This window comes from Trichosurus vulpecula, chromosome 2 (genome assembly GCF_011100635.1).
Source record: "Trichosurus vulpecula isolate mTriVul1 chromosome 2, mTriVul1.pri, whole genome shotgun sequence".
Taxonomy (NCBI): domain Eukaryota; kingdom Metazoa; phylum Chordata; class Mammalia; order Diprotodontia; family Phalangeridae; genus Trichosurus; species Trichosurus vulpecula.
Genome location: NC_050574.1, coordinates 138,814,303 through 138,886,391, shown reverse-complemented (window position 1 = coordinate 138,886,391; position 72,089 = coordinate 138,814,303). Strand labels below are relative to the sequence as shown.

At 39.6% G+C, this 72,089-nt stretch overlaps 1 protein-coding gene across 1 annotated transcript; it reads right to left on the bottom strand.

Annotated features, from left to right (window-relative positions):
- Positions 1–20,989: 20,989 nt before the first annotated feature.
- EXPH5 (exophilin 5) lies at positions 20,990–70,825 on the bottom strand. The gene is made up of 5 exons (XM_036745282.1): positions 70,545–70,825; positions 66,372–66,534; positions 45,549–45,597; positions 35,455–35,587; positions 20,990–30,250 (listed from the first exon to the last, which is right to left on the bottom strand). Exons 1-5 carry the CDS (start codon positions 70,603–70,605, stop codon positions 24,585–24,587), a joined length of 6,072 nt encoding a protein of 2,023 aa, XP_036601177.1. The 5' UTR covers positions 70,606–70,825; the 3' UTR covers positions 20,990–24,584.
- Positions 70,826–72,089: the final 1,264 nt, after the last annotated feature.

The window sequence follows — 72,089 nt, the reverse complement described above, 5'->3', positions numbered from 1 at the left end:
TTCTCATTTAGGGTTTCTAAGGACCTCTTAGAGATTTTTGGAAGTTCCAGGGCAGTTTTCATGGTCTGGGTTCTGGCTATGCAGGACATAACAGGAGTTTGAAATGGCAAATTTTAAAAAAGTGTGTGTGTGTGTGTGTGTGTGTGTGTGTGTTTATACCCAATTTCAGACTAAGTAGAATATGAGGGACTTTGGCGATGGTAGTGAGGCAAAAGACAGAATATCCAAATAAATAATGGCTGGGGTAAGGGGAATTGATACCCTGGATAAATAAGTAGATAGTAAGAAAACACTACATGCTCTAAATGATGATGAACTCAGATGAACTACTTCCTTGAATAATGAAAGAACTGGCATATGTGATCGCTAAGCACTGTCAGGAATTTTTGAAAGGTCATAGAAAATGGAAGAGGTACTTACAGGATTAGAGAAAGATAAATGATCCAATTTTCAGGAAAAGGAAGAGAATAGAATCTGTAGATTTTAGATCCATGAACTTGATTTTGATTTCTGGCAAAATTCTGTATTGTATTATTAGAAGAATAGTGAGTGAAAATCTAGAAAAGGAATCAATGATTACAAAGAGCCAGCATAGGAGAACAGGTCATGATGGCTTAATCTCATCTCTAATTTTAACTGGATTACTAGACTGATAGGGATAGAGATAGGGGCTAGATCTGTGATTTCATTTGTCTAGGGAACTCCCAGATGAGAAAGATTTTATCGATTAACTTTCTTTGTTACTTACTTTGCTATTTTGTCCCAGTTATGGGCTTTGCCTGTTTATTCTTGTCCAGTTCATTAGTAAAGAAATCAGTGGGTGGGGACCTGAGTAATATTTGTATAATTATGATTAGCCAAAATATCCCATAATGAGCCTTGCTTAACCAAAGAATCCAGAGTCAAATAAGACCCTTTTTACATTTGCAAAAACTTGATTATAAACTTTGCAATATTATGCGTATACCAAGTGTATTGGATGAAGCTAAAGCTACCTGAATGGGCGATGCAAGGACCTATTTTTTTGAGGGATGAGGATGAGTGGTGGTGCTAGTCCACATTGATACTGATGGTATAAATTCTTTACATCAGTATCTTTATACAACAAATTACTTTGCTTATGTTGCTTAAAATAGTAGCAGAAAAGATTTTTCTGGCTTCTAATTAATTCCTGGATGTCAAGGCACAATTCAAATTACTCTAAATGTAAAGTAACGGACTATATTACAGTGTCTATTGATAGCTAGGCATGGGGAGGGGAAGCTGGGGAAAGACTATTGCCTTTAAAAACTTTTTTTTTTAAACTTTTCTTATTCATTGAAGAGGTAGCTACACTTGGAAATATCATTCTGAGTCTTCTGGTCCAATTTACTTGTAGGGCTGATGATGCTTCTTGATTTCTCTCTTCTCAGAATATCACAGCTGAGTCTTTTTTCTTTCTTCTTATGCTGGATGACCCTGGGTTGCTGGTTCCTTTCTTCTCAGTTCTGAATATCCCCATTGCTTCCTCTACACTGCCAGATCTTGGAATAATTTGGGTTCTGAATTGGTAGAGTTTCTTCAACCAACTGGAGCATTTCTTTTATCAACTGCAGCCAGGTTCAATTCAAAGACTTTTTGTATTTCATGTGAAGTCACTGATTAGGACTTCTTACCTAATAAATATATCAGGGCAAAGCATGCTATCACTCACTTTAAGTGTGGGTGGAGTTTGTAATCAATCCCCAATCTTACAAAAAAAAATTAGATAAATTCAACATGTGTACAAACTTGATAAGATTACAGAGAGGGAGTGTATTGGAAAGGCCTTTGGGGCAAGGGACAATAGCTAAGATTTGAAGGAAGTGAGGGATTTTAAGTGGGCAGCTAGGTGGCACAGTGGATATTGTGCTAGGGCTGGAGTCAAGAAGACTCATCATCCTGAATCGAAATCTGGCCTCAGATACTTAACTAGCTGGGTGACTCTGGGCAAGTCACTTAACCTATTTGCCTCAGTTCATCATCTATAGCTGGAGAAGGAAATGGCAAACCCCTCCAGCATCTTTGTCAAGAAAACCCCAAATGGGGTCACAAATATTTGGACAGGACTGAAATGACTGAAAAACAAGGGATTCTAAAAGGTAGAGCTGAGGAAAGAGCATTTTCTAGTCAAAGACATCGAGACTGGGTGGTTTATTAAGAAACGGCAGGTGGCAAAAAGTATGGAAAAATAGGTTGGAGCCAGCTTGTGAAGGGCTTCCCACAGAGGAGTTTGTACTTCGTCTTACTGGCAATAGGAAGAAACTGGAGCTTTTTGAGCAGGGGAGTTACCTGGTTAGACTTATGCTTTAGGAACGTCGTTTTGGCAGTTGTGTAGCACATGCATCAGAAGGGGTGAAGATTTAAGGAGACTAGTTGGGAGGTTATTGTAACAGCCCAGATAAGAGGTAATGAGTGTCTGTACTAGGGTGGTAGGAGTGCGAGGGTGAGAAGTGAAAGGATGTGAGAGGTATTTTATGGTACAATCCATTGACAATTGATCTTTGGCAACTAAAGGACTTCTGGAAACCTATTCTTGTTACCATATTCACAAGTAAGATTCAACACCATGTGTTTACATGGTAGTTTGGGAATTGGATAGCCAAGTTCCTTTGTATCTAGCAAAAGGAGGGAAAAAAGGCCTCCAAGACTAGAGAAACTACTGTATCGGTCCATGATCCCTATGCAGTGTCTGAGGAGTACATGGACCATATTAGGTTTACCCAAGTGCCCCATTATAGGTTAGGGGTGACCTTTGGTCCTTGAAGGCTATGCTAGCAAGGGACAAGCTTTGTCCAACTCTGTGAGGAAAGATTTGAGCAAGAGCCCAACAACAGACTCTGTGTCTATTAATTTTGTATAAATTTCTTTTTTATTTCTATTGGGTTATTTCTGCAGTGAATGTTTCCCAAAGTGCAATGAACAATTACAAAGAGTATGAACAATTTTTATAGCTTGTTTCATGTATCCAACTATCATTTCAGAAAGATTGAGCCAATTTATAAGGTACCAGCAGTTTCTAAATCTGTTTCCTTATGTTCTTGCCAATAGTGCATTTTAGTTTTATTTATTTTGAAACAGTCAGATACCACTAATAATCCATATTTTTAATAATTTATCCTAAACTATAGAAAGCAAAGCACCTAGAATTCATGTGAGTAATTGAAGGGAAAAGGGATTCTTCCCCTGCCCCCCCCCCGTTTTTCTTGTTTTTTTAGGAAGCTACCATTGTCAAAATATCTTTATGATCCATTAATCTCAGTGGAGGGTGCTGTCTCCACCTGATTTCTAATCTAGCCATAACATATTACTCTTATTTTCCCCTACCATACTCTAGCTATGTGTATGTTAACTCCTTTATCAATGTTGATAGTAACAGATTACATTTTGTAGAAATTGTTCTTGTACAATACACAAAGAGGGCTGTGTGATTTAGAGCCAAGAGCATTGGACTTGGAAGATCTGAACGACCTGGGGGAAACCACTTCATGCCCTTGGAACTCAGTCTTGTCATGTGTTAAATAAGGGAGTTGTAATGATGCAAGTACCTTCCAGCTCTAAAACTATTAATCTATGAAGCTACTGCTGGCTCTTTAATTCAGGAATTCTAATATAACCCTTTAATCTGTATTAGGCTTATTTCCTTACCAGAGTTTAACTCTTTCCTGTGAGGCATAAGAAAACCTTAATAATGAAAAAGTCTGGCTATGCTATATCATTGAGAAAAGACCGATGTAATGAACCCTCACTTTATGGCTTCTCTATATCCCAGTTCCAAAGGGCATCTTGGCAGTGGGTGGGAGATGTGGCAATAGAACCATGCTGATTAAGATCAGAGTGACGAGGATGCTGGTAGTGGACATTTGATGGTGGTGAAGCTCCTTGATAAGGCTGGCTGCCAATTCCACTCATCCTGCTCATGAGAGGTTAGCTGCAGCCAGATGAGGCCAAAAGTCCCCACTTCAGCAACTTCTTCTTTGAGATCCTCTTCACCCAAATTTATCACCCTTTGCAGATCTCTGTAGCCATAATTTACTGATTCTCAGGCCTTTCCTTCTGAAGGAGCTTGGTGTATCATTCATAGTCTTTCTCTCAAGCTCCCTCTCTCCCTTATCCTTAGGGATTTCAGCATACATGATGATGTCCCCTCCAAGAGGATGTCCTCCCTCATCACTGGTCTCCTCATTTACCATGACCTGCACCTTCACTTTCACTCTACCTCTGTCACACACAAGGATGGTCACATCCATGATCTCATCATTACCCACCCCCCCACCATTATTCCATCTCCACAAGCCAAAAATTCTGAAACTCTTTAATCTGACAATAACTCTTGCCTTTCCATCTTTCTCTGTCTTACTCCTCCTAAAGAAACCTATTCATTGTCTTCACCATGACATCTAGCTACTTTACCTTTCCTGGCTTTCCCAGTCCATCACCAGTGAGTCTCTGGTATCCCTTTCCTCCATTCAAAATTTTGACCCTAGAGTTAACCAGTTCTGCCTCACACCATCCTCTGCCTTTGAATCCCTTGCCTCCTTGGCTGATCCCTTTCTAAGCTCCAGCCTCAAAATACCCCATCTATCTTTGCTCTTACTCACTAACTGCTCAGTATCTCAATCAACTGGGCTGCCTGGGTCCACTAAATTTGTTATCTCATCTAGGCCCCTGTTGCTGCCTAGTAATTCTGTTACTCTTTCCTAATTAACTTCCTATTGTACTCCCCATAATCTCTTTTCTGAGCCTTCTCTTTGTAAGCTACTAATGTCACCTTACCCTCTCCCTTCAAGCCAAAGATGCCTAATCTTTTTTATGTCATGGATTCCTTCTCTGAATAATGTTTCTAAATAACTGAAGAAAATGCTAAATTTCAGTTAGAGTTGGAAATAAAAAGGTATTTTTTCTCCCATCCTAGTTCACGGACCCCTTTGAAATCTAAGAACTTCAACTCTTTGCAGAAGGCCTCCCCTCATTAGTCAGGAGCTCCCTTTTCTTTCCACATATATAACCCTAAATACCTAAACCTCTTCCTCAACTCTAACCTTTTCTTCTGTCTCCAAGGAAGAAGTGGTCTTTCTCCTTACCAAGGCCAACCTTCCTAACAGTACCCATGATGCCTCCTTCCACTCCTGCAGACTACCCCCTTTATTATTCCACTCTTTACTTCTAGACACACTTTCCTTCCTAGGTTTTCATGGCTTGATCTTCTTCTGGCTCTCCTCCAACTTGTATGACCAGTTATACTTCTCCATTTCCTTTGCTAGATTATCAGCCATATCCCATCTCTTTGGATGGGTATACCTGGAACTCTGTCCTTGGCCCTCTTCTGTTTTTATATTCTCTCTCCAAGATTTCATCAGCTTTGATGGATTCAATTATCATCTCTATGCAGGCAATTCCACAATATACATAACTAGTCTACACTTCTCTCCTGAAATGCAAAACATCACCAACTATCCTGCCCATTGGACTACACCTCATCATGTCCTATAGTCTACTCAAACTCCACACATCTAAGACATAATTGGTATCTACTCCACAAGCCCAACTTTCCCCTTAATTTCATTATTTCTGTCCACAGTACACTATGAAGATACCAAAGTCATCCACTGCATCCAGAGCTTAACTTTTGTCTTGCCACTGAACTTCAATGACTCTGGAAGAGAAAATGAGGCTGATGACTTTGTGCAGCTCTGCCTCACCTAAATCCAGTTTACACAAGAATCAAAAGTCATCACCCATTTTACCATTTTATATTTTACTATTTTATTATCTTGCTATTCAACTATTTGATTCTATTATTTTACTATTTTATCTACCTCAAAGTCTTGTGGTGATGGTGGGAGCTGTAGTCACAACCCTGCACACAGGCGGCCCAGGGCATAGGGTCATCTTCTCAACGGACTAAAGCAGCAGTGGGATTTGGCAGTTACCTGGATGTCTGAGCAGCCTTTTTAAGGGACCACACTACTTACCTCCTGGTACGAGGAAGGGGATAGAAAAGGTGCCCTAAAAATTGTCTGCTTCACCTAACCCTGGCCTGCTTACTGCGGCAGGCAGGGATCCCATTCTGTGGATGAAACACAAAAAATGTACAAAAACTTTTGCGAAGAGGAATGAAATCAGAAACAGCAACAGCAGTGGTCAATAACTACTGAAGATTTGAGCGTTTTATGACCTTCCCATCATCAACGCTATCTTCTTTTTACCTCAATATAATAAAATTTCATGGATGCAGCCTCACAGCAAACATCGAATTTTGATAGATTATGTCATTATAAGGAAAAGAGTCAGAAAGGATGTAAGAGTGACAAGGGCAATGTGTGGTACAGAGTGCTGGACCAAACATAAACTTATCCTCTCCAAGGTAAATATTCACATTCAACAAAAGTGGTGGCAAGAATGATCAGAAGTCTCAAACTCAACAGATTAGAGTGGTTCTCCACATGTGAACAGTTTGTTGCCGAACTGCAGGGAAAGCCGGCAACAATGGAGCCAAAAAGTAATAGCTTTCAGGGATTTGGTGTACAGCACCACATTTACTCATCTGGTCCAGAACACTTGCAAACATCAGGAGTGGTTTGATGAAAATAATGGAGAAATTCAGAAGCTACTAAATGAAAAATGAGAACTCCACAGGATTTACCAACAGGATAGTTCATCTGTCTCTAAGAAGGCAGCATCTAACTCCATAAAAAAGTAAATTAAAAAAAAGTAAAGTGCAAGCAAAAACACAGAGATGCAAAATTCTTGGCTCAGTAAGAATGCAGATGAAATTCAGTCTCACACTGATAGTGATGATCCAGAGCACTTCTATGATGCCCTGAGGGCTATTTATGGGTCAAAGACCTAGGTACATCTCAACTATTCAGCACTGATGGAGTTACACTGATCAGTGATAAGGACCTGGAGAGATGGGCTTAACACTTCCATAGTTTTCAGCAGACTGTCATCAACCAATGCTGAAGCCATTAATTGTACACCAGTTGAAGTCAATCCCTCTCTAGCTGAACTTCCAGCTGAAGAAGAGGTTTGGAATACCATTAGGCTCCTCTCATGTGGACAAAGTGCCTGATGCTGATTCTATTCCAGCTGAGATTTACAAGGCAGGGGTTCCACTGCTCATATAAAAGCTGACTGAAATCTCCCGGGTTATATGGCAAGAGGAGGTTATCCCCCAGCAGATCAAGGATGCCTCCATTGTTTATTTCTATAAAAGAAAAGGAAATAGGTTGTCCTGTGACAATCATGGTGTGTGTGGCAGGGGTGTCTCCCTTTTAGTCATTACCAGCAAGATTCTTGCCAGAGTCCTCCTTAATAGACTGGTCCTTCACCTGGAATATGGCCCTCTACCCAAGAGCCAGTGTGGCTTCAGAAAGGGCTGAGGAATGGTCGACATGGTGTTTGCTACCCAATGACTTCAGGAGAAATGCCAGGGGCAGAACTGAGGTCTGTACACAACATTTATTGATCTAACCAAGGCCTTTGGGCCTTGTGTAAGATGATGGCGAAATTTGTTTGCCTGGAAAAGATCATCAGTATTGAATGCCAGTTTCATGATGGCATGCTTGCATGGGTTCTGGATAATGGATGATACTCTTATGCTTTCCCAGTCACCAGTGGAAGCAGGGCTTTTTGTTTGCTTCCATTATTTTTAACATGAAGTTTTCAACAGTGTTGTCAAATGCCTTCGATGAGGACAAAAATGGCATCATAGTCAGCTACTGCACTGATGGTAAATTATTTAACTTGAAAAGGCCACAAGCCAAGACTGAAGTGGAGGGAGTTTGTGTGGAACTTTTTGTTCAAAGATGATTGCGCACTCAATGCAGCCTCTGAAGCTAAGGTGCAGCAGCATATGGATTCTCTGCCACTTTTGCTAATTTTGACCTAACAATTAACACCAAGAAAACAGGTTCTCCGCCAGCCAGCACCATACCATACATATGTGTAACCACTGGTTACAGCAAATGGAAAAATTTTGAATGCTGTGGATAACTTCCCTCACCTTGGCAGTATACTTTCCAGGGATGTACACATAGGTGATGAGGTTGATGCATGCATTTCCAGACCTAGCTTAGTGTTTGGGAGGCTCCAAAAGAAGGTGTGGGAGAGAAGAGGTATTAGTCTACCTACCAAACTGAAGGCCTACAGAGCCACTCTGCTGACCTCATTGTTGTATGCCTGTGAAATTTTGGATGGTCAACCAGTGCCATGCCAGGAAACTGAATTGCTTTCATTTAAATTGTCTTTGGAAGATTCTGAAGATCACCTGGTAAGATAAGGTACTAGACACGGAGGTCCTTTCTCAAATGGACCTACCAAGCATGCAGACTCTACTGCAGAGAGTGCAACTCTGATGGGCTGGCCATATTGTTCAAATGCCAAACGTACATTTGCCTGAAAGACTATTTTATGGAGAACTCACACAAGGCAAGTGCTCATGCTGAGGTCAGAAAAAGTGATACGAGGACCCTCTCAAGGTCTCTTGAAGTACTCTGGTATCAATTTTAAGATATGTGAGAAACTGGCACAGGACCATCCAGCATGGCATGCCCTAATCAAAGAAGGCACTGTGCTCTGTGAGCAAAGCAGAATTGCAGTAGCTCAAAAGAAACGGTGAGATGTGCAAATTTAGAGACTTCTCCTTCCCAAATGTTCATGTGCCCAAGAGCCAGTGAGGCTTCAGAAAGGGCTGAGTGGACATGGTGTTTGCTGCCCAGCCACTTCAGGAGAACTGCCAGGAGCATTTCTGTGGTATAGCTTTCTGAGCTTGTGTTGGTTTGACCAGCCATAGTGGAGGCACAATACATTGACCCCCAACAGGGATGTCATTTTGGTCCTCTTTGATTAGAACATTGGTAAGTCAACTAAGGACTAGCCGATCTCTCCAGTTGTTAGTATTCCCCTTCTCTGAACTTTGTACTTGCTGTGTATTTACTTTGCATGTTTGTCTTTGCACGTACTGTTTTCCCCTAGTTAGGGGTGGGGAACCTGCAGCCTCCTTTTGGGATTTGTTCTATGAAGTTTGGATTCAGTCAAAGGGCTGCACTTGAGGATCTAGAGGGTCACATGGGGCCTTGAGGCTGCAGGTTCCCCACCCTTGTAAACTCTTTTGAGAAGAGGGTCTGTTTCATTTTTGTCTGTGTTCTTAGTGCTTAGCACAGGACCATACAGTAAGTGACCAATGTTTGGTGAATTATTTACACTTAAACAAATTGCATAAAGCATCATGCCTTTGCAGTCACTTCTAAGTCTCCATTAGGATTCTTTTTTCACTTATTTCTATTCACTTCTTCTCTTACATGGTTATAATAAGTACACATTCTGTTCTTCTGACTACTTTTTATCCATTTTGCATTATTTCATTAAAATCTTTTTATGTGTTATAGTTGCTGATCTTAATCGAATTATGGTACGCAATCAACCAACAAACGTATAATTGTCTACATACCAGGCACTATGATAGGCCCCAGGGACACAAATATAAAGAAACGATCACTTTAATCTAGAAATTTATGTTCTAATGTCTCTCAATTATTCTACAATTCTACAATTCTATTGTCATTTTGCACTTTGTTTCTAGGTTTTTTTTCCCTCTCAAGTACAAATAATAACCCTATAAAACTTTTTGATTAAATGGTTCTTTCTGTTTTAGATAGGTTCTGAAGAGATACTCTGAATGCCTGCTTTGTTTGCAGAGCTGTTCTCCCAAAATCATACAGAAGTCCATGCTGCATGCAGTTGTATGCTGAAGTTCCACTGTTTCCTAGGTGCTGGTTGTTTTATAGCATACAGAAACCTCAAAGGCATTTTATTTAGGGGCCGGGGAGGAAGAATGCAGACAAAGAAAGTAAAAAGGCCCACTACATAGGAAACATCAGCCTATGGATGACCCTGTTTTTCCTACCCCAAACCAGAGAGCCTGTGATGGGGACCAGCAGGGCACTGTCGAGATTTTGAATGTTAAACTAGAAGAACCTTGGCATCATTTTGTTCTCGGGTGCACTCTACCTGTGGAAGACCTGGGGAGATTTTGCCCCGCAGAGTTGACGGCTTGGAGATAAACAATACCTGATGGAAGAACCGCCCTCGGTTCTATTCCAGGCCCCACACCAGGCTCCGCTTGGCCCTAACGGGCGCCTCAGACCCCTCTTCTAGGAGCGGAGTTCCCTGCTACTGCAGCAGAAATATCAAGGCGGCTGCGACGCCACCCCCGCCCACGGAGCTGCCTGGACAGAGGTAGGGGGAGAAGAGGCCACGCCTGCGACCAGAGGATGCACCAGGTGGCCTAATCTCCTTTCAAAAGTTAACCGCGGAGGGAGGAGAAGGGAACTTTCCCTTGGTAAATGATCTGGCCAATCAGGAGCAAGCTCAGCCCACGCTTTTGTACCCTGGACTCTGGCTCAGGGATGATGACATAGGGCGTGAGGATCGGCAAATCAAAGCGTTTTCAGGTGGTTTTTTTTTAAACCACTTTAAACACATTTAATCTCTTCACCTCACCACTCTGCCCCCCTCTTTTTTGGGGGGAGGGAGGGAGTGCTGGTTGGAGAAGGGAAAGAAGACATTTTGTTGTTGAGGTTTTTTGTTTTGTTTTGTTTTTAGCATGCCCAAGCTCCACTGTTAGAACCATTCAAGTGTTTCCTTTCAATTAAAACAAATTTTTAATCGAGCACCTGGTATTTTCTGAGTATACTTTTGTCGTCTTTAAACAAAGAAAGTTTAAAAAAAAGAAGCAAGAACAGCTCAGAGCAAATCCCTAAACAAACTGTAGCTAGCATTTATATAAGGTTTGTAAAGCACTTTACAAGTATTATCTAATTTGGTCCTCATAGCAACCCTGTGAACTGGATGCTTTTATTATCTTCATTTTACAGTTACGGAAATTGAGGCAGGCAAAAGTTAAGTAACTTGCCTAGGGTCACACAGCTGGTTGAGTCCAAATAACTCAAGTATTCCAGAAATTCCAAGCCTGGTTCTCTATCCACTGCATCACCAGGCTGCCTAACCTACCAAGGGTGGGAGAATTAGGAAAATGCCTCCCTTTGCCACAGTCATGAGGTCAGACTCTTCTCTTTTCTTGTCATTGTGCTGTCTTCTCAGGCCAAGCAAAGCCTGATCCAGATGCCTTCCAGAATTACAGGTTGAGTGAGAATGCCTTTTAGTCCAGCATATACTCACAGAGAAGACATGGCAGAATTTTATTTGAGTAGTCTTTCTAAGGGTACAAAAGGATTACAGAGAGAACTTTAACTTTTTTCCTCCAGTTTTCCCAACTCATTTTTCTTTTAAAAAGTTTTTGTCACTTTGTTGCATAATTTCAAATTAAACATGTACTTTCTCTCCCTCTCCACTGCCCAGAAAAAAGAAAGAAAAATAAAGCCACTGTAACAAAGTGGAGTCAAACAAAACTAATTCTCATATTGACCATATCAAAAAATGTCTTATTCTGCATATTTAGTTTATCACTTTTCTTTCAGGAATTGAGGAGCATGCTTCATCATGGGTCCTCTGGAGTTATAGTTGATGGTTGTATTGATCAGTGTTCTTAAGCCTTTCAAAATTGTTTTTACAATGTTGTTGTTTCAGTAAAAATTGTACTCCTGGTACTCCTGCTCACTTCATTCTGTATCAGTTTATATAAATCTCAGGTTTTTCTGAAACCATTCCATTCATCATTTCTAACTATATGATAGTATTCCATTACATTCATATCCCATATTTTGTTCAGCCATTCCCTAATTGATGAGTACCCCTTTAGTTTCCGGTTCTTTGCCATCACTAAAAGAACTGCTAAATGAATGAATGAATAAGTAAATGAGTATTTTTTTTTTACACAAAAGACCCTTTCCTTTTTTTAAAAAAATCTCTTTGAGGGCCTAGACCTAATAATTGTATTGCTTGATCAAAGGGCATGAACAACTAAGTAACTTTTTGGGCATAGTTCCAAACTGCTTTCCAGAATAACTAGGCACATCTAACCTGACCTATTTTCAATGCTGCTCAAAGGTCTCTGACAAGTGTTGGCTCTGGTCACAGAAACTAGTCATAAATTGTAGTTTGAATTGTGATGTTAAATCTTGAGATTGTTGTTGTCATGGATTTCAGGTGCCAATTATATTTCTGGCAGTATGTCTGCATGCTTTAATTGTGAACTCGATTCAGTCACTCAACTTATCTGGCCCGAGCTCTCTCAACTCCCTTCTTTACTACTTTAAACCTTAATATGTCCTCATTTCTTTCCTTTCATTCTCACAAGGGCAAGATATCTTTCCTAGTTCCTAAGGCTAACCCCTTAGACCGTGCCAGTAATCTCATCCCCTGATATCTCTTCCTGGAATTTAGTCTATCAATCATTCCTTATGCCTTTTGATTCTTTGATCTCTCTTTCTCCATAGGCCCATTTCCCCAGGTGCCTGAAAACATTCTTAGCCTTCCCCATCCTAAAGGGACCCTGAGAGGATTACATGTCTATAGTTGGAAAGGACCTATGAGGCCATCTAGTCTAGTCCTCTCATTTTACAGATGAGGAAACTGAGGCCCAGTGAGGTTCTGTCTACTGTACCAAGCTGCCTCCCTTTCTTTAAATTTGTTTTAACTTGTTTCACTGCTAAACTTTTTTTTTTTGAGCCTTAATTCTGACCTTCTTTACTTTCACCACAACCTCCTGGAATCTGACTTCATTTTCTATTAAAACTGCTTTTGCCAAGGTCACTAATGTCTGCTATTGTGGCATTTTCTGTAGCAAGCTGGGACTGCAGCCAACCAATTTCCATGTCGTTGAGTAAGGTGTCCCAGGATGCATTGCCAGCAAGGTTGGGCAGATCTAGTCAGGGACTTTGGTAGCAGCAAAGGAGCAGCCCATGAAAGACATGGGTCATTCAAAGCAGGAAAGTCAGTCACACAAATTACAAGAAGGCAATTGAGTCTCAAAGTAATCCTGGGGCAGAAATGAGATCCAAAGAGCAGTTAGGAAAATACAGTCCAAGGTTAAGTGTAATTTTAAAGAAATCAGGAGGCCAGTGAATCCTAAATCTGAACAAATCAATCAATAACCATTGATTAAACATCTTAGGGGCATTCAATAGCAAAAAATCTTAAAAGAATCCAATGATGCTGTCCCTTCTATCCCTTCACTAGTGTTCTGATACCTTCTTGAGGCTTATCAAAACTTTAAGACAACATGATTAATTGAAAATATGTTTAATGTGAATGTATATGTAGAGCCTATATCAGATTGCATGCCATCTTGGGGAGGGGGGAGGGAGGTGGAGAAAATTTAGAACTCAAAAGCTTGTGGAACTGAATGTTGTAAACTAGAAATAAATTCACTAAAAAAAAACTAAGACAGTTTTATCTATCGGAGCATAATGAGTCAAAAGAAACAATGAATGGGATACAAAGAAAAAAAAACCCCAAATCCTGTTCCTACCCTAAAGGAACTCTCTTAATTCTAATGCCTTCCATCTTTTAATTATTTCCTATTATCCTCCATATATCTTGTCTGTACTTTTGGGTTTGCTTACTTCCCTTGTTAGGTTGTGAGCTCCTCAAGGGCAGGGACTGTCTTTTGCTTCTTTTTAAAATCCCCATCTCTTAGCACAGTGCCTGGCAGATAGGAGGTACAACGTGTACTCCTATGAGTAAATACACACACACACACACACACACACACATACACGGATATGTATGCATACACGTATAAAATAAATGCAAAGTAATTTTGGGAGGGGGAGAAGCACTGACAATAAACATCAATACAAACTTGCTTCACAATTTACATTTCAAATAAATGAATTTTAATACATAAAATATCACCAGAACTTTTCTGTGACTCAAGTCTGTATAAGATTCTTTGTCATTGTTTCCACTTTTCCCTTTCACACAGTCATGGCGAGTTTGTCTTCTGTTCTCCTGTTTCTTCCCCTTTGACTTTGCATTATTTCAACAAATGTCTTCTAAATTTCTTATGCCTCATACTTGTCTATTTTAATTGCATTATCATATTCCATTACATTAATGTACCACAATTTATTTAGTAATTCTCTTATTTTGGGTATTTTGGTTGTTGCTAGTTTCTTTTCCTTTTTTGTAATCATAAGTAGTTCCCCTATAAAAATATTTGAACAGATTAACACTTTCATGAAATATTCTCAACAACTTATTTTAGATACTTTTACTATGTACACAAATAGCTTTCCAAAAAGATTCTACTGGCTTGCAATTCCACCAGCAACACAAATGTACCTGTTTTTATCCCAACATTTTAATTTTTGCCTAATTTTGCTAATCTGCTAGTTATAAATTGGTATCTTAGAGTTATTTTAATTTGTATCTCCCCAATTATTAGTGTAGTTGAACATTTTTTTGAAGTGATTATTAAGTTTGTGGTTTCTGTTTCGTAAGCCATTCACATCCCTTGGCCTCTTATCAATTAAGGATTGGAAATTTTCTGTGTAAACTTTTAATAGTGCTTTGTATATTTTTAATGTCAGGTTTTTATGCTGTACTTGCCATAGATAGCATGATATAATAGAAAACCAGCTTCAAAGCCAGAAATAACTAGATTCAAGCCCTGCCTCTGAAATATACTTGCTATGTGACCCTTGGCAAGTCAATTTAGCCTTTCATTTACTAATCTTCATCACTAAGAGTTCCCTATACTAATGAAGTTATGGGTCTGGACAAAAATTTGAGAACAATATTTATGGCAATTACTATTTTTTTTTTCTGAAATGGGAGGCATGATGCAATTCCCCATGTTGAAGAAGCTGGGGAGCCTGTTTTTGAAAAGTGAATAGCAATGCCTTCTTCCATGATGAAGAGCATGCCACAGACTTTTTTTGTGGCTGATTCTAGTCTGCCAACCATATGATAAGATGTTGGTTGCCCATGCAATTCAGAACTGGAGTGCATTCAAAAGGCAGTAGTAATCCAAGGTGAGTCTCTTGGTTCTGATTATTTCTAGACTCTCTGGCATTAGAGAAGCACAAGTTGCTATGGGACTCGGGCCCTAGCTCACCTGGAGCCACAATGATACTGAGAGCACATAACCTGTGTTTTCTTTCAGGCTTTTAGATGAAGGATATTAAAGGTGGCTATGACTTTGGGAGCTTCAGAAGTTTAGCAGAGCAAGTCATCAGTAGGTCTAGGAGCAGAGTCCATGTCAGGATTTTCGATCAGTCAGCCCAGCATCAAAGCCCCATTGAAATGACCTGAGAAGCCTATCCAAGCAGTACCTGAGACATGGACTCATACTGTGCTCATGCTGAATTTGAAAGTAAACCTAGAGGGGTGAATGCTATGTAGAAAATGAATTAAATTTGAACCCAGTCTTGCCCAGGTTCTGGGAAAATGTTTGTGTTTATGTTCCTGCTATATCTTCTCATTAAATATCCCTTTGTAAAGGCTAATTGAAATTAACTTGTTAAATGGAACTGTGGCACTAATCTCTGGGAGGCGAATAGTGGAAGGAACACACAAGAATGAGGACTTAAGCCAATGGCATCATAGAAAGACTTCCCTGTTTCCTTAGATATATCCCTAGATCCCTAAGGAGGAAATATAATTGGCCTAGTCCTAGAACAGTTAAGCCCGGAGTCTTGCTACAATTTCCTTCCTTCCTTCCTTCCTTCCTTCCTTCCTTCCTTCCTTCCTTCCTGCCTTCCTGCCTTCCTGCCTTCCTGCCTTCCTGCCTTCCTCCCTCTTCCCTCTTTCTTTCTTTCTTTCCTTCCTTATTTCCTTCGTTCCTTTTTCTTTCTTTTTGATGCATATAAATTATTTTGGTTTAATCAAGAAAATCTGTCATGATGATCCCCTCCTTTGGATATTCTTTCATGATACACTCCTCTTATAGTTCTTACTGACAGCTGACCTCCTTTAAGATGGTCATGCTTCAAGGCTCTGCCCTTGCCTTCTTCTCTCTCTACATTCTGTCCATTAATGAGTTCATCGAGCCCCAATAATTACCTCTATGTAGAATGATTCTGAATTTTCTACTCTGACCTCAGTCCTTTCCAAGACTTTCCATACTGCAGCTCCAACTTCCTGAATGTTCTAGCCAGAACCTCAGACTCAGTACATCAAAACCTGAACTCTTTTACTCTGCCCTTCCTCTTAACTTCTGACCCTGTTGATGGTACTACCATCCGCTACCAAGGCTCCAAACTTTGTAGTCAGCTTGGACGGTTTCCTCATTCCCTATGTCTATTCATTTGCTAAGTTCTGTGGATTCTCTCCAGGCATTAATTTTTCTCTATTCTTTACATTTCTTCAATTGCCCTAGGTGTTGCCAGGACTATCATAGTATTCTTCTAACTGGTCTGCCTTCAGTCTCTTGGAGGCAAAGTTAAGTACCTCAGTTATCACAGAAAAAGAAACTAGTGATAAAGAATTTCTTCAGTTATGAGTTCTAGGTAGGCCCAGGCCATGACTTAACTTGATAGTGTATGTAAAAGGCTTTAAATTCCTCAGAAGAAAATTATTTTTTAATTAAAGCAATTCTTCCGAGGTAAACAATTAGGATTATTAAGATTTGAGACCTTCAGCAGGTATCACCTGGAGGATGACATGCCAATGGAGCAAAACTTGCTGGAATTTCTAGATTACCTTACAATAATTTTTATCTTTTGCAGACTGTCAAATCAGTAGTTTTATCCTCCGTTTAGAGAGCAAAGAGTTTATTCCTATGAACTATGTAAAGGCAAAAGTGGAAGAGGTAAGATAAAATGAAGAAAAATTTGGGGTTTTTTTTCAAGGGCAAAATTATTATGTAAAGCATAGTGTTTAGTGGAGAGTCAATTGTTTGGGCTTTGATGGTTCAGAGTGAGTATAAATAGCAATTGGGTCTGTTTTGGCCAGAAACCCTGAGGGTCTGCTCCTCCAAGATTGATAATTTTTGCCTAGGCAAAAGAGGCTACTCTTTACCTCATTTCTTACTTAGCCTTAATCATTGAATGGGCATTGCCTCAGACAAACTGAAACCGCGGAAAGGCCTTAGATTAAAAAGGCCAAGGTCTCCCACTGCATCTGGGGCCATCTCCAGTCATCCTGATGTATGTGTTGCTACTGGACCCAGATGGCTCTGGAGGAGAGAGTGAGCCTGGTGGCTTTGCACATCCCTGCCTCACTTAAGTCCAATTCACTTGCAAGTCATGACATCACCTTCCCAATGTCAAGGTGCTCTTCCAGAATGAAGGACAAACAACCACAACAACAACAACTCCAAAATATCCTTCATACTATTGCTTATCTAATGTTTCTAATGTACTATTCTATTTAAATCATGTACAGGGGAGATGTTTCAGTGGTAGAATAGACAGGACTTGGCGATTAATTGGATATGGGGGAGGTGGTGAAGGAGTAAAGAGTTGAAAAGGATACCAGGATGAGCCTGGATGGCTGGAATAGTGTTGCCTTTGACAGTGATAGGGAAATTAGGAAGGGGAGAGGATTTGGAGGGAAAGACAATGAGTTCAACATTGGATTGTCGAGTTTTAAAATGTCTATGGGACATTGAGTTCAAGATATCCAATAGACAGATGGAGATAGGAGACTGGAGGTCAGGAGAGAAGTTTGGGCTGGATAAATACCAAAATAAAGTACAGACTCATTAGCTTGGCAGTAAAAGATTTCCAAAAATGTATCTCCAGCCTGGTTTTCCAGCATGGATTCATACTATTTCTCTTCATATGTTCTATGTCTTAGCGAAACTGGACTTCTCAGTGTTCCCCTTATTTTATCCTGTTTTTTTTCTGTTTCCTTTTATCATACCATCATCTCACCCTGGAATTGATTACTTTCCCCCCACCCTCCACTCCATCTATTGGTATATTTCCCTTCTTTAGGGCTTAACTCAGATATGGCCTCCTCCACGAGGTCTTTGAAGATGTTCCAAACTAGAAGTTATCTCTTTTCTTCCTCATCACAAACTAGCCCTCCTCTCTTTCCTGACCTTTAGTCCTGTGTCTCCAACTGCTTACTGGACAGCTCTAATTGATGTCCCATAGGATCTCAAATTCAACGTGTCTAAAACAGAACCCATTATATTTTTCCTTTAAATCCATGCCTCCTCCTAACATCCCTATTTCTGTCAAGGCCTCCCTATTCTATTCACTCTGATTTAAAGTCTAGGAGTCATCTTTGACTTTTCACCCACCCCTATATCCATATCTACACAACATCTCTCGAATCTGTCCTCTTCTCCCCATTCACACATCCATTCTTTTCCAGGTCCTCCTTGCTTCTCACCTGGACTATTCTAATAGTTCCCTAATTGGTTTCCTGCTTCCATCTCTTCCTCTCCAAACTATCTGCCACCATGTTGCTCCTCACCTCTGCCTCCTGGAACCCTACTTCTCCTCAGGGCTCAGCTTTAAGAGGCCTTTCCTGATGTCCCCAGTTGGTTGTATTTTTTGAAATTATTTTGCATTTATTTTGTACATATTCTGTGTTTATTTGTGAAAATATTTTCCCTTAATATTAGAATAGGTGATTCTCAAGAGCAAGGACTATCTCACTTTTCTGTATCCCCAGAGTCTAGCACAGTGCCAAGCAGGCAAATAGACATTTGATAAGTGCTTGTTTGATTAATTGCTATCACTTTATAAAAAACTGTTCTTTTGTATTCCTTGGCTAATTTGTGGACATGTTTTATTTCTCTTTTGGAGTTTCAGCTCCTTGAGAACAATGTGGGCTTTTTTATCTTTGTATCTTTAGCATCTGGCACATGGTGGGCCCTTAACAATTATCTGTTGAGGTGAACTGACCCCCAAATTCAGCCTTAAAAAGTATTTAATAAAATTTAATTTGTTCACATTCTGTAGAAATGGCAGTTTAGATTATCCAATCTAAACTCTTAAATTTGTAGAGGAGGAAAATGAGAACCAGGGAAATAAAGTGATTTATTTGAAATTAGTGGCAAAATGAGGACCAAGAACTTAGGTTTTCTGTCTCTTGATTTAAAAAACAGCAACATAGATATATTCAAATCACAACATACCTGTCATACTTGAACTAAGTCATATTTTTAGCACATTTTTTTCACTCAATTATTTCTGAGAAAGATACTAAGGTACTTGGCATAAAAATGCTTGTTGACTAAGGCCTAAGGTATTCATTTTTTTGTCTTATGCTAGAATTCTTGGTTAGATATGAATGTCCTTTAACTTTCACAGAAGAAGCTAATTCTTTTTGAATTAGACCTCTTTTCCCACTGGTAAAAATAAATGGCAGCATCATAGGCATGTATATGAAATGACTTTCTAACTTTGTCTTGAATTAGGATACTGGTTACCAAACAAGTCATTAGAAAACATAATAAAGTTCTTTCTTGTAAGTGCTCTATATAGACTCTAGATAGAGTACTGAGAGAATAGCACTTCAAAAAATTTTCTAATTCTAGAGGCAATCAGTTCTATAGTAGAGTTGTCTAGGAATTGACCGATAGCAAAGTTTAGTCCCCATACATCTTTATAACCAAGGAAACAACAGCCACATGTTTTGAAAGCATACCAAGGAAGCTAAGAAACTTCAACTAAATGCTCTCTTATTTAAAAATAAGTAATGTATGTCAACCCATTTCTTCCCATATAATAATCCTTTCTAGAATTTTTCTTTATTTAGCATGTATCATCAATGTCTTGGATCAGTTTCAATGGAGTAAATCAAACTTCAACAGCACCCATCTAAATGTTTCTGATTCCCACCCATGATCATCTCCATCTTGCATAACTATAGATTGAGAACCAGCCAATCCATTTATTAAATGTCTGTTGTGTACCAGCCACTATATCAGGTGCTAGGAATGTAAAGACAAAAGTGAGATAGCCCTTGATCCCAAGGAGCTTCCATTCTATTAGTCAGGAACATATTCACAGACAAACGTGAAGGTACGTGATAAAAAGCAAAATAAATAAATAAATGGTGATGGGGGGGACGGGACTAACAACTAGGAGAATTAGGAAAGTCTTGTTAAATGGAAATGGGGCTTATGTTGAGTCCTGAATGAAGTTAAGGATTCCAAGATGTATGACATCAGGTGTAGTGTTTTAATTCATGGAGATGGTTTTTTTCCGTGTGACTCTGGAGAGTTCAAATTCACTACATTGACTTTAATACATTTTTACTAGACTAGTTTTCTAGCTTCTGGAGTTTTGGCTTGAAACCATGAAAAGCTTTTTGTAATTCAGATCCCTAATGCAGTCTGTAGCATCATCAGTAAGAGCTCAGGCACAGAACTGGATTAATCCAGAGCCTGTGAAACTCATGAAACATTTTAATTAACTGTACTTAGCTTGTGAGATATTAATAACAAGTTTAGATGACTCTTATTCACACTCAAATTCTCATGATGGTGAGGCAGTGGCCCTGAAATATAGAATGTAAGATCATTGGGAAGAGGCTGCATAATTTTTGTCTTTGAATCACCAGTACCAGTATTCCTGGAACTCATGAGCTGTTTTAGAAATGCCTGTCTAATTTAAATGAATGGAAAATGTCCCTAGATGTACTCTATCATTCCTCCTAAGCTAGAAGGAAGGGGCAGACTGATAAGGATGAAGCAGCAAAGCGATGCAAAGGTGGGCATAGTGGTCAGTATTAGAATTATAACCATTACTTTGGAAGATAAATGAACCGAAGTACAATTTGTATCACTTTTTTCCTTCATTTCAAGAGACTGAGGGCCCTTTAATTTTATGGAATTCTTATTAAGCACCTATTATGTGCCAGACACTCTTCCAGGTGCTAGAGCTCACTCAAACCTGTCCAGTTACTCACTGGGGCAAGCCAAGCAGGTCATTCTTTTTGAAATTACCTATATTGCACCTCTTCTTATTCAGGATCTATAGGTTACAAAGTTACCAGAAACATTTCTTTGAATAATATTACCTATTTTGAGTTTTTTTCCGAAGTTTATTCAAATTTCATTAGTTCAGTATGGAAATAAGAGCCAAATAAAACACTCTAATCTATTTAGACAATTTATTTGAAAACAGGAATTTCTTTAATATTATGTTATTCTTTGTAGCATTGACATATTCAGAGAAAAGGCTTAGAGGCAATTGCATATAAATGACCACTTGAAAAAGTTTCAGAAAAAGTGCATTAAGGCTTATTTGTTTCAGAAGTTATACAATTACCAGTCATTCTGAGCCACCTCAGAGACAACGTAAACTTACAAAGCTGCTGAGATAACAAAACATCTATACATACATGCATATATACAAACATATACATATGTGAGTACATGGCATAGCTTGGATCACAACTAGTGGGAATAATGAATTCCCTAAAGTGGTCTCATGTATTCAAATTTGCACTATTCAAAGTTATAATTGTGTAAAATACGGCAATTGGTTCCAGCCCAATGGGAAAAATACAGTGCGAATTTTAGTAATGTGAACACTTCAAGGGATTCATTATTTGCACTAATTGGGGCCTGGCTACACGTTCAAATAGAATTGCTATTCAGAATCAATAATGTTACTATTCTTAATAAGATTTCTTTCTCTAATCCTATGGCATGATAAAAATATATATAATTTACTTCATTTGAGAGTTTTACTTCCAAGTTACCATCGTATAAGTTTGACATTCTCCCACTACTAGCTTCAGTGCAGGTATGTGTTGAATTTTTATTGACTATTCTATTTGCTTATCTTATTAGACAACCCATTAGAGTTATGGGTTTATTAACCACCAGTAGCCTTATAATACTGAATGACCCATTTAAAATAGTTTCCCTAAAATGCGATCAAATGAGGCCTGGATTAAATTGGCCATATACTCTATGACTCATGACTCCAAGAGTCCATTATCCATCTACATAAAATAATGACTTTACAACTGTACATATTAGTGTTCATTCCCTTTTGATCGGTCCATCTGTACACAGGTATTTTTTTATATGGAATATCTCTTAGAAAACAAGTTTGGAATATAAAAAGGACTAATATAAATTATGTTTACCAAAAAAGAATCATATTTTAAAAGAGCAGCAGTTTGTATGTTAAAATACATATAAAATGACTACACTTCTTTAACGAAGTACTTTAACTACATAAAATACAAAGAGAGAAGGTGCCTTCTATAAATTTGTTTTTGTGACTTCTGAATCAGGTTAACACAGCAAATAGTAAAGTTGAAAGTTAGCAATTATGGCAAGATTTAGATGATAGATGGCCAATTCAGAGAATTCAGACCCAAAAGTAACTGTTAATCCCCAGATCTACTACTTTGGCTGCACTCTGGGCTTCAAAATCCCTAACTTCATTTCGTGTGGCCTTATTTAAAGTGACATAAAATTTGCAAGGCAGACACAGAAAACTCGTGTTTTTCAACTTTAGAGTATTAGGTCTCTTTTGCAATTTCAAAAACTATTCGCAATGTTCTATATAGATTTATAACAAGAAAGTGGGAAAGAGTAGGGCAGAAAAAGAGCAACTTGAAAGGACATATGAATTTTCATAAATATTACATATTACTAGTAACATTTGAATTTAAAGTCTTGGTGCTCTGCTCGGTGGACTTAAAACAACATGGTTTAGCCATGTTCTCAAGTCTTCAGTGGGCCACCAGATCTCACACATGAAATGAAATAAAGTTAAAAACAGAATTTGTAGTGGTTACTCTATTATCACCCATTTGAGCTTCATGGGAACACAGTAGGCAAAAGAGCCTGTACGGTACTTCCAGGTAGGAGACATAACAGTAATAACACCCTGCCTTCTCATAACCCTATCTTCCTAGAATCTTTAGGTACTTTATCAACAAGTATCATTACCTTGATGATACAAAAATAAAAACAGACAAGGAGAGAAGTGGATACAGAACATAAGTGGATAAGGAATGGAGAGAAGTAGATACAGAACATAAAAACCCATATCATCAAAGAAGACTATAAAAGGAAGTTATGAAACAGGATGAAAGGATTTTCAAATTTGTTCTTAAGACATGAGTCCTAATAAACAGGAACCAATCCAACATCAAGTCAAGGAGGTAATAGATAAGCTTCCTTGATTAGAGCTATCAAAATATCTCAACCACAGTATTCTTTACCCTTGACCACCCTTACCTTAGCATTGGCCTTCATTGTTATTTGGAGCTATCTACCTTATCCCAGCCTAAGTGAATAATTAGAAAGAAACCAAAGTGTCAGGACTTGGAAAATCCTCGAGTAAAGTAATCTGATGATTTGGCACCAGTTAGATGTATAGAGATGTATGAGTCCTGGAGTTTTACTTTGTATGGGCAACATTTTAGTAATGTGGATGATGCTCTCTCAGTACTTGTGAACTGAATCTGTGCCCTTTGGAAAGTCTAACACTTCACAAATATGGAAAATTGGAAATAGGAGGAATTTTTAAAAAGTCACTGAGAATGTTATAGCAAAGTTAAGCCAGTTTTAGGGTAGAAATACCTGCTTATCATGGTGCCATGGTAATGGTGTTTTTCACAGAGAAAGATGATGCTACTGATTCACTATCACAACACCAAATCTAGCTGGCCCACATCCTGAGCCTGTCCATTAACTCACCTGGTTCACTCAGTTAACTCACTCTCAGATGGCTCTTCATGATAATTAACATTTCTATAGTAACTTTAAAATTTGCAAATCACTTTACATGCATTATTTTATTTGAGTTTCACAACAATTTTGTGAGGTGGGTACTACAAGTAGTATGATCCTCATTTTACAGATGAGAAATTTGAGACTCAGAAACATTAAGTGACTTGCCCAAGGTCATACGCCTAGTTAGAATCAGTAGTAAGACTTGAACTAGATCTTCCTGGTTTCAAGTTGAGTACAGTATATGCTCTAGTAATGCTATTCCTCCTAACTAGTCTAAATGAATTCAGTGTCTTACATATAAATCACCAGCTTAATCATCTCGAATTCTCCTAGCTTTCAACCCTAGGGGCACATCAAGTTAATAAAAAAAAAAAACCTAGCCTTATGTCCTTCCCCCCCCCGCCCCCCCAAAGAATAAAAATAAAGTCCTGAATTGATGATGAAATGTTGTTCATCTTCTTATATGAGGGAAATAATAGCTTATCATTATCATCATCATCAGAATCTCTATCATTTTAAGTAGTGTTAGGAAGAGAGTAGAACATAAGCTGTGCTAGGTGATTAGCTAAGTTAATCTTTTGGGAAGAAAGATTGAAGGAAAAGGAAAAGGAGAGGTTCAAGACTGGGAGTTAAATTGGAGATGAAAAGGTAGGGAAGATGAAGAAAGCCAAGGAAACCCCCCACCCCCTCCACAGCAGTCCTACTGGAGACAGGCAGGGAGGTTTCAAACCTCCTGAAGAAACACGAAAACAAATATTTGTCTTATCTGTAAGAGGCAAAAAAACCAAACCAGGGTTGTTTATGCTGAATCCAGGGAGTAATGGGTGTGGAGGAAGAATGGGGAATTAGGTCACTTCAGAATAAGGACTGCCCAACCTATATCTTTTGTCCCTGATGTTCTCATAATGCTATTTACAAAGACACTCTGAATTCTCAGGAACAATAGTTGGTTATTTAAAAAATAGTTATTCTCTTTATTGAAAAAGAGGTCTCAGAGTTCTGATTCCTTGTCAGCTTCATCCAGATAGTACTCATCATCTGTGGTGGTGTCAGTATCAGATTCTGAATGTACCTCGGGTTCACTCTGATAGATATTAAGCAGCTCCCTGGGAGACAAATCATCTTTTGGTGTTTTGCTATCAGGAGAACTGGAGGTTAGCGATTCAGGCCTATTGGCAGGTTGACTCACATCATCTGTTAGGAAGCCAGGATTCTTAAGGAAATTTGGCCTCCACAGTCTCCCTTCTGTGAGTGACCTCTTTACATTCTCCAAGAAAGCCAGCTGCTGTTCCTTCCCAAAAATTCCATAGTCACTTGGTCTGGAGATGGAGCTTGTATACCTGGGACCACTGGCCCTGGTCCTGTCACTGCTCAAAGCCCAGGTGTCATTTTCATCACAATCAGAGAGCTCAGAAAAAGATCGAAACCTCCTTCCATACCCACTTTGAATGGGAAATTCATTCCCAAGTTTCCATCTGTCCTGGGCATTGTCAGAAAAAGTACGTGCAGAAAAATGGCGCTCACGGATTTTCTGAGGTTGACTTATTTGTTGTCGATTATTAAGTACATTTATGTTTTTTAAACTCTTGGAACGATAGAGATTTGAATCAGGCTCCCATTCTTGGAGTGAGATATTTTTTTGCTGTGACAGAGGGCTGGGTGGCAGGATTCTTTTTTCAGAAGTCTTACATGTAGTCTCAGATGGGAACTGAAGGCTCAACCTCTTCAGATCATCAGAGAAATCTTCTTTCTCCACACTGGAAAGCATAGGTTCGGCTATGGTTTCATATCCTGTTTCCAAAGTTTGAGGGCATTTGCCTCTTTCCGCCAGTATTTCATCTTCAGAGTTTTTGCTGCTCAGTGGTGATTCTGTTACATTCTCAACCTTGTTCTTATTTGGTTTGAAACTGCTAGTCATTGTTTTTTGCTCACTTACATATGTAATAGGCTTCTTGATGGAATCTAAATGAGTCTGGAGAAGGGTCTCAGTCTTACTCATTTCAGCTGTTTGGAGTGCAAAGCTCTCAGTTCCACGAGGACCTGATTTCTTATATTCATGTGTGGATGCTGGGATCCCAAGGGTGGGTTTAGCTGAAAGTGGAGACATCTCTGGTGTATTAAGAGGTATTGTATTGACTTCCTCTTGTGGGAAAATAGTAGCAATGTGCCTTCTGGAGTTCATATCTTTTGTTGAAAATTTTCTGCTGACTTTAGACAAAGCTGCCAGTTTTTGTTTAACAGAAGTTCTGTTTTTCCTTTTCTCTAGATTGATTTTTTCTTCGGTGGAACCCAAATCACACTTAGTTTCGTTTATTACCTTGGGAGGTGAATCTTGATCATATGCCAGCACCTGCATTTTCTCTTTAACCTTTGTGTTCTGGGCATTTCCTACTTTATCCAACCTAATGAAATCCTTATCTGCATCCCTTCCTTGAGATACCTCCTTTGGTTCCCTTAGTGACCTTTCTAAGTCAGGCTGACCCTTATGGTTCATTTCCCCAGGCTGAAATTTGAGTGAGTTGGAAGGGAAGGATAAGTCTTTGCTTTGCAAAGCAGAATGTGTTTTTTCAATTATTTTCTGATCATCTGTTTTAAGTTTCCCATTAGCAGCTTCTGGCTGTAACTCTTTCAGATCATCATAGAAGGATATAGTTCCAGGTACTGAGTCTATTTTGTCATTAACTTCTTCACGAGGATAATTTCCACTTCCAATAAACATCATGTCTCTGTAGTGAGGCCCACGTTTCCCTAAGATTTCTCCTATGCAGGGACTGTCACTAACATTATCTTGTAAATGGGTCTGGATGACAGAAGGACTCTCTCTTTCACATACTTTAATAGACTCTTCAGGTTTTTCAAGCTTTCCTTCTCTAACAAGTTTATCATGAAGCATTGTTGGTGAGACAGAGCTATGCGTAGTGTGATTCTGCCATTTTTCTTGTCCCTCTTGATGGCCAGGAATGAAAGAAAAGGTATCTATACCTTTGCTTTGTAAATCATCTGAGATAGTTTCAGCTGAACAATCCTTTGTGGTATTAAATTCTTCTTTGCAAAGAGAAATATCTTCAACCATATGAGGAAACCCAAAGTATGGACTATGTGGTGACTGTAAAAGAGATGCTGTTTCAGTGTCCTGTGAGAAGGAATGCTTTCTCCACTGATCCCTGCTAACAGATGCCTTTGCATGTGGAGATACAGGCATTCCTGGTAGAGATTGTGTGGAAGAATTGAGTCGCTTCTTTACCAGAGAAATAGGGAATGTTGCATCCTCCACTGTAGCTGATTTTGGGAAGAAACATGTACTTTGTGTGTCATTTTTAAGAAGGTCACATAATTTTTTGTTGGATTTCCGTGGTAAAGTGTAATAGATTGAAACTACCTCAAGGCATTTTACATTGTCTTCATCACCAGAAACAGTGACTGTGCTTGTTGTCTTATATCTGTGTAGGGATTTTCCACTTTGCTTTTCTGACCCATCTGGAGGAAAAGATAAATGTTTTTCATTGGGGAGGGAAAATGTATTTGCAAAATTATCTGCCTGAGAAGAAGCCATTTCATTGTGATTTTTAGAGTAGACTTGAAAACTCTCTGCATGAGGATGATTGCTGACTAGTTGTAAAGAAGAATTTTTAATTGATGGGCTGTTTTCCTGAGTAGTTGAGAACAGCATCTCAGGCCTTGGTGGTAGAATAGAGGGTTCTGTATCTAGGCCATCACATTTATCTTTTCTGTCCACTCTACCTGAGGAACATGTAACGAAGGGCATGGACATAGTCCTTTTGATTTCGAATGGAGGGGGCCCTTTTCTAATAGCAGTAGGTGTTGTGTTTCTAATGTTTGTCGTCATCTCTACAGGTGTGGGCCTTACAGAGGGAGAGTCCACATCTACTTCAGGGCATTGCCTATCTGGTTCAGAAGAATTGGAATTGTTTTTGTTAGAGAAGCATTTCTCTAGTGGATCTGCCATGTTCTTTATTTGGAATGGAGGGGGCCCCCTCCTAAATGAAGTGGACATTATCTTGTTTTCTGATCTTATATTGTCATTGATTAGAAAACTGCTCAATTTTCTAGGGAAGGTACAATAAATGTCAAGGGGCTCAAGAGACTGGCAATTGCCATGATCAGGAACTATGTCATTACTATCATTACTCTCCTGTCTCAAGAAATTTCCTGATTTGCTTAACTTTTCAACACAGGATACCCGGCGCCTTATTTTACCTTTTCCTCTCCCAAGACTGAAAGGATGGTTTGGGTGGCATTTAGCAGCATCCTTCACTCTGTGATGATCAAGCACCTGGAGAACCCCCGTAGCTTGGTTTTCTGAAGAGCTGAGACATAATTGATTATTTTGGTCCTTGTTACCAGAATATGACTTTTCTTCACTTTCCCCTTGAGATGGATCTTTTCCCACAAGACTCTTTTTTGGGAACATTTCCTCTTTTGCTAATGCATTACATGTGAAATTCAATGAAGTAGCAGAGGAAGTTACTAAAGAAGCTAAGGAAGGGCTGTTGGGAGAAAAAGGAGATGGAAGACCTTGGCCATGATCTGGCGATGGTTCTAGGGAGTGGTCTGATAGGACATGATGATTTTCAGCAAACTTGGTGCAGTTGGTAGAAGGATTTTTCAGTCTAATACCTTGCACATCCTCAGCATCTAAAGTAAATGACTCTCCTGAATACTGTGGGTTTTGATCACTGGCAGTTCCAAGTTTGCTCTCTTCCTTTTCAAAGCTGGTAATGTTAACATCCTTTATCCCTGGTTCTTGCTGACAACCTTGATTTTGTTTGGGAAAAGATAATGATGTTCTGTTTTCCTGAGAGAAAGGTAATGAAGTTCCTGAATCTGGTTTTCTTTCCATGGTAGAATCCTTTTGGTTTTTAAGTGCATTTGCTTTATCTCTGTTTGATATGTAAATTTTGGAAATATCTCTTCTGCCAAAGACTCCAGTTGGCTTTTTTGAACCTGTGGAGACAGGTGCATTAAAAACAAATCTGTTGCTGGAAAATGTGTCTGAATCCCTAGAAAGAGAATGCTGATAATCAGGTGTAGTCTCAGTAATTAGTGATTGAGAAACAATTGATAACATTTCATGGGCCTGACTTGTCTCATCCATCTTGTTTAGTTGCTTCACTTTTTCTGACACAGATTCTGTTAAGTCTTTCTCAGGATTAAACTCAGTGATCCAAGTGTTTGGTTGGCTTCTGGCAATAGTGACAGAGTCATCATTGGTTTTAATAAGTTCTGTTTGGCTTCTTAAAGGAAGAGAGGCAGATTCATCAGGAGCATCCCCTTTGGTGTCCCACAATGTAGTGGCAGCATTCTGAAAGTTAGAGCTTTCAGAGGTTTCTGTTCTGTGTGGAATTAAGGGCAGGGGAGTCTGAAGTGAGGATGACAAATTCTGAGTGGTTTCAGGTAAGCTGTTCTCTGAATTTGCATTTGCTTCCATTGGTGGCCACTTCTGTTGACTTACTAGCATACCGGGTCTAACTTGACTCCTGGAGTAAATATCTGGGGCAATCCAGAATTTCTTTCCTGTTATATCCATGGAAGGTGTGTGTAAATGTTCATATCTTTCATTTAAGGCTATTTGGTTACCATTATCTTGTGACAGGACTTCCATGTCATCCAATATACATGTTTGGAAATTAAACTCCTTGTGAATTGACTCTTCTTGGTTTCTGGACAAATTTGCTCTCCAGGGTTGAGGTGGTGCAGGAGTGTTATTACTCTGGACAGCTGATCCCTCATTTATATCAGCTGAAATCATTTCGAAGTCTCTGTCAGAAGAAATAAATTCTTTGTTTCTGTGGTAAAAGTTGGACAAGGATGGAGACTCTTCTTTTTTGCTCTGAAAAGGACTTCCTCCAAATTTTTGCAATCTCCTAGGACCAGTTGTGTTCCAACAGTATGACCTTGAGAATTTGTTTTCATTTTGGTGGAATGGCATATTCTCAGAATTCTCAAATGACTCAGGACTGGTTGTTCTGTCCTTGGGAGCATGTGGCCTAACGCTTTGGTATACATTACTGGAACGGTAAAATTCATATCTCCTATTGTCTTGAGGCCAGGTGGGGTATGTATCCTCATTGACAGGGTCAACTTCCATTGGGGATTGCGCCCTCAGAAAGTCTTCTTGGTACTGATTATCTCCAGGAGAATGTGGCTGGTTCCATACAATAGACGACAAAGGAGTTCTCCTTGGACTCTGTTGATGACTCCTTGGTATAAAAACACTCTTCCTCTGAGTGTGGGATGGCAGATGTAAGCTATTTGCTGTGAAATGTCCTAAAGTAGGACAGGCCGATGTCTGTGTCCTATCAGAGCACAGAGATGAACTGCCAAAGGTCTTGTGCACATATTCCTCTTGTGAGACTGTGTATTCTCTTGGACCATATATATCATAAATTGTTTTTGTTCTATAGGAGAAAGTTTTAAAACCTTCTCTAGGGCTTGATGGTCTTAGGATATCATAGATGGATGGAGTTGAAGTTTCACCATAGTTATTCCTATGTCCCCCTATGAGATTGCTGTTTCTGCTCCCAGTGTTATGAAAAGGACGGATCTGTGCTTGGAATCCATAGTGAATTGGTTTTCTTGTATTTGCTGGACTTAGGGTTTGTTCCTGAGCCAGTTTATTGTCCAAGTCATCTAAAACTAAAAGGATAAAATTAATTAAATCTTCCTTTCATAAAGTTGTTACATAGTATAATTCTAATTTTTATTTATACAATTCCTTTTTACCAAAAATTCCTTCCCAAAAAGCATGCTTATTTAGGATTCAACCTACATTCTATCATCTTGAATGTAATGATAATTGAATGGGTTACGTTTAATTTTTGTTATGTTTTCCAGGTATTTTGCTTTTTTAAAAAAATAGTAGAGTAATAGAGTATTTAGTGGCACATACCAGAAAGAAATTCTCCCTCCCCCACAAAAACCAAAACAAAACAAAATAAAAGTTCTGTAACGTTTTCAGTAAGTACAGAAAATTGTGTCGTTCAAAGGAGTCTCAAGATCCTGGCTCTGTTCTCTACCTGGGTGACCTTAGTCAAGTGACTTAACCTTTCTGGGGCTCAGTTTCCTCATCAGCAAAATGAAGGGGCTGGAATAGACGATATCTAAGATCAGTTCTATTTCTGAATATCTGGTCCTCTCACTTGAGTTCCGGGCTCACTTCACCACTAATCAATCAGCTGTTTTACTTTGCGCAAGTCACTTCATATCTCTGGGACTCAGTTTCTTCATCTGCAGAATGAGGGAGTTGAACAAGGTGGTCTCTAAGATTCCTTTGACATTTAAAATTCTACAACTGAGGTTTGTCTCATTCATCATCCCAAATACCTCTTCTTCCTTTACACAGCTGGGACATCGTCGCTACGGGAACAGAAGAATAGCAGTCTCCCCCACCTCCAATCTTCCCTTGTTTTTGTTTTTAAATAAAATACTGAGCCCAGTTCTGGAAGAATTTCACAATACTTTAAATAATAGTTTTAAGACAAGAATACTTAGAAAAAGACATCAGTGCCTTTTTCTTCCTTATTTCTTCCTGAGTCTTAAAATCATATTTGACATATTTTCCTCAATAAATGTGAAGATCTAAAGACTAGGCAGAGAATACTAGAATTACAGAATCTTTTATCTGGAAGGGACCATAAAGATCACCTAGGCCAGCTCCCACATCTAATGCATGTCTCTCTAGAATCCTATCAAAAAGTAATCTTCTAGACTCTATTTAGTTACTTCTAGTCATAAGAAACCTACAACTTCCTCAGGTCACCTATTCCATATTCAGCTCAAATTATTAGGAAGTTCCTCCTTATATTGTTCTAGAGTCTGCCTTTCTGTCTTTTTACCTATTGCTTCTAGATCTGAGTGAAGCCACACAGAAGTGTGGTTTTTTCCTATATATTATTCTCCTTTTCACATATTACCCTTCAAATATTTGATGAGAGGTATTGGCTTCCCAAGTCTTCAATTGTCTAAGCTTAGGTGCCTGGCCTTTCTTCATATGCCATGCCTTGAATTCCTTCAACATACTGGCCAACTCCTGGCTGGACATGCTGTAACTTATCAATTAAATTCTTCAAATGTGGTGCTCAGGATGGAATATTCTAAATGTGGTCTGTCTAATACCTAAAATAGCATATAACTATGCTGGCTCTAGTTCTCAACACTATAATTAATGTAGTCTAAGATCTTACTAGTTTTTTGTGCACTGTTAACTCATTTTGAGCTTTTAGTAACCCAAGTTTATAAGTTTTTGTATATTAAAAACTAAGTTCTACCCATATCTCCCCTATTCTCTACTTGTACAATTTATATTTTGAACCACAGCACAGGACTTTAAATTTATCCCTATTAAATATAATTCTTTTAGAATCAATCTGTTGTTCCATCCTGTTAAGCTTTTTAGGAACTTGGTTGTGTCATCTAATGGATTGTCCAGCCCTCCACACTTCATGGCTACAGACTGATACAGTGGAATTAAGAAGAACTGGGCTCAAATATGGTCTTTGCCAGTTACCATTTGTGTGACATAGGGCAAGTCCTTAACCTCTTTAAACTAAAGTGTCCTTAACTATAAAAAGAAGGAATTGGGTTAGGTAATCTCAAAGGTTCCATTGTCTCTAAATCTACAGTTCTATGATCCTAATGTCTTCCATGAAGTCATTGATAAAAATGTGTAACAGAATACAAATGAGCCTTGAGACTTGAAGCAGTCCAATAGAGACCTTCCTTGGACTGGCACATTGATCTGTTAATGAAAATTCTTGGTTCAATCACTTCTAAATCCACATAACTGTACTGCCATGTGGTTCCGGTTTCTCTCTTTTCCACAGGATATCATGAGAGAGTTCCTTAAATGCCTTGCTGAAATCAGGACAAAGCATTCCCCTGATCTACCAGTTAGTGGCCCTATCAAACACAGAAGTACTTTAAGGTGTCAGATTCTCTGAGGCTACTAATATTAAACAAACATTTTGAAATAACCTTTTATTTCCTACTGAGGGTAAGGACTAGCATACTCATTTCTTTGAAGAAATCCTAATATACAATGATTCCAACTGATAGATAAATGAGGGAGTGGTAATTATTTTAACTATGGAAAAAAATCCTTAATACAAAGGGTTTTATCACAAAATTCCTTCCAACAATGAGTTCCCCACAGCACATTTTCAAATGGCTATTTTGGAGAAAAAAATGATTTTGTTCAGTTAGGTATTTATTTTATAAAGGGAAATATTTTATAAAGGAAAATTTAGCAATCAGTTCTAAAGAGCCAGTACGAGCTGATTCCAGCATATGCTAACCACACACCTAGTAAACTCAACCTGTAGTTGAGTTTGTGGAAATAAGAGAGATTCCTGTCACTCTTTTTGCATTAAGGAAAATCCTGATACTTTCAGGGCCTCTCTGGACTTTGCCCTTGAGGCTGCTTAGAGTGCCACAACTGGCAGAAGAAAACAACAAGAATCTTAGGAGAGGCGACTAAGAAGTCTGCAGGAAATCATTGCCGTCATCATCATCATCATCACCATAGCTAGCACATAAATAGCTCTTTAAGGTTCTCAAAGCACTTTTTTACACATATTATATCATTTAACCTTGAAATTATAAATCTATAAATGTAGACATGTCATGTAATAAAATATAAATAATTATCTCTTTAACTCCTCCCCCTCAAAATTACTGAAGACTAGTTTTAGGGGGTCAGCCTGTAATCTCCTCGATGTAGAGAACTCTCAGTGAGGAAACTCCTTCCATCAACACATCTATAACTTATAAGTCTTAGAGGGTTGCACTGAGAAGTTAAGGATCACACAGGCAGTTTGTGTCAGGGATGGAGCTTGAACCCAGGTCATCCTGACTGCAAGGCCTACTCTATATCTATTCCCCAGTGATACTCCTCATCCAAGTCCGTAAAATCGTTTTCCTTTATTAGATAATTGAAGTAAACAATACCAAACATGGAGCAAAGGAAAAGGAAAACAACACCCAAGTGCAGGCAAGACACTGGCTTTTTTTTTAGCTATTAAAACTAGCAACAAATGCCTTGCCAGTTCCAGCCTGGTGTTTCTCCATAGAATTCTAGATTCATAAAGATTTCTTACTTACAAGTCTGTGTTTTCAAAGTAGCCTGAAAGAGCCTTCTTTCATTAATGAAGCTGGCTTCATTCTCTGACCTCCTCTTGAGCGAGTCTTGAACTTGCTGGACTCTCTCCTGAGCTCCAGAGGTTCACTGTCAGACCTCTCCGACTGAACTGTTTATACTGAGGCCTGAGGCGACATCACGAACTGTGATGATGTCACTCTCCTGGTCTCAGGGCATTTCAGTTCTTTCCTCAAGTTGAAATTGGTGAATGACTGACTGTATAAGCCACTTTCTCAAAGGGCTGGACTGTTTGGAAACAGTAAAAATGTTTTGTATGTGGAAGGTGTTGCTTTGTGGGGCTTATGGAACTAGTCTCAATACTTTAAAGTTATACCACTTACAGGTTAATCATTTAGTGATTATGAACAAATGATTTCTTCCAGTGGTTACAGATTCTAATCAGGCAATAAATGTAAATTAAGAATGCCATTTGAATGGCTAGAGTTCTCAGATTACAGATTTAGAGCTAGAAGGGATTAAATATTAAACATTATTACTTCCTCATATACTTTAAAAGGAACATTAGAGGATCTCTTCTGGGAATATTGACTTCTTATATAGATATTAATTGCAAGAAGCATGTATGCATTTTGATGCTTTGTTTTTTGGATTTTGATCACTGGTAGAGAAAGCTCTCAGGGAGTATATTCCTTTCCCATTGTAGATCAGTACCCCCTCTGCAACCTCTAGTTTTAGGGTTGCCCAGGGCATTGAAAGGTTAAGTGAAATGAAGGATTATATAGTGAGTACGGGTTCTCAGGCTGGACTTGAATCCAGATGTTCCTCACTCAGGTCAACTCTCCTACCACTGGGCCACACTGCTTTCCTACTCTCCTTTTCTCATAAACATGTGCGCAAACTTTTTAGGTAAAGCGCACCAGAATAACATACTAGACACTCTTAGGATTGGAAAGGACCTTAGACTATTTCATTTAGTCTAATTTTAGTTTAATTTTACAGATTAGAAAACTGAGGTCCAGAGTAACTTAATAATAGTTAGCATTTCTATAGCCCTTTAAAGTCTGCATAGTGTTTTATCTCTGTTATCTCGTTTGATCTTCACAACAATCTTTTGAGGTAGATGCTCCTGTTATCCGCATTTTTGCAGATGAGGAAACTGGGCCTGAGAGATGTTAAGTGACTTATCTAGTATCAGTACCGGAGTGTGCTGGTAAATGTTTAACAGCTGGGTCTCTGGGGTGGGGGGGAAGAAGGGGGACTGTATATATAACACTTTAAAGTTCAATCTGCATTGTTAGCATCTTCTCCATTAAGCCACAAATCAATAAATCAATTTAATTAACAAAACAATAAATCAAGCCTCGATTAACATTGATATGACTTATAAGTAAATTAGTATTTGCCAATTTTTGAGGTATAAATGCTCTCAGTAAAAATTTAGCAATCAGTTCTAAAGAGCCAGTAGAAACTGACTCCAGCATACTCTAACCACACATCTGGTGAGTGTCTGGGGGAGGATTTGGACTCAGGTCTTCCTAAATCTAACATTGTGCCACATAGCTATCTACTGAAAGGTCATACTGAAAGTCATAAACAGCTAGGTCTAGCACAAAGGTCTGTTGATTCCTAGTCCAGTGAAATTTCTACCATGCCATATTTGGCTACCAACCATGCACAGTACCTTAAAATTTGCTTTTTTTCATAGCAGAGGAGTTTATGAAGCTAGTTCAGTTCACAGACTTACCACGAAAGAATTCATTCTCTATCTGGGAAGCATCCCATGGGGGCAGACCACTTCCTTCCCTCATTCCTACAGGCTTTGAGGGAAATACTGTATTTGATGATTCACTGTTCAATGGTGAGTTGTATATTCCAGCCTGTGAATTTTAAAGTAAAAACCAGAGGTTTTTCATAAATGTACTACTCCACACAGAAGCGTACTGACTCAATTTCAGTGTTAAATGCCTTTCCACATAGAATATTCCAAAAAATATAATTTTGGGGAAATTTTTGGAAAATTCCAAAAAATTTAACCTTAGATCTACAAAGTAATTTTCCTGATACGTTTTTTCCCACATACCATGTTTAATAATTTTTTTCTATTTGAAATTAATGAGCCTCACTATACCAACACTTTTTTTCATTCACTCTTACAATAAAAATACCATTATCCATTACCAACAAAAATAACAGCCTTATTGTGGGTCCTTTGGGCAGACCACTCAATTTCTAGGAGTCACATTTTTCTTATTATAGGACTTAACATAATTCAGCTCCCTAAGGAACTCTGAAAATAGGTGCAAAAGTCAGAAAGCATTTATTAAGTGCTCACTACATGCCAGGCACTGTGCTAAGTGGAAGGAATTCTAAGAAAGTCAAAAACATGACTCCTGCCCTCAAGGAGCTCACATGTAATGGGAGAGACAACATGCAAAAAAGCTACTTACATACAAAATATGTAGGTAATTGGTTGGCAATCTCAAAAGGAAGTTAGCAATAGGGGTTGGGGTATGTGGGCAAATTGGCCTCTGGCAGAAGGCAGAATTTGAACAGAGTCTTGAAGGAAGCCAGGGAAGCCATAGATGAGGAGGGAGGGCATTCCAGGAATGGGAGACAGCCAGTGAAAAGGTCCAGATTCAAAAGGCAGAGTGTGGTTGGTGTCTAAGGAACGGCAAGTAGACCAGTGTAGCTGGATTGTAGAGTACATGGAAGGGAGTTAAGTATGCAAAGTACACAAAGGCTGAATAGGAGGCAAGATGATGAGACAAATCTGTGCTTTAGGAAAATGAACTGGAGTGAAGAGAGGCTTGAGGCTTGGAGACCAACCAGTAGGCTATTGTAGTAATATAGGTGTGAGATAATGAGGGCCTATACCAGAGCTGACTATACAAGAGATGTTGTGAAGGTAGAAATGACAAACAGATTGTATGTGTGGGGTGAATTCCAGTAAGTAGTTGAACATGACAATGAGTCAAGGTTACAAGCCTGAGTGACTGGGAGGATCACATTAACTTCAGTAGTATTAGGGAAACTAGAAAGAGGGCAGGGTCTGGGAGGAGAGATGAGTTCTGTTTTGGACATATTGAATTTGAGATATTTATGGGACATAACTCCTAGACCTCTCCTAAGAACTAGTCTCTGGTGTGGGAAGAGGAAGAACTGTATATATAACACTTTAAAGTTCAACCTGCATTATTAGCATCTTCTCCATCAGTTTCTTAAGCCACAAATCAACAAATCAGTAAAATCAGTTCAATTAACAAAACAATAAATCAAGCTTCGAGGCACTGTTCTAAGGTTCAGGAATTGAGCTAAGGAGGTTTCAAAGGAATGTCAAAAGAACTAGGGACTAAAAGATTAATGAAATGGAACATGTAACCTGATATAGAAAATAAGTAGGTATAGTTTGATGAGGACAGTGATAGCTGAGGTTGTTCCTGTGTATTTCCTCACAATCTCTTTGCTCTTGACCCTTCTGGGTTTGTCTTTTCTCGTTGTCTTAAAGGGGTAAATCCTAGAAGCACACTATACCCCTACAGATTGTAGCCCACTGTCTGGCACATAATAGGTGTTTGCTAGGAGTATGTTGACTCACTGACTGTAGCTGGTATAATTCCTGTCCCAAAGTCTGTTAGTATTGGACTCTCCTTATTGGTGGAGATGAAGGCTCTGCCCTATGTGTGGGGCAGACAGAGTTGGTGAGACGCAGAGAGTTTTAATTCTCCCTTTAGGGCTTGTTAAGCTTCAAGTTTTCTTTGAACATTGAGTCTGCTTCCAGCTTTAATACAGAAGATGGAAGAGGCCAACTCCACTTCACTCAAGTTTAAGAAGTTTGTCTTCTTAGGTATTTACCTGTCAAGGAGGTCACAATCAAATACCCACAGGGCTATTAACATTTTATTAATAAGGATCATAATAATATAAATATAATCCCATTAGGCTATGAGTCCTTGACAGCAAGGATTGGGTTGGGGTTTTGTTTATTTGTTTTTTATTTTACTTTTCTTTGTATTCCCAGTGCTTAACACAGTGGCACGTAAAAGGCATTTAATTCATGTTTATTGACTGACTGACTATGGCCTGGAGATCCTTATTAAGTAACCAAAGTCTTTTTTTAAAAAGCACCCAATTCACCTATGTTCTGGGCTTCTATGGTTTACCCTTACTTAACCTAACTCATCAAGGGGGCTGTAGCTACCCATGAAAAGAAAATGAAAACTTGAGTTGAAAGTTCAGCAACTCCTTTGGAAAAAATGCTGAAATTTTTGGTCTTGATGTTGGCTTTATTTCATGCAGAATGATGTGAACAATTTACCATAATGAGGAGACGAAAAAGTGCCTAAAAAGTGCTTTGGTCAGTAAGTACTTGACTTGTGAAATGACAAGAGAGAAGATCCAAAGGCAGCACTAGTTAAGAATATAATCTGGTTCATAAAATCTCGATTAGGAGAATGGTGAAAGATTATGAGCAGTGTCACCTCATAAAATAAAGAGAAGCAGTGGAGAGTAAAACCAGTTTAAAGAAAGCTTGGCAAGAGCTAACTAAACTCATCCTGAGAACATTTAAGGAAGGATAAGACTTGAAGGACAACAAAGTGATGAACAATCCAGAAGATCTTCAAAGATTTTTATGACAAATTCTGTTCGTCGTCAAGAAGAGTAGGAACCACTATATTTGGATTTTAACAGCACATTCCTGGATATATTTATAGAGTGGGTAGAAATGTCACTTAAAAAATAAGGATGGTAGAAACACTTGAATTAGGCAAAGTATATGGAGAGGAAATTTGTGCTGGAGGTGACACAATCATGAGCACATTGAAAGGTTGATTATGAGGTGTCTAAAACAGAAGAAGATACCAAAGTTGTGGGGGAAAATCTTGCACCTTATTAATTCCAAAAAAGTGAATTGTGAGACCATCAACAACTACTGACCTATAGGCCTATTTTCCCATCTATATAAAATTTCTGTGAGAATAATCTGTACATACATTCGCAAGAATCCTTGATGAAGATATTAGTAGGAAACATGCAGGCTTTTTATGTGATTTTGCACAGTAGACCACATCAATACCATCACACAATTGACTGAAAAATGTAAAGAAAAAGCTTTTGATTTAGGAGCAAAACATTCCTTTGAAGATTCTCTTCCAAGAAGGTGCCTCCCATTCATACATCAAAAACATGTCAAATTGCTTGAAAGATATGACAGTCCTTGTTCAACAAACCCTCTGACCAATGATATGAAGTGAGGATTAAAACAGGGAGATATGTGCTCTGGTAAGGTATTCAGCACTGTCATGGGAGGAGATCCAGGAAAGTTGAATAGGGAATCTCTAGATGATGGTCCCCAAGATGTTCTTGTTTGCAGATGATATTATGTGGCCCCCATCAGGCCCTGGAAAACTTTAGAGTCTCCTAGAGAGATTCATAATCACTCAAAAGAGTTTGATCTAATTAGAATGAGTAGATGAAGAATACCTAGTGTTTGGATTATGACCTGCATTTACATGGATATCGAGGATTCCTTATGGGGAATGAGGTCCCAATAAAGCTATATTGGAGGGGAGAAAGACTGGAAGAAAGGAGACCAGAGGGGAGACTGTTATAGTAATCCGAGTGAAGAAGGTTATAACAAGGACCTTAATGAAGCCGGTGAGCACGTAAATGGAAAGGATGGTCTAGATGCAAAACATTGCCAAGGTAGATTAATGTGATTTAGTAACTGATTGGGGGAGGGATATGAAAGAATAAAAGATGGCCGAGATTTTGAGCTAGGAGTTGCTGGAAGGATAAAAAAAATTAGGCAAGTTGGAAGGAGAGGCAAGGATGAGGAGGAAAATTTATGATTAGTTCACTTTGGGACTTATTGGATTTTAATTCTCAGTGGCTCATGTAGGTAAAGATGTCCAACAGGCAGCTTGAAATGCAGGACGAGAGCTCAGAGGAGAGCTCAGGTCTGAATATATATCATCCATATGGGTCATGGTAATAGATTAAATGAAGAAAGGAGAGAGTGTAAAGAGGAGAAGAGGAGTGAGGACTGTCTTGAGGACATACCTCAGGGACTTCAGAGGTCACCTATTCCAAATCCCTCATTTGACAGAAAAGGAAACTGAGCTACAAAGAGATTAAATGATTTGCCCAAGGACATTCAGTAAGTGGCAGGGCTGGGATTTGAAGTAGAAGGAATACCTCCACAGATTTCCTTCTTCCCAGAAAGTCCCTTACCAGTTCTAAGATATTATGATCCTATCAACTCAGACATAACTGGCCAAACATCTTACTATGAAGTAACCCTGGATTCTTTGTGAGCTTCTTTGGGCAGCCAAACCTGCTGAACAGATACCAGAGTTCAGGTTTACTGATAATATCAAATGCTTTAGGGAAGTCAACAAATTAATTTTAGAGGAATCACTGTAGTTTTCCTTTATCTTCTCTATGGAAAGGTCTCATTTATCAACCTATCTTATGGGTCCCAAAATATGGCATAAAACCATACTACTAGGTATTGCTGTGCATAGAGCACCTGGCCACAAAACCTTAGTGTTCAGCCAGTGATAGAGAAGAGTGTCTGGCAGAAGTTGTTTCTAGCACTTAACACATGCCTTGTATACAGCATGCACTTAATAAATGTTTGTTGAATTTGAATATTAGTCATCTTTCAGGTGTTTCCTCTCGAAGGAACATTACATCTTTGTAATCCTGTGGTAGTTCCATTTTCAAACATTTTGGTTTGAAGAGAAATTTTTTGGGGAAAGGAGACATGAAATCATATGAAATCATTCCCAGATAAAGAAACTCCTTTCTTCCAATGCAAGTTGACACCTTCTCTGCTACTGAAACTTAGAGTTGCCTAGGGTAGTGGTGTCAAACCCAAATAGAAGCCCAATTATCCCTGTGATCCACATATTGACAGTTTAAAATGTAATATTATCTATGTTTTATTGTATTTTTATTTATTTTATTTAATATTTCCCTATTACATTTTAATCTGATTCAGGCTGTAGCCAGGAGCATTGGGGGCTGAATGCAGCCCAGCCTCTGGCTAGAGCATCCAAAGGTGAAGTGACTCAGGCAGGAAAGTGATTTGATCAGGGTCACATAGCCAATACATGTCAATGACAGGACTTATACCCAAATCTTTCTAGTATTGAGGCTATTACTCCATACTCTACTTTACATTGCCTCTCAGACCCAAGCAGATAGCAAGTTCTAAGTGGGCTGGACAGATTCCAGGGTAGATTTTTGAAAATAATGCTGGCAATCAACAGATCTGCTGGATAGTTTAAATATTCTACTCAGGTTACTGTTGACAAATAGATGATATTAAAATATGGTAGCATGAGAACACTGTAACCTCTCTGAACCTCAGTTTTCTCATCTGTAAATTGAGGGAGTTGAATTATATTGCCCATAAGGCTACATTCAGCTCTAAGTATATGTTCTTATGATTCTATAAATACTATAGGAGTATGACCTATTATTAGTACTATGGATCCTATTTAATACTCTGTGGCACACTCTGAGACTTAAAGCTGAGTTGGAATGAAAAGGAGGCTCTGCATATAACACTTTCTATACTCTTTTTCCTCTCTCTCTCTCTCTCTCTCTCTCTCTCTCTCTCTCTCTCTCAACCAACTCCAAATCCTTGGAACCGTCAGCTCTGCTCAGAATGATTTAGGGTCTGTTCCTTAGATTACAGGCTTGAAACTCTGGGTTTGGGAATTCATTCAAGTTTGTGCCAGCCCTGGCTCTGCTTCCCAAATTAAGAGTCCATTTTATTTTCAGAGCTGAAGTCGTCTAGCAGCACACAAATAAGGCTTCTATGAAGGAATCCAGGGCCATTGTTGGTCCTGTTAAGTTTTATCCAGACAACAAAGCCCAGGATGGGGGAGGAAAAGGGGGAGATGGGGGAGATAAAGAAGGAGGAGGAGGAAGAGGAGGAGAAGAAGGAGGAGAAAGAGAGAGAGGGGAGGGAGAGAGAGAGAGAGAGAGAGGGAGATGAGGGGGGAGATGGGGGGGGAGAGAGAGAGAGAGAGAGAGAGAGAGAGAGATTATTATAGGAGGTGATGTTCTCCTATACTTAAGCAGATTTCTGAGCAGATCTTCCCTCCTCTGCCTAACGACCTTGGCAGATATTTATGAAGTATTTATAACCAACCATTACTTGTAATATAAGAGATAATATCATAGATAACTGAAATCTTTAGATAACCCAAAATCCTAAATTTGTTCCACAGTTTTTACCATTTTGGGTTGCAGTGAGAGGGCCTGATTGAATGTGGCCAGGAAATAGGCAACACAGTCCTGGCTCTCCACTTTATGTCCAGACCCTTGCTTGGGCCAATCTCTCAGGCAACCTTTTGTTATCTGAGGGTTCCTCTGAATCTCTCATAAGTGTTAACGAAGTACAGAAATAATTAGTTTGGTTTCTTTCCTGCCATATCCTCCACAGCTTCATCACCAATGGCCTTGCTCCATGTTTGTCCTCCTCTTCCCTTCTCAAATGCTACCCCCTTTCAGTTCTTCAGTTCTGAAACCAAGAAATAATCCTCTGCTGTTATACCTGGGTGGAGTGTGTCAGTCTAGTGCTTGTGGATCCACTCTATCGATTTCACTTTCCGAACCAAAGTTGGCCACCACTCTTTGGCTGTGACTTTCCTATGCTTGTTGTTTTCCTGTATCAGAATATAAGCTCCTTGAGGGCAGGGACTATCTTTGCTTCTGTGTAAGCTCCCCAGAGCTTATCACAGAACTTGGCACATAGTTAGCACTTAAATGATTTTCCATTCATTTTTCTTCTTCCTGCTAATCCTCTGATACATGTACCTGTGAAATGGCTAACAGAAAAGCAACAACTGGAAGAAAGAGACACAAAAAATAAGCCCAAATGATCTCCTCCAGATATTCAGCTCCTGACTTACTTCATGGATGACTGGGCTACTTGTTACCACTTCCAAGTGTTTATATTTCCTCTTGCATTCCCCACATGCTTCATGTGGCCTAACCCTTGAATGGCAGTAGACCTAGTTGAAGGTAAACTTAGATCATCCCTCCAGGGAAGAAGAAGAAAAGGAAGTGAAAACTTCTGAGGAATTCACGAGATACCCATCCTGTTTTCAGCACAAGAACTATGGGTAAAGAGATGTAGCTCTTTTGCCCACACAGCCTCCCTGCAAAGGGGAGTCAATGAGGAGATGCAGGAGGTTACCATAGGGTCCCATTTGGTGGGACTAAAGGCAGTATAGGGATAGATGAAGAGAAAGCAGGCATGTTGAGGAAAAATAGCCTAAAAAGAAATAATATGGTTGTCTAAGGTCTCATCTCTCATTCTTTATTTCCCCTCTTTTTCACAGCCAGACTCCTAGAAAAAATCTCTTTACCCTCACCATTTACTTTCTCACCTTATACTCCCTTTCCAACCTCTTGTAATCTGGCTTCTGATTCTTCCCTCATCTGAAACTGCGCCCCCTAAGGTTTCAGTGATCTATTAATCGACAAATCTGATGCCCTGTTCTCCAACCTTATTGACCTCTCAATAGGGTTTGACGTTGATTACTTCATCTTCTTAGATATTCCCTTCTCCCTACATTTTCATGACACCCAACTCTCCCGGTTCTCCTCCTGTTTAGCCCTTTCTTCACAGCCTTCTTTGCTGGATCATCATCCTTGTTTCATCTCCTATATGTGGGGTACCTTAGAACTATGTGTTCTAGGCCCTTCTTCTCACCAAGTTCTTTTTTGGTGATTTCATCAACTCCTCTATCCAACTGTCCAACTATCCAACTATCCTCTATCCTCTGTCTCAACATCCAACTATCACCTCTATGCAGATGACTCCCAGATCTATCTATCTATCTATCTATCTATCTATCTATCTATCTCTGTTTGTCTGTCTATCTATCTATCTATCTAATGCCTTAGTTTATCTCCTGAATTCCAGTGCTGTACCACTAACTGTCCATTGAAAATCTATAACTGAATGCCCAATGGGAAACTCTAATTCAACATGTCTGAAACATAATTCAATATCTTTATTCTCCAAACCCTCTCCTCTTCCTTCCATATTTCTGTAACTTCTCACTACTACCCTTCTAGTCATTCAGGTTAGAAAACTTAGAGTCACCCTTGATTAATCTCAAATGTAAATGGGCATAATAATAGCGCCTCCCTCATAAGGTTGTTAGGATCAGATGAGGTAAAATTTGTAAAGCTTCTAGCACAGTGCCTGATGCATAGTAGATGCTTAATAAATGTGTGTTCCCTTCTCCTTCCCTTTGATTCTCTCCTCTCCATCACTTCTGTAATCACTTGCCAAGGTTTGTAGATTCTTCTCTCCACTTATACAGCCACCACCCTAGTTATGGCCTTCGTTGTCTCTCTCCTGAATCATTGAAATAGCCTCCTAATTTGTCTCCCAGCTTCCCATCTCTTCCTTCTCCAGTCTTTCCTCCAAAGTAATATTCATAAGGCCAAATCTGATTATGTTGCTCTTTTGCTCAAGAAGATCTTATGATTCCCTCTTGTTAGAATAACATACAAACTGGTCCTCTATTTGGCTTTTAAAACCAGTCATAGATTGGCTTCTTTCTACCTTTCCAGTCTTAATGCACATTACTTTCCTTTATGCACTGTCTAGTCCAGCCATATGGGTCTATTTGCTGTTCCCGGCACCCAACATTCTATTTTCCATTTTTATGCTTTTGGGTAAGCTGCACATACATACCACATGATCCCTCATAGCCAGAATGTACTCCTTTTCACCTTTGATAGAATCCTCAGGTTCCCCCAAAGGTCAATTACAGTACTTCATACAAGAAACCTATCCTGATTTCCCTCACCATATCCTCAGTATATCTCTAGTTGCTGGTCCCCTCCCTTAGAAATTACTTTCTATATTTTCATTTGTATATGTTATTTTTCCCCAATAGAATGTAAGCTGATTTAAGACATAGACTTTTTTATCTGTTTTTGCATTTCTAGAGCCTAGCATAGTTCATGGCCTATAGTAGGCACCTGAACTGAATTTAATTGAGACCATGATATTATAAAGTTGTAAGAAGAGGCAGCATAACATAGTAGAAAGGATATTGAATAAGTTAGCAGCCCTAGTTTTGAGTCTCCACTATACTACATACTGTGTGACCTTTGGCTTTACTTCTCTGGGACTCAGTTTCTTCAACTGTAAAAACAAGAAAGTTGGAGCTTGTTCTTATTCTCTAATAGCTCCTCCTGTGCTAACCATCTATGAATCTATTTGAGTAGGAGCCCAACTCTTGCTCTGAGGTCAGAGAAAACATCTTCTGTTTATTCTTACTGATAATAACCACACCCATCTGCAGCTTTGAATTTTAATAAAAATGATAATCAGTGGAGCAAAATACTAACATTGTTAATAGTGGGCTATATCCCTAGTAGCTGAAGACTTCTCCTTTCCCAGGAAGCCTTGTTGGGGTGCCAGGAACCAAAAAACCTCAGATCTTTTTGAGATCCCCAGTAGTGAAAAAAAATTCCAGTGGCCACAGGTGATAACTGACATAAACAAGTTGGTTTAATTGCTGAAGCTGAGCTTTCTCCCGTTTACAATCTATTAACTGTGCATTCATTATGATAGCTAAAAGAGAAACCTACTGCAGCAGGGGATCTTTGGATTCATTAGGAAGAACTGTGCCTGGTAAAGTAAATGTTTTTAAATTGAGCTGTGGGGATCCTGTTTGAATAAGTAGCTGACCACGAAGAACATCAGTTCTGGATAGCATTATACCACAGCCCTGACAACTACCTTTACTTTCTGGATTAAAGACAATTCAACATAAAAGCCAGCTAACAACTCACCTCGGGGGTTCCCTTCACAGCAACACATGTTCTGGGAAATCCATCATATCTGTGGAAAGAATTTTTTTTATTTTTAGTTTAACACACACGGTTCTACATAATTTTGGGTTCCAGATTTTCTCGCCTTCCTCCCCCCTCCCTCCCCAAGACGGCATGGAATCTCATATAACTACCATGTATAACTTCGCATTGAATTAATTTATACACTAGTCAAGTTGTGGAGACGAATTATGACCAGTGGAATGAATCATGAGAAAGAAGAGACAGAACCAAAAAAAAAAAAAAAAACAAAAATAAAAGAGAAGAAAAAAAGGCGAGCATGTAGTGTGCCTCAATCTGCATTCAAACTTCACAGTTCTTTCTCTGGATGAAGATAGCATTCTCCATCGTGAGTCCTTTGGAGTTGTCCTTGCACCTTGCGTTGCTGAGAAGAGCGAAGTCTGTCAGGGTTGGTCCTCATGGAATCCATATATCTGTGGTTGTGTACAACGTTCTCCTGGCTCTGCTCCGCTCACTCAGCATTATGTCGTGTAGGTTTTTCCAGGTTGTTACGAAGTCCGTATCATCCCATTTCTTATGGCACAATAGTATTCCATTACCTTCATATACCACGGCTTGTTCAGCCATTCCCCAATTGATGGGCATCCCTTTGATTTCCAGTTCTTGGCTACCACAAAGAGAGCTGCTATACATATCTTTGTACATATGGGTCCCTTTCCCTCTTGTGTGATTTCTTTGGGATACAATCCTAGAAGTGGTATTGCTGGGTCAAAGGGTATGAACATTCCTATGGCTCTTTGGGCGTAGTTCCAAATTACTCTCCAAAATGGCTGGATCATCTCACAACTCCACCAGCAATGTAACAACGTTCCAATTTTCCCACATCCTCTCCAGCATTTATCATCCTCCTGCTTTGTTATTTTAGCCAATCTTACAGGAGAGATGTGGTATCTAAGAGTTGTTTTGATTTGCATTTCTCTAATCAGCAGTGATCCAGAGCATTTTTTCATATGCCTATAGATAGCTTTAATTTCTTCCTCTGAAAACTGCCTGTTCACATCCTTTGACCATTTCTCAATTGGGGAATGGCTTGTATTCCTATATATTTGGCTCAGTTCCCTGTATATTTTAGAAATGAGGCCTTTATCAGAGATACTAGTTGCAAAGATTTTCTCCCAATTTTCTGCTTCCCTCCTAATTTTTGTTGCATTGCCTTTTTTTGTACAAAAACATTTCAATTTAACATAATCAAAATTATCCATTTTGCATTTTGTAATGCTCTCTATCTCTTGTTGGGTCATGAATTCTTTTCTTTTCCATAAATCTGATAAGTAAACTATTCCTTGCTCTCCCAAATTACTTATAGTATCAGCTTTTATTCCTAAATCATGAACCCATTTTGACTTTATTCTGGTATATGGTGTAAGATATTGGTCTATGCCCAGTTTTTGCCCTACCCTTTTCCAATTTTCCCAGCAGTTTTTGTGAAATAGTGAATTCTTAGCCCAGAAGCTGGCCTCTTTGGGTTTATCAAAGAGTAGATTGCTGTAGTTGTTGACTTCTCCATCTTGTGTACCTATCCTATTCCACTGATCCACACCCCTGTTTCTTAGCCAGTACCAGGTAGTTTTGATGACTGCTGCTCTGTAGTACAGTTTAATATCTGGTATGGCTAGGCCACCTTCTCTAGTATTTCTTTTCATTAATACCCTAGATATTCTAGACCTCTTGTTTTTCCAGATGAATTTTGTTATTATTTTGTCCAGCTCAGTAAAATAATTTTTTGATAGTTCGACTGGTATGGCACTGAATAGATAGATTAATTTAGGTAAAATTGTCATTTTAATTATATTAGCTCGGCCTAACCAAGAGCAACTGGTATTTTTCCATTTATTTAGATCTGCCTTTATTCGTGTGAAAAGTGTGTCATAGTTATGTTCATATAGGCCCTGGGTTTGTCTTGGCAAATAGACTCCCAAATATTTTATAGTGTCCATGGTAACTTTGAATGGAATTTCTCTTTCTATCTCTTGCTGTTGGGCTTTGTCAGTAATGTATAGCAATGCTGAGGATTTATGTGGGTTTATTTTATATCCTGCAACTTTGCTAAAGTTGTTTATTATTTCAAGTAGTTTTTTACTTGATTCACTAGGATTCTCTAAATAAATCATCATATCATCTGCAAAAAATGATAATTTAGTTTCTTCTTTTCCTATTCTAATTCCTTCAATTTCTTTTTCTTCTCTTATTGCTACAGCTAATGTTTCTAGTACTAAATTGAATAATAGGGGTGATAATGGACATCCCTGTTTTACCCCTCATCATTTGAAATTGTTTCTTTAAAGATGAATCTAGGGAGGAGGTCAGTTATTAAAAGACAGGACTCACAGATACCAAAATATTCATAGAAGCACTTTTTGTAGTAGCAAAGAACTGGAAACAAATTAGATATCAATCCATTGGGGAACAGCTAAACAAATTGTGGTATATGAATATAAGTGGATATCACTGCACTATAAGAAATGATGATTGTGAAGAATAGAGAGGCATGGGAAGACACATGAACTGATGCAAAGGGAAGTAAGTAGATTTAGGAAAACAACATATAAAATGGCTACAACCATGTCAATGGGAAGAACAATAAAAACCCCATGACCCCCAAAAGCGAATACTATAGAATTATAAAGATCAAGTTATCCCCAACGAAGAGATATGAGAATGCTTCTTTCTTTGCAGAAATAAGGTACTTTGCGTATGATGGATTTTTTTGATATATTGATTAATTTTGCTAGACTGTCTTTTCTCTCTTTGAATTTTTTCTCTCTTTTTTAAAAAAGTACTTTTTCTTTTGAGACTATTTCAACTAGGCTCATAGTACAGCAGCCATTCAGGGGCCAGCTCCACTGCTAATTGGCATAGAAACTTTGAACTGTTCTGTTTCCAGCTTGGGTTGTTTGCACCTCCTTAGGTAGCCAGGTGGCCTTAAGCTCCCAAGGGCTCACCTTATTGATGCCTGACTTAGTACAGGCACCCAATCAGCTTTAGTCCTCCTGCAACTCAGAACTCCCAGACTCAAACAATCCACTTACTTCAGGCAAGGATGGGGAACCCGTGACCTTGAGACCACATGTGGCCCTCTAGGTCCTCAAGTGGGGCCTTTTGACTGAGTCCAGTTTTTACAGAACAAGTCCTTTTGTTAAGGGGATTTGTTCTGTGAAGTTTGGATTCAGTCAAAAGGTCCCACTTGAGGATCTAGAGGGCCACATGTGACCTCAAGGCCACAGGTTTCCCACCCCTAAGGACTCCATGTAGGTATACCACACTCAGAGTTTTTGTTCTTTCTTATAAGGGAAGACTCTCTGGCTATATTGAATAATAAAGGTAATGTAAAAATGAAAGATATCAATTAAAATTTAATTCAAAGGAAGATGAGCCTAGGATTAATAAGAAGCAAAACAGCATTTCATCTGCCTTTACAGATAGAGAAAATATTCTCCCAGAAGTTGTTTTGTAGGAAGATATTACACAATTTAGTACATAACAATTTTAATAATGATACTGATAATAACAAGCATTTATATAGTATCTGGTATGTGCCAGGCACTGTGCTAAGAATTTGTGGGCCTTAGTTAAAATAATTTATAAATATTTTCTCATTTGATCCTCACAGCAACCTTGGGAGGTAGGTATTTTATTATCCCCATCTACAGTTGAGAAAACTGATTAAATGACTTGCCCAGGGTCACACAACTGGTAAATATCTGAGGTTGGATTTGAAATCAGGCCTTCCTGAATCCAGGCTCAGCATTCTTTCCACTGTGCCACCTACCTGCCTAGTACATGGCTTGAAAACAAAACAAAACAACAAAACGAAAACATTTTGGACAGTTTCCTCATAGTTACTTAGAATGGATAAGAGGGAAGGTTATCAAGTGTGTAGCAAGGAATGAGTGCATCTTAAAGCACTGGTACGACTCTATCAAGAATAGGCCAAGACGAGTCCTTCTTTGACAGGGTTACTATACTTAGGCAGATAAGGGGAAATGCTGTAGATAAAATTATCTTTATTTTAGTGAAGCATTTGACAGAGTTTCTCATGATATTCTTTTGGACAAGATGGAGAGATGTGGTCCAGACGACAGCACAATTTTGTCCTCTGGGGATCACAGATAATAAGGAGGACTCAGAACTGCCCGAATGGCTAATTTCAAAGACTAGACATCAGAGGCCGGAAGGAGGTTTCAGTAGAGTGTCTCAGGGATCTGTGCTTAGAGCTGTGCTGTGTAACATTTTCATCAATGACTTATATAAAGGCATAGATGGTATGCTTGCTTATTAAATTTTCAGAGGACAAAAAGCTGAAAAAGACAGCTAACACTGGTTGAGAGAATTCAAAAAGATCTTGACAGGCCCAAATCTAACAAGAAATTTAACAAGGATGAATGTGAAGATCTATACCCGAGTCAGTCAATTTCACAAGTACAAGATGGTTAGATAGTATTTTGAAGATCTTAGGGTATTAGTAGGTGGCACACTCAATATGAGTCAACAGTGGGGTGGTTTTGTTTTGAACTAGACCCGTGATTTCATTGGTATGGGGAACTCCTGACAAGCAAACCTGTCTACCAAGGCAGATTGGTGCCTGCTCTGCCACATGTAGTCTTAGACGGTTGCCTGGGGCACTGCAAGGCTAGGTGACATATACGATGGGGATATGAGACACTGTGGCTTAGTGGATGGAGTGGCAGACTTGGTGTCAGGAAGATATGAGTTAAAATTCAGTCTCAGACACTTACAAGCTGTGTGACCCTGAGCACATCACTTAACCTCTCTGGGCCTCAATTTCCTCATTTATGAAAATATGAGGGTTAGACAAGGTCATCTCGTTTAGCTCTAAGTCTATGATCCTATGATGGTTGTCTTCTAGTAATTTGTGGCTTCCATGAGGAAGAGTGATTAGACTTATTTTGGTGACCAAGAAGACAAAACTAGAAGGAAAGAGGGGAAGTTACAATTAAGCAAATTAAGGTTGGATGTAATTTCTTAAAAATTAGAGGTATTCAAAAATAGAGTAGGCTTCCTTGGAAGGTAGGGGGTTCCCCATCATTAGAGGTCTTCAAGAAAGGTTTGTTAGAATGTAAGCTTCATGTGAATAGGAATTTTTCATCCTTTGTATTTGTATTTCCAGCACTTACCATAGTGCCTGACATAATAGACAGTTAATAAACTCCTATTGATTGATAACCATTTTAAAGTAAGTGTAGAGAGATTCCTTTTCAGGTATGGAGTTGGATTAGATGGGTTTAGTGGTCTCTCCCACTTCCTAGATTGTGGGATTCTGTATGGTGAGTGTCAGAACCCAGCAGATGCTTTTCTACTGGCACATGCATTTTTGCACAGGATGCTTACCATCTTTTTTTTTTTTCCAGAAGAGATAACACTGGAATAGATTTTACAATTAGGAATAAGATTTTTAAAATATAAATTCTTCTGTAGAATCCCTCAGGATAATCTGTTTTTACAAAGATAGCGTATTTATCCCCCCACTAAAATCCTCCCATGATGCCTCATTGTAGCCTGGAAATGACTTGTGGGCATCAGTGGACCACAAGCCCTGCCAGGTCCTATGAAAGCAGAAAGGTTTCTAGTACCAACCCTGTGACTATTATCAGTATATAGCTTACTTTTATAGGTTTGGGTGTTGTCTACTCCATTAGATTGTAAGCTCCTTGAGGGCAAGGAAGGCCTTTTGCCTCTTTTTGTATCCCTGGCACTTAACACAGTGTTTGGCCCACAGTAGGAGTTTAAGAAATGATTGCTGATTGGTTGGTTTGAGGCCCAGCTTAACTAGGCATGGAGAGGCTCATTACTAGTGAACAAGCAACCAAAGATAGATGTTTTCAGTCACAGCTACTCATGAAGACTTCTGCTAAGGCACAGAGGGATTTCAGGCTGGAGCATTGAAAAGAATACTCCAAAAATGCTGAGATCACAAATCTTTGAGGTATTGTAGATAAAATATATCTTATGTTTATTATAGAAGCTTTCTTTGTAAAGGCCTATGGTGTTTTATTCACTCAGCTTTTACTCTCACAGTGGGTTTTGTTGAACCGAAAAATTAATTGAGAAATTTTCAACATTTTGAATGTGGAAACTGGTGCCAAATCCAATGCTGTTTGAGAGTTGTGGGCCTACTCAGCACTCTCTACAGAACTCCAATACTTTGTTATTAAAGGAAATAGGAAACAAACTAATTAAGTCAGAAGAGTTTCTAAAGCAGAATTCAGTCATAAGGTAAGAGATTTAAAGCTGGAAAGGACCTTAGAGATCATATCTAATCCAACTCTCCCCTGTCTTACAGATGAGGAAACTGAGACCCAGAAGAGTTCAATGACTTGCTCAAATCCCAGCTCTCTTTCTGCTGTAGAATGCTGCGTCCGGATCTTCTTGAATTCACATCACCAGCTATTTAGCAGTTTCAGTTACACCAAACTACCAACGTTGACTGTGAGTCCATACACTTCATGACCTTAGGTTTTTAATTTTAAAACTCCTGTTATTTTTTATGTAACAGGGCTAGAGTAGTCACTGTTTAACTTGTTTTTTATAGAGTTCAAATTCAAAAGCATTAAGCAGAATGAATACCATGGCTTCTTACTATCACTCTCTTTGAAATTCTAATGATGTTAACTATAGCTAGAATTTCTTTGCTGCCTTTCTGCTCATTAATTTATTCGCTCATTCAACAGTCAGTCTTAAGGCCTTGAGTCAGAATATCCGAGTCCAATCTTGGCTTTGCTGTTCACCAGCTATGTGACCTTGGAAAGGTTATTCCACCTTTCTCCACCTCAGTTTCATCATCTATGAGATAAGGGCTTTGGAGCAGATGATCTCTAGGGTTCCTTCCAGTTCTAAATCTCTGATTGTATTTACTGAGACACTACATACATGCGAGGTATTGTGAGGAGTAAAAAAAAAAAAAAGACCAGGTCTCTTTCTAAAGAGAATTTACAATCTAATAGGAGAGATAAGATGAACATACAGATAATTACAACCCGAAGTAGAATCTGGAAAGTGCTGTAGTGGTGATGTAGGCAAAGTACTGTAATTTAGGGAAGAAAGAGATCCTTCTAACTGAAAGCACTTGCTTAATAAATGTTTGGGGCAGGTAGGTGGCACAGTGGATAGAATGGTTGGCCTGGAGTCAGGAAGACCCAAGTTCAAATCTGGCCTCAGACTCTTATTAGCTGTGTGACCCTGGGCAAGTGTAACCCTGGGCAAGTCATTTAACCCTGTTTGCCTCAGTTTCCTCATCTGTAAAATGAGCTGGAGAAGGAAATGGCAAACCAATCCAGTATCTTTGCCAAGAAAATACCAAATGGGGTCATAAAGAATCGGATACCACCAAGCAACAAAATAAATGTTTACTGATTGATTGTGGAATTTTTCAATATTCTACTCTAATGCTACTTCCTCTATTCCTTTCCTTACTACTTTCATTTGTGGAAAATTATTAGATTAAATTAAAGGTGGCAACAAGTGGAATAAAAATGAGCCCTCCCTGTGAGAAGGATAAGACAGTTTCCTTTAGCCTTGCCATGATGAATGGAAGAAAAAAAGTTTATATAATACTTTTCACCTTCACAGCATTCAAGTTACTCGGCTGCCCTGAAAGTAACCAGTGAAGAGGCAAGACCTAATACACAAACCCTGAGCCAATGAAGGTCAGAAGAGCTCAACCCTGACTGTGGATCCCTTATTCTCTTGTCTTACCAATGATCATGCCTTACCATATCCCTCGTGGGCAGTACACAGTACCACGTAGTATCTGTTTTAACCTGGACATGGGCTTCCACACGTGGGGAGAATGAATAGGTACAGCAGCAACCTGTTAAGGAGGTTAGGTGAAGAGAGCTCTAGCCACTTTCAAAGCTAAGCTAGCTATGGCTTAAAAACAAACAAGTGTCACCAAGCACAATAAACTGCTAAAGTCCTTTTGTGCTACAGGTACCGTCCTTTGAGCTTTGACTACATAGATCTCTGATTTTCCTGGTTTCTGGTTTTACTTAGTTATCAACCAACAGTTACTTACTTGGCCTTTAGCTCTGACAGTCTGCCTTCAGATACCCTTGCTACCGATTTCTTTACTCTGATATGAGGGTGTCCCCTTTGCCTCTGGCTCTTTCAGACTCTGTTTTGACTGACCAATTGCCAGCCTCTTCACTACGGGAGAGAACTGGCTCCTGCCCTTCCCCCACTTAACAAGGGTTCCGCACCCAGAGTACCACACCCCTGAGGAGTGTTAGATGCCCAATACCGCATGCTCTGCCCTCACCCCACCCTTTGCTCTGTTCCTGAACTGGGTCAGGCTAGGCAGGACTATAAATGTAAAGAGCACCACCAGCATAGGCCTGCCTGAGAGAACCAGGAATAACAAGACTTATTCAGACTCTGCAAAGCTAGGACCTCAGCACCTCCTCATCGCCACCCCGACTCTCCCATAGTGCTTATGACTGAATTGCAATGCTCATGTCTAGGTCCCAGTTTCCTGAGGGACACTTTTTTATGTTAGACCCAAAGATATGGGCACTCTAGGGGTTCACTGAAACCAGCCCCCAGCAAGAATTCAACTGCCACCTGCATCTCCCCCTGGACTTCTTAGGACAGAGAATTGTAACTGTGTACCAGAAAGAATGAGGCAGCATGACAGACTGGATAAAGAGCTGGCCTGAGTAAAGAAAATCTAGAGGGCAGGTGGGGGGCAGCTAGGGGGCAGCTGTGGGCAGCTAGGGAGCAGAAGGGGCAGCTAGGGACAACTAGGTAGCAAAGTGGATAGAGCACAGGCCCTGGAGTTAGGAGGGCCTGAGTACAAATCCAGTCTCAGCCACTTGACTCTTACTAGCTATGTGAACCTGGGAAAGGCACTTAACCCCTATTGCGTTGAAAAAAAAAAACAAAAAAAGAAAAGAAAAGAAAATCTAGGCTCAAGGCCCACTTTTAACCTAAATTACAGTACTTTGCCTACATCACCACTACAGCACTTTCCAGGTTCTACTTCAGGTTGTAATTATCTGTATGTTCATCTTATCTCTCCTATTGGATTGTAAATTCTCTTTAGAAAGAGACCCGGGTCTTTTTTTTTTTTTTAACTCTTCACAAGTATGTCACCCTGGATAAATCACTTATCCTCTTACAGTCTCAAGCTGTTCTATAACATACATTCTAGAGCAGGTTCCACTTTCAATTGGCACAGGGAATTTCCACAACCAAAGAATCCACAGCTATAATCCCTCAACCCTTAATGATTATAGCTCCCTTAGGATAGTTATCACCTATAACCTATTGATTCTTCATCAGCTAGACCAGTGATATAAAACTCAAATAGAAACGGGGGCCACTAAATAATAAATAAGCATCCCTGAGGCCTGTGTATTGACTTAGAAAGCTGCATACTGTGCATATTTTTGTGTTTTTATTTTTTTGTTAAATATTTCCTAATTACATTTTAATCTGGCTTAGGCTGGAATTGGGAGTGTTGTGGGGTGCATTCTTGGCCACATATTTGACACCTTTGAACTAGATTGGGGTGGGGAAACTGTGACCCTGAAGCCACATGTGGCCCTCTGGCTTCTCAAGTGCAGCCCTTGACTGAATCCAAACTTCACAGAACAAATCCCCTTAATAAAAGGATTTGTTCCGTAAAACTTGGACTCAAGTCAAAAGGCTGAACCCAAGGTTCTAGAAGGCTGCAGGTTCCCCACCTCTGAACTAGATCAACTCTGGGGGAGAGGAAGGTGTGCTGTGATTTATACTAAGTTGGCCCTCCAAGGAGTATGCAACCTGGTTCATATATGGAGGAAGGATGAATGGAAGGCCATATTGTGAACCAGGTATATCCATTATGAATGATGTTATCTGGACCTTCTAATGTCCTCAATACAGTATTGCAGTCATTTATGAAAAGCATCTTTGTTCATCTACTGGGTAATTTTTAAAAGAACTTTTGGACCAGACTTGTGATTTTACTGCTATGCAGAACTCTCAGTGAAGAAATTCCTATTTCCAAAGCAGATCTGCACCTGCTCTGTGACTTATACTCTTAGAGAGTTGTCTGGCTCAGAGGTGCCAAATACACAGCTAGCAGGCTTTATCCTGTGGGCCACATGCCAGAGTGCAGTCTGAACCAGATAACAATGTAATTGGAAAATATTTAACAAAACAAATAAAAATACAATAGAGAACAGATAATGTTAATATAGATTTTTCTAAGTCAGTATGTGGCCACAGGGATCCTTATATATGGTTGAGTGACCCCACTTCTATTTAAGTTGGACACCACTGGTCTGGCACACTGAGAGGTTTAATGATTTATCTAGGGCCACACAACCAGCATGGGACTTGAACTCAGGTTATCTTGTTCTGAGATTGGCTCTTTATCCACTGTAACATGCTATTACTTTCTTAATGATATTCTCTGTGTATTCTCAAGAACTGGCCCAACAGGCCAGGGTGGTAGTGTATGTCTTTAATCCCTGTTCCCAGGGAGGCAGAGGCTGGTGGATTTCTTGAGCTCAGGAATTCTGAGCTGCAACAGGTTATGTGAATTTTGTATCTCGACTTAGTCCAGCACCGGTATGGTGAGCCCCAGGGAGCTAATAGGCTCTCTAAAGAGGGGGAAACGGGCCCAGGTTGGAAACAGAGTAGGTCAAAGCTCCCTTTCCAGTGAGCAATGGGGTCTGGCTTATGAATCATCTCTGCACTTTCAGCCTGAGCAAGACAGAAAAACCCAGTTTCAACCCCCTCCCCCAAACTGGCTCAAATACAGTATTAACCTCAGGTGGGGAGGCAGGACAGTTGAGCCAGAAGGCATTGGCAGCTAGCTGCTAATAGCCCTAATGAGGGTATCAGTCTCTTTTGCACTGATTGGGCCTGCAGGCAACATTTAAAAAGCAGACAGAAGTCCAGGCCTCTGGGTTGGTATTCTGAACTAGCCTTTTAATTGTGGCCATGGAGCTGACTGTACTGACAGGAATGAATGCAAGAGAACTAGGCCAAACCTCTGTTTCTCCACCTGTGCCCTCTTAAGTTATCTGTATCCTAGGGAAAGTCTTGTGCCCTAAGCTAGTGAGGCTTAGGCATAAAGTGCACTGAAGACCTGCATCATGATAAATCTAGGGTCACAAGGTTAGCAAAAGCAGTGACCTTGACAACAGCTTTCCAGCCCTTCTCTAATTCCTCTGGTGTGGCTTTGTCAGAAATCAGGGGACATTGGTACTCGGTGATCAAGGGATCTTGAAAGCTACAAATCTAGACAGTCCTAAAACTCACTCAGCAAGCATGTGGCAGGCATCGTACAAGGTGTTTGAAGTACAAAGACAAAAGTACCTGCCCTAGCTGGGAAAGAAAACATGTACGTGGATAAGTACAAATAAGACAGATTCATAACAATTTTGTAGAGAAAGCATTAGGAGCTGAGGGGATCAAGAAAGACTTCATGTAGAAGAAGACATCTAGGCTGAGCCTTGAAGGGAACTAGGAATGCAAGAGGCAGAGGCAGAGGCAGTGGAGTGTAGCCTAGGCATGAGGGACAGTCAATGTAGAGGCATAGGAAGGGAAATGGGGTGTCCTATCTATGTGAGGAATGGGAAGAAGGCCAGTTTGGTTAGACCATAGTGTATATGAAGAGGGATAAGAAATGTGTAATTCGGCTGGAAAGGTGGGATGGTAACTAGGTTGTAAGGGCTTTAAATGCCAAATAGGGGAATTTATATTTGATCCGTGACATACAGGAAGCAATGGAGTTTACTGACATGGCCAGATGTACACTTTAGAAACATTACTTAGGAAGTTGTGCAGAGGATGGATTAGAGTTGGGATAGACTAGGCAAGAAAGCTAATTAGGAGGCCATTTCAAGAATTCATGTGAGAGTTAACGAGGGCCTGATCTGGGCTAGTGGCTATGTGAGGGGAGAGAGACAGGGATGGATCAAATGCTATGATTATAGAAACAAAGATGTGGCAACTGATTACATATGTGAAGTGAGTGAGAATGAAGACTTGAGGATGACACTGAAGGTGCACATTTGGGCGTCTAGATGGATGACGGTACACTCGAGTAATGAGGAAATTTGGAGAAAGAGTGGGTTTTGGGAGGAAAAGATACTGTTCCATTTTGGACTTGCTAAGTTTGAGAATTGTACATGAAATGCAAGTATAAATTTGATTGTGAAGAGGTTGAGTTTTGAAGTCATACACTCGCCCTGAAAAATTAACAGAGGAGTGTGGTACGTTAGGAAAAACACTGGCTGTGGAGCCAGAGGACCTAGGTTCAAATCTCAGTTTTGTTACTTAGTACCTGTGTGACCTTGGGAAAGTAATTTCATCTTCTTGGTCTCAGTTTCCTTATTTATAAAACAAGAGAGTCAGACTCAATGACTTTTAAGGTCTCTCCTAGCTCTAAATCTATGTTCCAATGAATTCAGCCCCTCTTGGGATAAAGTAATTTTCATGCTAATTGTCCTTCACAGTATTATCTCCAAGGGGCCCAGTATTAAGGCACCATTTGCACAGACCATGAAAATCTGGAGCATCTCTATACAGCCCGCCACTCTTCTTTTCTTCTTTAGATATCAATATTGTGTACATTCCTAGGCCACAGATCTAATGATCCTCTAATAATGTGGTATAATGAAGTAAATAGTCTCTCAAAGGCTGTACTTTTACCTAACCTTTCTCAACATGTCCCTGGCCCCATAGAAAGCACTGACTACACCCTAGAAATGTTGCTTTGTGCCAACCAGACTTCGTGCCTCTCATTCTCGGGAGTAATTCTACCCAGACTCTAAAAGTTAATGCCATTCATAGGCTTTCCGAGTTGGAAAAGATGTTTGAGGTTATGAGGTCCAATTCCTACCAAAAGCATGAATCCTTTCCATGACATAATAAATGTTCAACCAACATCTTCCTGAATACCTTAAATGAGACGGAACTTGCTACTTCATGAGGCAGATCGTTCCATTTTTGGACAGCTCTAATTGTTAGGAGCATTTTCACCATAAGGAGACAACATCTGCCTCCCTACCAAGGCAACTTACCCAGGTCATAATGGGTGCTCATTAGTCCGCTATCCAACTGTCACAATAAATACTAGCACTGCCCAGGAATACACCATTGGAGCAAGTTGCTTGCTTTTCTGAACCCTGATACTGCCTCTAGCTCTTACCATTTCCCAGACCTCTGACTTCGCAGCTTTGGATGCAGTTTTTGTTTTCTCTCTTGTATATTATATATTATACCATAATTCTCTCCGCTTTCTGGCTCAGACTGGCTCAGACAACACCCTTTAGTTCTTAACTGAATTGTGACTTTACACTTGCACCAGGCCTCACTAGTCTGGACTAGAGAGGTAGAAAGAATGACTCTGAGACCTCAGAAGTCCTAAACTTACCTTGGCCAACTTCTTTGAGCCAATTAGCAAACTTAACACAGCCTAGCCAGCTGTTACCACCCAGAGAGGCATCCTGAGTAGTCTCACCTTTGAAGCTACCCCACCCTACCTGCTGCAGGCTCAGTCCCAGCAAAAGAAAGATGAGAACTGTACATGAAAAGCTCCAGAACAAAGCACCGTTCTTGTGATAAGTGACATGAAAAGAGTGCCACCGAAGCAGTCTAAGAGTTCAGAGGGAGAGATCATTTCTAGCTCAGGGTATCAAGGAATGCTTCATGGAGGAGGTAATTGAGCAGAACTAGGAAGAATGGATAGAATTTTGATATTCATGGATTAGAGTAGAGGGGTCTTTTAGATAGGAAGGAAGGAAACAAAAATGTTAAATGTGCTAGGCACTGTGCTAAGCACTTTCCAAATATTATTTCATGTGATCCCCAAAACAACCCTGGGAAGTATTGTTCCAGTTTTTATAGCTGAGGAAACTGAGGCAAACAGATGTTAAGTTACTTGTCTAGGGTCACAAAGCCAGTAAATGTCTAGGCAGGATTTAAACTCAGGTCTTCCTGACTCTAGACCTACCCCTCTATCCACTGCACCATCTGGCTTCCTTCAACTGGATAGCTGAGCAAAGTCACGGAGAGACAGAAAAAGATGAAATGCCTCTAGGGAATGGCAACTAGTCCATTTTGGTTAGGACAGCATCAGGAGCTGTGGATGAAAGGTAGACAGTTGAGCTGTGGTGGAGGAACAGTGCTCTAGAAATAACAGTGGAGACCAAATAGGTTGGGTAGGTTGGGTTCCATCCATTAGCCTGGAGAGTAATAGGAGACATTCTGTTTGACTTACTACAGCATTTATATTATGAATAAATGAATGAGTGAAAAAGAATTTATTAAGCATTTAATATTAGCCAGGCACCATGCTAAGTGCTGTGACACCCTATAATAACAACTCACGTTTATATAGTCATTTGAAGTTTACTTTCCTCCTAGTGATTCAGTAGTCAGTCAACAAGCATTTATTATTTACTATATGCCACGCACTGTGCTAAGTACTAGGGCTACGAAGAAAACATGGTCCCTGCCCTCAAGGAACTCATTCTAATGGGGGAGATGATATGCAAAAAAATTAGACAAATAAGATATATACAGGGTAAATGGAAAAAAAAATCCCACAGGGAAGGCATAAGCAGTGTGTGTGTGTGTGTGTGTGTGTGTGTGTGTGTGGGTATGTGTGTGTGTGTGTGTGTTTGGTGTGTGGCAGTAGAGAGACTAGGAAAGATCTCCAGAAGGTGGGATTTAAGCTGAGTTTTGATTGAAGCCTAGGAATCCAGGAGGCAGAGACAAGGAGGGAGAGCATTCTAGGCATGGGGAATAGCCAGTGAAAAGCATGGGGAACAGCCAGTGAAAAGCATGGGGAACTGTGTGTGAGGAGCAGCAAGCCAGGAGACCTGGATCACAGAGTACATGGTGATCCAGAGACTAGAAAGGTAGGAAGGATCCAGGTTGTAAAAGGCTTTAAATGCCAAACAGAGTTTTAGATTCCATCCTGGAAGAACTAGGGAACCATTAGAGTTTACTGAATAGCAGGGGTGGGGGTGGGGATAGGGGGGTGGGGAGTGACATGGTTAGACCTGATGTTTAGGGAGATCACTTTGGCAGCCTAGAAGATGGTCTGGAGAGAAGAGGGAGGAAGGGAGGCCAGGTATAAAACTATTGCAATGGTTAAGGCTGAAATGATGAGGGTCTACAACAGGGCAGCAGCTGCGTGAGTGGATAGAAGGGGCCCTATATGGGAGGTGTTGTGCAGGTGAAAATGGTAAGACTTGACAACAAATTGGACAAGTGGGGTGAGTGAGAGGAGGGAATATTTAGATCTGGAAATCACCTGTGTAGAGATGATCATTAAACTCCTGAAAGCTGATAAGATCACCAATTGAGAAATTATAGAAGGAGAAGAGCATAGGCGCTGCAAGAAAGCCTTGGAATATCCACCATTAATGGGATTACCTGGATGAACATCCAGCAAAGGAGGCTGAGAAGGAGCCAAGAGTCAGGGAGAAGAGCTAGGAGAAAGCAGTGTCATGAAAACCTAGAGAAGATAGAGTATGGAGAAGAGGACACTCCATAGGGCCAAGAGAGGTCAAGGAGGATGCGGATTGAGAGCAGGATATGAGATTAAGAGATCATTACTAACTCTGGAGAGCGCAGTTCCAGCTGAATGAGGTCAAAAGCCAGATTGTAGAAGTTTTAGAAGCAAGTGAGAGAAGAAGCGGAAGCACCCATTGTAGATGGCTTCCTCAAGGACTTTAGCTGAGAGGGAAGGAGAACTATATCAGATCAAGTAAGAAGTTTTTAAGGGAGACATGGGCATGTTTGTAGGCAGCAGGGAAGGAGCCAGTCCACAGGGAGAGATTGAAGATTAATGAAAGTGAGGATGATAGAAGGGACAATCTGTCTGAGAAGATGGGAAGGTATTGGATCAAGGGTATATTGGATCAAGGTCTTGAAAAGGAGAAGAGCCACTTTAATGTGAGGTGGGGTGAAAGAGTATTGGGGCATAATGGGGGACAGATATTGGGGGAAGAAGTCTGAGTGGTATGAGGAGGAGAGAAGATGAAGGGGCTTTTGCTAAATGGTCTTGTTTTTTTTTTTTCAGTGAAGTATTAGGTGAGGTATTCACCTGAGGGGGTAGGATGAGGGAGCATTATGGGAGGGTGAGAAATTGAGGAAGGATGAAAAGGTTTTGTTTACCCTCTGTTGTGAGTGGGATAGAGAATCAATTAGGGAAGTGTAAAAGGTAGTAGTGAGCACCCAGTTGAGATTATTTACATATATTCAGAGGCAAGTATTGAAAATATTATCATCTCCATTTTACAGACAAAAAAAACCCCCTGGGAATCAGAGAGCTTAAGTGACTTGCCCGCGTGATCACTATTATCACAGCAGGGATCCAAATTCAAATATCCTGACTCCAGGTCCAGCATTTTCTCTATGCCACGTTCCTTATGTCTTTTCCTTCCCAAACTGCTGCTGTGCCTCATATATAAGTGGACATCAGACCTGGGACAAAGAGCGGCTCCAAGGAAAAATGCTTCTTTCTCAGTGCGCCAGATTCTTTTTATTGCCTGTGCACAGGGGCTTAACAGTATGTTCCAAGGAGAGAAGTAGAGAATAGGGAGGGGAGTCAGGGTACCCTGAGAGAAGCAAAAAGAGATTTCAGGAGGATCTTTTCTCTTCCCCAGTAAAGACTGGAGTGTCAATACTTTCTAGTCTTTCCCCCTTCTTTTTAGTTTATTTTCCCCATAATCTAAGAAGAGTAGCATTTAAAAAAGGCTAAGGAAGTCATGTAGCCCTTCTGGAACATCAGTGTCCTCCCTGTCAAATAGGGTTGTTGTGAAGTTCAAAGGTATATAATGCACTTTTCAAACCTTAAAACAATATCACCATCATAACCATTATTCTCCTCCTCCTCCTCATCACCAACATCAAACAAAGGAAAGCACCACAGTGCAATAAATCAAGCACAGAGTCCCTTGGTTTGAATCCTTCCTCCATATTTCACTGTGTGTGACCATACACAAGTCCCTTGTCAATAGAGTGATGTGGGAGAAACAGTTCCAGATTTAGAGTAAGAGGCCTTGGGAATGAATGCCAGTTCTGCCACTTATACTGCGTGTGATCTTGGGCAAAGTCCCTTCTCTTTGGGCCTCAAGTTTCCTCATCTATGAAATGAAACAGTCATGTTAAATGGCCCCTAAAATTCTTTCCAACTCTAAGTCTATGATTTTGTAATCCCTGGGCCTCGGCATCTTCAGCTGTAAAATGAAGGGGTTGGACCAGGGGTGGGGAACCTGCAGTCTCATGGCCTTCTAAATCCTTAAGCACAGCCTTTTGACTGAATCTGAATTGTTCTGTAAAATTTGGATTCAGTCAAAAAGCCACACTCAAGGATTGAAGGCCACATGTGGCCTTAAGGCTGAAGGTTCCCCACCCCTGGGCTGGATTATATAACCTGTGGTTTCCCTTCCCATTCTAAACCAATGATCCTACTAAAACAGCTTTTGTATAGACTGCACTAAATTCAACATCCATCTAATTTACCTGGGCTGAGAAAACTTGGTGAGAGCATGCTAAGTGAAATGTAAACAGAAAGTATTTTCTTTTCTCTAGAATCAAGAACTAATGTATGGGTACAGTTTAGCGGATTAAGTATAGAATTAAAAAGAACATGAGAATTTCAGGAGAAGCATGTGAAACAAAGAAGAGAAACTTTGACCCTTGTGCAAACAAGTATATTCCCTAACCACCCTCGGTGTTGACCTACAAATATTGGGACACAAAGTCACAGACAGTGGTGCTGGGGATGATTTCTGTAGCCCTGGAAAAATGATAAGAAAAGCTCATGGATGTAATGAGTCAACAGTCTCTGGAAAAGTGATACTTTTAACCAACTCCTCGGTTAACAAACATTTGGAGGAAGGAAGGAATAAAAGCCATTTTTCTGAAGGTCTACTTCAGGGTGGGTAGAATGTTTTCTTTGGTTTGGGGGAATTTGTGCTTTTTTTCTTGCAAGGTATTTTTTACAAAAAAGCCTCTGCTGTACTTTGTTCATTTGTTTCCCAGGAGCCTGGCAAGTAATAATGTGGCATATTTTCCTCAGCTTCAGCAAGTATAAACCTGACTGCTGCCTTGTTCAGGGTGACTGTTTTCCTGAGTGCTTTGTCAATTCTTCCCAATTTGCTGGGAGGCAGGGAAGACCTCCTCTGCTGGATTTTACAGTTTGTAGGTTGAGATTAATGATCAGAATGACTAATGAAAGGCAGGTTTAGTTCAAGTTTTGAGTGACCCACAGGGCCAGGGATGCACAGTTCACATTATCCAATATGGTATAAACTGGAGAGAGGGAGCACTTTCAAGATGTATATCCATTTAAGCCACATTCATAGATTTTAAAAACATAAGGTAAGTATGTGGGAGTGGTCATAGATTGCTCATCTGTATCTTAGCACGTGAGTTTTAAGGGACTGGAAGCATGGCTTCCTTAAGTGTGAGTCCAGTGCATTATTCAAATCAACAAATATCTATTAATGATGAGTCAATTCAACAAGCATTCAAATAGTACCTACTATGTGCAAACTACTGGGCTAATTGCTAGATCAAACAAACATTCCTACTCATCTTTTGAAAATGAAATGCATCTAAAGAAGACAATTTTTTAAATGATTAAAACTTAAAGTTTAAAAAATATGTACTTAAATGACTCTATTTGACCAGGTTTTCTCTAGCTAACAATTAATGATATTTTTTTTTCTTTTTATGCCTGTATAGCTAGCTACACTGATGAAATAATCACGACTCCAGTTGAAAAATACAAACTGTTTTTCATTGAGTGAAGTTACACAGAGCTAAATGTCCATATAGCTTACATGAAAGATAGCTGCCAAACTAGAAAGTTACAAGTCTTTTGTACGCCCCGCGCATAGCACATGGATTGCAGGTGGTAAGAGATAAAGAGATTTTTAAACTTTTCTGGTTCACATTTTCTGAAACAACCTGAAATCACTTGTACAGATCAATGTGATGAGCTGCAGGTTTCCCACAAACTTGACCCCAGTTTTCCTCATCTTGGATTATTCTATTTTCTATAGCATTAACTAATAAATATCATCTAAAATATAGTCACATGCAAAAAGCCTAACCTGTACCACACATAAAAACATTCTTTTTCTCTCTAAAAGAAACATTTTTTTCAAGCACTTCTGATCCAGTGTCAAATGCCTGAACATGAAAATAATTATAAACCCTTCCAGCGTTTTGGTTAGAAAAGATTACTCTTACCTACCAAAAAAGATTCCAGCACAGGTTGTCAATCAGTTAGCTTGGTGAGGATATCCCAAAACAAAAAACATCCCACTTTTTTTCCCTCCCAAATCTGAAAAATCTCTTCAGAGAACAAAATAGCCCTCAGGTGGCAGCTGGGAGCTGCAAGGCTTCCAGCCACAGAACTGAGGAAAAAGAAAGTTTTGCCGTCAATGCTCGTGAGCCTCATTACCTGACTTGGGCAGTGAGTAGCTGCCACTGCCTCTTGTCTCCCTAGGCAGCTAGTACTCCTTCTCCGACACCTTTATTGACTGCAGGCAGAGCTTGGTTTGTCTTCATACGGAACAAAATCACACGCCAAGCCAACACCTTAAAAGGGTGGGAAGCTTTTTTTTTTTAAACCAGGAAGAGACGTGACTAAAATATTTAGCAGTCAGCTCAATTGAAAGTAACCATAGGCTTGCTTCTTGTTTAAAAAAAAAAAAACAAAAAAACCCCAATTTGACAGCACAGTGAGTAAAGATGGACTGATTTATATATATTTTTCTAGTCTAGAAGTGTCAAAGAACAGGGCCCTGCTGCTCTTAACACTGGCTCAGCATCCTCCCAACTTTTGAACTCTGTTCTGGGGAAGCTTTAGGATGGGGCCTCTCACTATTTCTGCACAGACTTAGCAACCACCCAGCAGCCCTAGAAGGGCCTAGCAAGGTTGAATCCCATGACTGATCCAAGCAGTCTGTGAGATTCAGCCTTGTTCTCCAGGGTTCATCTCACGTTTCTTACTTACATCCATTCAGTCTTTCGAAGGTTTCACCTCTTTAACCCCCAAGTACTTCCTCATTCCATACTAAGAATACCAAGTAGCTCTGTATTGCTAGGGAACCAGTTTAATTCTTTGAAATGAGAAGAGACTACATGTTAAAGATTTTCCTGATGTTTAGTTCCTGATTTCTCAAATACATCAGGGTCCTGAGAGCTAGGATCCAAAGCACCAAGGTGGGAACTTCATTTCAGCTAAGCCATGCCTCACAGAGCCTCATTTGGGCTACAAGACCAGGTCAGCTGACTCTGATGCCCCAGGTACAGGTCTGGAACATAATTTATCTTCACTTACTATCTCCTCTTAGATTCCCTAGCTTCTTACAATGAATCAATCAATAAGTCACTTAAAAGAATGAAGTGCCTCTATAAGGCTCGTCAGTCACCAACTGACTTTTTCTGAAAGCTTTTTTCAGAAGAAGCATTGTTCTGATACCTTCCATGTTCTCTCAAATTCTCTTGAAATTATTTATCTCTGCATATATTGTATCTACCCCATCCCCATCCCCCTATACAATGTAAACTTCTTGAAGGCAGGGAATGTTTAATTTTCTTTGAATCCTCAGTGCTTAGCATAGTACATTGCTTGTAGTAGGACCTTAAATTTTTGTTGGATTGCAGTATTACTGACTTCCAATCTTATCATAGCTAATATATTGAATGAGAAATATGATACCTGCTTCTTAGATAGTAGGCTGGCTAATGGAATGTACATGTGATCTCTGGTTACCTTACCCTTGTTGTGATGGTGGCTGAGGCTTGGTAATCTCCTTTCCTAATTTTCCGAAAGAGAATAGTGAAGCTAGAGATGACCGGAAGCCCAGGCGGCGAGGAGTAGATGAGGGATTATTTCGATGTGGAAGATTTGGGGATCTTGACGTGGGTAAATGCATAGAATCTAGAAGCAAACATCAACAACATTGCAAGTAGTCAATGATTCTTTAAAATATGGTCATGTACACATGCTGAATTTCCGTGGTCCATAGTTTTATAGGTACGGGCACTCACCCTTCACCAATGTAGATTGCAAGCCCTCAAGACTTCCATCAATCCATTAACAATTATTAACCATTTACTATGTGCCAGGCACTGTGTTAAGGGATAGGGATATAAAGAAATGCAAATGAGGTCCCCAACCTCAGGGAGCTTGAAGTCCAATGGGGAAGACAGCATGTAAATGAATAGGTTACATAGAAGATGCAGATAACTTTACAAGGGAAGGCTTTAGTTGCCGGGGAACCAGCAAGGTCTCCTGTAGAAGGTGATATGTGAACTGAGTCTTGTAGGCAGTGAGGGAACCTAAGAAGTGGACAAGAGCTGCTGTGGCCACAAAATTCATTATCCTGAGGACATCCTAGTGCTAAACCTCTATGAATTTAACTAGACTGGCCGTATGTGGATAGATGTAGAATCCATTGCAGGTCCTATATTCTAGGCCTTTCCAGTTTGGTTGGACTTGCTAGAACTTATGCTCTATTAGTATAACCATTGAGTACCCAGTGCTATACCTTATGGCCTTCGAATAGAACTTTACTGTGGGTAAACACTAAACACCTCAAAGAAAAGAGACTCCTTCCCCCATTTTCTTTCCCATCCCCTTTCTTGCCTCGGCCTCACAAAGTCTAGTAATTGACATGGAGCATATACTCAAGTAGAGGCCACAGGAACCCGGGGGCAACCAGGCACTGACCTTTACAGAGCTGGGTAGCCAATGATTCCGTAGGTAGGGAAGATCATGACAAAATAGAGATGAGCCTCTCAATACACCCCTATTTATTCATGGTTAATTGGATGGATGGAAACATTCATACAAAAAGAACCACAGAATCATAGGGCCGCATAATTACCTACTAGAAATGTTGGAGAGAGGATTTGTGCTTAAGGGATGGGTAGGCCTAGATCACCTCAGTGGTCACTTCCAAATACAAAATTCTTTGAATTTCACTCTCTTCATAGCAGGCAAGGGTCATTTCTCAATTGTTTCTACCCATATACAACAAAAAAAAAGGCAGGTAGAGGGTAGAAGCCATCCATTTCTTATGTGGCTACTTTACTATGTACTTTTAGAAAATTTTATTTTAGTGGTTTATTGGGATAGCAATAGGTATTATATAAAATGAAGATTTTTTCATAATTAAGATTTTTTATTTTTAGTTTACAACACTCAGTTCCACATAACTTTGAGTTCCAGATTTTCTTTCCCCTCCTCCCCACTTCCCTCCCCAAGATGGCATGGAATCTGATATATCTTCTACATATAACTTCATATTGAACTTATTTACACAATAGTCAAGTTGTAAAGAAGAATTATGACCAATGAATGAAATATGAGAAAGAAGAAACAAAATATAAAAAAAAAACAAAGACAAAAACAAAAGATATTTTAAAATGTGATTTAAAACATAATCAACTTTTCATATAAAAAAGGGAATGCAAACAAGCTCTAAATTATCTGCTTTACTCCATAGTCCATTTTCTCTCCTCTTACTTCTCAACTCTTAGCAATGTGGTTTCTGACCTCAGCACTGAACTGAAACTGTTTTTTCCAAAGCTGTCCACAGTCTCTTAACTGTCAGAGTGGTTCATCTCTCCACATTCCTCGTCTTTGTTAACCTGTCTTCTGCAGTTACCACTGTTGGCCACTCTCTCTTCTTAGATATTCTCACTTCTCTGAGTTTTTGTGACTCTACTATCTCCTGATTCTCCTTCTCCTTGCCTAACTAGCTCATGCCTTTTAACTGTGGGTGTACCCCTAGGCTCTGTCTTGGGCCCTGGCCTCCTCTCTCCTTATCTAATCTCTTTTGGTGATATCATTTCTCATAGAGGGGGCTAGATAGTGAAGTGGGTAGAGTGCTGGGACTAGTCAGAAAAACCTGAGTTTAAATCCTACCTCAGATACTTACTGTATTTGTAACCCTGGGCAAGTCACTTACCTTCTGTTTGCCTCAGTTTCCTTAACTGTATATGGAGATGATAATAATAGTACCTACCTCCTAGGATTGTTAGGAGGATCGAATGAAATAAAAATTTTTTTGAATTTTTTGTATTTTATTTTTTCCCAATTACATGTAAAAACAATTTTTAAACTTCATTTTTTATGATTTTGAGTTCCAAATTCTCTCTTATACTTTCTTTTCTCCCCTCTCATTAGGAAGGCAAGTGATTTGATAAAGGTTGTACATGTACAGTCATGCAAAACATATGTAATAGTATTTGTAAAGCACTTAGCATTGTACCTAGCACACAGCAGGTGCTTAATAGATGTTCCCTTCCTTCCTTCATGGGTTTAACAATCATTTCCATGAAGATGGTGCTTTGATCTATATATTCAATCCTAGTCTCTCTGCTGACAATGTGTTACCAACTATCTACTGGACATTAAAAAAAAAGATATTCTATAAAAATCTCTCAATGTGTCCAAAATAGAAGTAAATGACATCTGTGGAATAGGTTAATATATGGAAATATTTATACGAAATCACTTTAACTGGAAAAAGATCACTATGTTGTGGGTTTAATTTTAAAACAATAGTATATATACTGTATACTTTGAGACTTTTACACACATAGGAACTGCAAATTTTAAAAAAAAGAATAATGAATTTTTACAATACTACTAATATCAAATTATTCCTAAGAAATTGATATTAATATTTGACTGGAATCTGGAATCAGTATTGGACCCTGTAATGGCAAGCAAATGGGACTTTTTGCTGTTTTTTCTTTTGGAGTGCTTCTCAGCACTAAGGCAATCAAATGCCTTCGATTGTTTCAATCAAGAGTCTTTGATGACCTGCTTATGTCACAAGAAAGCCTAAGTCACATGAGTTTGAATCACATGGTTGTGACGCCCTCTGACCCTGAAGAGATGTATGTATACTCTGAGGTTAGCATTTTGCTTTGAGGGCTCACTCATTGGAAGAGTGTTCACGTGATCTGGCCAGACAAGACACTGGGTAGCCGTTAAGGAGCCCCTTGGCTTTGAAAACCCAGATGTTGGTGCTTCTCTCTCTGGTAACTATTTCAGGGTGCTGACTTTTTCCCTTGAACTAAGTGAATGATATATGTATGTTTAACTAAAGTAAGATTGTAAACTCCTTAAAGTTGCTTTCCTTAGAAAAGTAGATCAAAGGACCTGTGCTAGCAGTCCTCGTATGTGCTGGTGTTATTGGCCCTACACCTCCGTAGCAGCTGCAAGCAGCAGTTACAGTTACAGCAGTTGTTACAGACCTCAATCAAGAGTACAAGATTACTGAAGTACCATAAAGACTTGATGGTGAACAGGGTTCACCTGAAGGTGGTGGACTCCAACGACACTCTTACTGAAAGACTCCGGCAAACCCAACTTCAAATTTACTAGTCCCTTTCTAGAATCTGTGGTTCTATAAAGCTTTTATAAAAAAAGGAACTAAAGCCATTTTTTATCTTTTGGCAAAACTGGAGTTATATAGAGGCATTATTAACAGGATTAAAGAAGCATGGAATTAGTAGATAGAGATCCGGCTTTATAGTTAGGATGATCTAGGTTCAAGTCCTGTCTATTACACATGTTATCTATATGACCACAGGCAAATTACTTATCCTCTCTGAAGCTGTTTCTTCATTTATAAAATGAGATTAGACTGTTTGGCTTCTAAGTTTCCTTCTAACTCTAGATCTATGGTCCTATATGACCCTATATGATCCTAGTTACTCATCTACATTGGTGGAGGGAATTTCCATACTAGCGGAGAGAGTTTCTACTTTGGGAATTCCCTATAACCAATGACATCATAGGTCCGGACCACCCTCCTCAGATTCCTTTTTCTTCCAAAAAACCAAAAAAAACCCCAATAAAACAAAACAAAACAAAACAAAAAAACCCCACAGAGCTATGAAATGAGACAACACATATACCCATCATCTCACCATTTTTCGTCTTCCTTAGCCTGTATGTGAGTGGTTGTTTCAACATCTGGTTGACATCCATGTCATTGCGAAACTTTTTTCTCTGGATTTCTTCAAACCATTCGCCAGTCACTCCTTGGAGCCATCTAATATCTCTCTTTGTCTTCTGGAGTTTGCTAAAGTGAAATAGAAGTATATATGCATTTGTTTAAGCAGTTTACACCCTGGTACCATCTGCCTCTAGAAAGTCATGTCCTGTGCAGGAGTAAGTATATGCCTCTGCGCTGGGGGTAAAGTTTAATGAATATATCCATGATGTCAGTGTTGTCTGTTACAACATCAACCCCATAGAGATTATACTGTTTACCACTCACTGTGCATAGATTTCCACAGTGCTTCAGCGCTTATCCTAACACATACAACTGAAAGCCTGTTGGCTTTCCCAACAATCAAAATGAATGTCAAAGAAATGAGGACAATTGATTGAGCAATGGGCTGACACCTGACCTAGTAGTGACATTAAAGGGCAGACTCCCAGAAACTGGAAAATTCTAGTTCCAACTTGTCCCAGAAAAAGCAAACATAATGGTAGCCGTGAAAACAGGAGAGGTTATGCAAATACTCAGGGTGAGTTTTATGCCTAGGTGAAGTTAATAAGATTTAGAATAGAATGGACCTTAGACATGATCTAGTCCAACCTCATCCCCTTACAGATGAAGAAACAGGCCGTAAGAGGTTAAATAATTGACCCAAGGTGACACAGATAATTACTATTTCTGTTATGGTTTTTGTTCAGTCATTTTCAGTTGTGTCTGACTCTTCATGACCCCATTTAGGGTTTTCTTGGCAAAGATACTTGAGTGGTTTATCCTTCTCCAGCTCATTTTACAGATGAGGAAACTGAGGCTAACAGGGTTAAGTGACTTGTTCAGAATCACACAGCTAGTAAGTGTCTGAAGCTAGATTTTTCACTCAGGAAGATGAATCTGACTGATTCTAGGCCTGGCACTCTATCCACTGTACCACCTTGCTGCCCATTACTGCTATTATTATTATTAGCATAGCCAGGATTTGAGCCCAAGCTCAAGCGTATACCAGGCATATCAAACCACCACCACCATTGCGATCACTGTCTTCCCTCAGACTCTAATGAAAACAGCTCAGGATCCTGAACTCCAAATCCTCAGGAATGACTGTATTTCCAGCCTAGGGCCCTCAGCTGTCATCCTGGGAAGCAGCCTCTGTGGATATACAGCCTGGCAACTGCTCCTGCCTGTGCTATCAGTCACATCTACTGAAAACCCAAGTCCTTGTCATTGCCAAATAGTTCAACATAGGAAAATGATATGATTTTATCAGTAGAAGTGACAATAACAAAGAGGAATTCCCATCTGCTTTGCCTTTGCCACCCTAAGGGCCATAGGACCTTTCCATAGTCTGGACTTGCAGCTGAAACCTTCCAGATGCGTTTTCTCTCTTGTTAGACTGGAAGCTCCCTGAGAACAGGGACTGCCTTATTTTTCTTTCCATATCCCCGGTGCAGAGGGCTTTGTACACAGCAAGTAC

Bases quoted from the DNA above. Each gene is read 5' to 3' on its own strand.
- EXPH5 (XM_036745282.1), bottom strand. From the start codon at position 70,605: ATGGATGTCAACCAGATGTTGAAACAACCACTCACATACAGGCTAAGG. The intron at 66,535-70,544 runs GTGAGATGATGG...GTTTGCTTCTAG, and splicing joins GCTAAGGAAGACGAAAAATG to ATTCTATGCATTTACCCACG. The intron at 35,588-45,548 runs GTGAGTTGTTAG...TAAAATTCACAG, and splicing joins CTGTGAAGGGAACCCCCGAG to GCTGGAATATACAACTCACC.